This window comes from Macrotis lagotis, chromosome 5 (genome assembly GCF_037893015.1).
Source record: "Macrotis lagotis isolate mMagLag1 chromosome 5, bilby.v1.9.chrom.fasta, whole genome shotgun sequence".
Taxonomy (NCBI): domain Eukaryota; kingdom Metazoa; phylum Chordata; class Mammalia; order Peramelemorphia; family Peramelidae; genus Macrotis; species Macrotis lagotis.
In genome coordinates this window covers 269,414,207-269,486,295 of record NC_133662.1, presented here as the reverse complement: position 1 = coordinate 269,486,295, position 72,089 = coordinate 269,414,207, and the positions used below count along the sequence as shown (strand labels likewise).

General features: G+C 43.9%; 1 protein-coding gene across 2 annotated transcripts; it reads right to left on the bottom strand.

The window, feature by feature from the left end:
* Nucleotides 1–31,221: 31,221 nt before the first annotated feature.
* On the bottom strand, nucleotides 31,222–67,326 carry ASB1 (ankyrin repeat and SOCS box containing 1). 2 transcript variants are annotated; one of them, XM_074189835.1, is made up of 6 exons: nucleotides 67,206–67,326; nucleotides 63,244–63,385; nucleotides 58,359–58,661; nucleotides 52,700–53,085; nucleotides 45,938–46,116; nucleotides 31,222–31,959 (listed from the first exon to the last, which is right to left on the bottom strand). In XM_074189835.1, exons 1-5 carry the CDS (start codon nucleotides 67,279–67,281, stop codon nucleotides 45,983–45,985), a joined length of 1,041 nt encoding a protein of 346 aa, XP_074045936.1. In that variant the 5' UTR covers nucleotides 67,282–67,326; the 3' UTR covers nucleotides 31,222–31,959; nucleotides 45,938–45,982. The 2 variants fall into 2 exon arrangements, with proteins under 2 accessions (XP_074045936.1, XP_074045937.1); XM_074189836.1 differs by lacking the exon at nucleotides 45,938–46,116.
* Between the last annotated feature and the right edge of the window lie 4,763 nt (nucleotides 67,327–72,089).

Genomic DNA, 72,089 nt, shown 5'->3' with positions numbered 1-72,089 from the left:
CAAAACAACATTGGTACTCACCAAATTGGCAAAGACAACAAAAGTTGGAAATCATCAGTTTGGGGGGAATTGTAGAAATACTGCCATGTGATATATTGTTGGGGAAGTTGTACAGTATTATGACCACTCCAGAAAGCAACATGGAATTATGCAAATAAAATGGCTAAAATATCTATTCCCTTTGACCCAGGGATTCCACTAGGAAGGCGTATGCCCCCAAAAGAAAAGCTCTAAAATACCAAAATATTTGGTGGCATCATTTCTTTCTGGTAATAAAGATCTGGTAACTGAATAAATCCCCCTGAGAATGGCTAAGCAATGCAGAAAAATGAAATGAAGTATTGCTATGAGAAATAGCAAACATGATAAATACAGAGAATTATGGAAAGCTAGAACTGAAGCAAAATGAGGTAAGCAGGGCCAGTGAACAATCTACACAATGAGGACACTAATGGAAATGGAGGAAAAAACAACCAGAAAATAAATGAAGATGGATCTGGCAAAATTATAGAGAGCAAACTCAGTCACAAGGAAGAGACAAGGAGCTTCCTCACCCAACTCCTTTGCATGGCTGGGGATCCAGGGCTGTGGTATATTTTATGGAATGCTAGATGTGTGCATGTACGTGCATACATTCAGTGGGGGGAAACAAAAAGAGTCACAGTATTCAAAGGGCTTCCATTCTAATGGAGGAGACATTCTCCCCACCCCCACCCTCTCTCTCTCTCTCTCTCTCTCTCTCTCTCTCTCTCTCTCTCTCACTAAATAGCACAGCAGAGAGACTCCTGGGACTACTTGGAGTCAAACAGCAAACAAATGAGTTCAAATCTAACTACTGATACTTACTATCTGTGTGACCTTGGGCAAGTCATTTCACCCTAGTTGCCTCTCATCCAGGGCCATCTCTGGTTGTCCTGATTTATACCTGGCTACTGGACCCAGATGGCTCCAGAGGAGACAGTGAAGACCTGCCACAGTCCCCTGTCACTCAAATCCAATTCATGTGTTAGTCTCAGCATCATCTCTCTTAATGTCAAGTCTTCTTTGAGAACAAGACAAATATCATCATGATCATCATCATCATCACCATCATTAGCCATATGACCCCTGACAAGTTGCTTAACCTCTGTTTTTCTAATTTCCTAATCTGTAAAATGAAGATAATAACCCACATCTCTCAGGATTGTTGGGAGGATCAAATGAGACAATATTTGGCCCATAGTAAGTGCTTAGAGTCAGGAGGACAGGAGTTCAAATCTGACCTCAGATATTTGACTCTTACTAGCTGTGTGATCTTGGACAAGTCACTTAACTTTGCCTCACATCCAGGGCCATCTCCAGTCATCCTGATTGCTATCTGACCGCTGGACCCAGATGACTCCAGAGGACACAGTGACACAGGACCTACCACAGTCCCCCCTCACTCAGATCCAATTCATGTGCTTGTTTGTCATGGTGTTATCTCCTGGGTGTCATGGTCTTTTTTTGGAGAATGAAGGACAAACATCAAACTATATGTACAAATGTACAATATACACACACGTGTACCTGCAATATACATGTATATGTGGATGTGCATGGATGTGTTTGCATCCTGACCTAGGCAGACTAGATAGAGGCACATATAATCTGCATCTATATTTTTAATGTAAATTTGCAGGTTATTCAAGTCTAGGAGGAAGAACTCACTCTTATGGTATTCAAGCAGAGAATAAGCAATTCAGGACTCCAAGCACTACAGGAAGGACTGGGAAGTCCTTTTCCTTCTTTCTTCCTGTCATCTCCACACACCCCTCTGGGGCTGAGCAGGATGTTCAGCTGGCCTCCCAGGATCCATTCCTCTCCATAGCTTACTCACTTCTCTTCTGCCAAGTGATATCTTTCTGTGTCATGTCTGTCTGGAGCTTGTGTCTTAGATTCTGACACTCTCAAATGGGCAAACTCTCCAACATCTGGATGGTTGTCTCCAGCTCTGCTGGTCAGCCCCATGACCAATGGAAGGAGAGAGAAGAAGAGGTCCAATCTTCTCCCTTTCAGGGTCTTTTCCGCCTGGACTCCCCTAGGTTCCTCAGGGTTTAGGAATTTCAAATTGTGGCAGTGTGGTTCATTTGTTTGCTCAACCACTCTTGTTATATTCCCTTCTGATGCTTATACTTCCTAAAGGCATGGTCACAATTTCCAGTTGGTTTGATGCCTTATTACTGCATTAAAACTCCATCACCTATTGACGACTACATCAACTAATGGCGTGCAGAAATCACCCCTCCTTCACAGATGCTTCATGTACTTGAAAGACTTTCACATCAGGAGAAATTAGGCTTCTTTTCCTTGTTCCCAGAGGGCAGAGTTATGGGCAGTAAGTGGAAATTGGAAAGAGGCAGACTTTACCTCCTTGTAATGAAAAACATTCTGATAATTGGAAATGTTTCAAAGGGAAATGAATGGGTTGGCCGACTCAGACGAGTAAGTTTCCCATCATGGAAGGTCTTAAAGGAGCTTCTGGATCATCATTTTTCCAGGATTTTGCAGCAAAGATTTCTGTTCAAGTTCAGTTGGACTAAATGGTTCCAGAGTTCCATCTCTGAGATTCCATGTCAATAAATCATTGGCAGGCTAAGGCTCAAAGTCTCCATCAGACTCATCTCAACAATCCTGATTTTATACATGAGGAAACTGAGCCCCTGAGAAGGTGACATAGCTGTCCAATGGAAGATTGAGGACTAGGACCTAGAACTTCAGATACTTTGTCTAGTACATCCTTTGTGGAAGCAGGGGAACAAAGTTGTTTCTTTTTCCCAGGTTCTGGGATTTGGGTGATGAAAGAAGCTCACTGTCATATGGGCCACAGATGATGGTGCCTCTAGAAGCCTTTGTGGGATTTGGGGGCAGGACAGGAGAAATAGGGAGCTTTGCTTTTCCTCTGTTGATATGAATTGCACCATTTTAGAATTTCAGCATTAAGTACGCCATTTCCCCCGATCTTCCACAATGATAAGCAATGGAAAGGATCCAAATCTAATTCAGATAGACGAATAGATTAGAAAGTCTCTGTCTCCCCATCCCCTGAAACACAAGCAACAATCCTCCCCAACAGGGCCTGACCAGTTGTGAACCCAATGTGACCATGAGTTTTCTGTGTTCTATAAATACCCATGATAATAACCTCACATTCAGAAGTCTCATTGTCCCATAGAGATAACCTTCTCTGGGTACCACTTGGCTTGGGTTGGCTAATAACAATAGGGGGTGGGAAAGCCTTTTGAGTTGAACTTTCAAATATAATAAAATGGGTTTTCTTTCCATGACATTTTGGAGACCATCTACCACTATATTTGTGAATTGCTGTCCTTCTGAATAGTGGGCTCTTGTGATGTACACTAAATATGTCAAGTCACAGAAAACCCTTCTAACTGATTTTGGAGACAAGATAACTTAGCTTCATTTTACCAAGGGAATGAGGGTTTGGTTTGTTCTTGTCTTTCCGGTATGAAATATCTCCTTATTAGATAGCATGAATCACCTTGATTCCTCCCTTCCCTTTTCACAAAGGCCAGGCCCAAACAGACTCTGAATTGGACAAATAGAATTCTTGGAAACAGACAAAGTCATGAAAAAATCGCTATAACAAACAAAACTAGCAACTTCTTCATTTTTTCTGGGCAATTAACTTTGAGTTGGCTGCCTTGACTAGGAAGAGTGTTAATGTTCCCTTGAGGGATGACTATTAGGTTCCAAAGGTTTTTTAGGGGATGGGGGTGGTGACTGGGGTCTCTTGAAGATTCAGCTCAAACATTACCTCTGCCAAGGGGCCTTTCCTGATTCTCCCAGTTGTTATCACTTCCTCCGTCCCCCAAATGGTGTCTACTGAGTTTGTATATAATTGCTTTTACTACTCTATGCCCCCATAGCGCTCCTACCCACCCAGCAGTGATTCACAGGCTTTGAGGAGCGGGATTATTCCATTTTTGTCTTTTTGTTATCCTTGGGAACTAATGCAATGCTTAGTATATAGTAGGGAATTAATAGGTGTGTGTTGAATTGAATTGGACTGAATTTTCCCATGGAAAGGAGCCAGTATGACTGCAGAAAAACCAGAATTATCTTTTAGAAATTTTCTCCATGTTTCTTTGGGGAGGGAGAGAGACCTCTAGTGGATCATAAAATGACAGATTCACAGCTGGAAAGGATTTTAGAGACCACCTGGTCCCACCTCCACGAAAAGAAGGACTTTGCCCAAGGGCACCCAGGTAGTAGGTGGCAGACTCAGGGAGGGTGGAGCTCCTGGGGTAAGAATTCCAGACTATTTTGAGTGCCCAAAATAGTCGTCTTCTTCAACCCTACATTGCTTATCTCAGACCAAAGGGCTTTCACTGTTAAGGCCAAAATAGAATCGATGTGACAATGCTTATGGCCCAAAAGATTCTGAGAATGTGGAGGTGGGAAAAAGGGCTGGGACCCAGGGAAGGAATGAGAGCTTTGCACTCTGCCTTCTGTCACCATTCTCCCCAAATTTCTGCCTCTCACCTCTGCTGCCAAGTAGAGGAGGGCCCATAAAAATGCTGATATCATTTTCAGCCTCCCTTTGACTCTGGAAACTCCATCCCTCCTTCCCTTTCAGAGCAGAGGAAATGGTCTGAGTTAAATTAGCGTGGAAACTGGGAAGGCTGGCCTTGGAATGATTTGCTGTCAGCCTTTGGGAGACTCTTGAAGAGAAAAAAAAGAAAGAAAAGCCTCCAGGCTCAAGTTCAAATGGAAATCTCCCTGCCAGGCTTTATCCCGTTCACTCCCACAAACTGTTGCTTGCCTTCACCCATTCTGCTTTAACACTTAAGGGAGGTTTTCTTCAAAACCTTTTCAAGAGACTTCTGAGATCAAAATAATGGGAGACAAGTTGGGGAGGGGGCTGGGCAAATAGGAGCAGCTTTGGGGAAGAAGGAAAGGGACCCCCATCTCTCTGCTGGCATCTGGGAGATTTCCTTTTCCTGTCAATTGTGGACATAAAGAAAAGGCAGGAGTCTAATATAGCCTTTGCCCTGGCCCAGCCTCAATCTCCCCACAACACCATCAGGTTGAGTTCACTGGCCTGTTCATTTCCGCAAAACTCTAGGGGAATGTATGTAGGAGGTTGCCTTGGGATTTCTAACACAGCAGTTTCGTAGCCCCCACCCAGCAGGATTTTCATGATCAGTCAATAGGAGAACTCAGTCAACTGTAGAAAAGGGATTTACTGAGCTGGTATAATAACAGTAATAATAATATGCTCACAACCCATGCACTTCCATTGGAATGCACGCTCCCTCTTGCAGCACGAGCTCCTTGAAAAGAGCAGGCTCAAATTTGAACTGATGCCAAAAAGGCTATAAAATGATTCCTACCCTTTGACCTAGCGATGCCACTACTAGCTTTGCATCCCAAAAGTGATGAAAAAACACAACAAAGGGACGACTAGGTGGCTCAGTGGATAGAGCACCGGCCCTGGAGTCAGGAGGACCTGAGTTCAAATCCGGCCTCAGACACTTAATAATGACCTAGCCGTGTGGCCTTGGGCAAGCCACTTAACCCCGTTGCCTTGCAAAAAAAAAAAAAAAACACAACAAAAAGGAAAAGGGCTTATATGTACAAAAATATTTATACTAGCTCTTTTCTGGTGGTGAGAAATTGGAAACTGAGGGGCTACCCTTCCACTGGGAAATGGCTAGACAAATTATGGTGTGTGATTATGATGGAACACTATTCTGCTCTAAGAAATGATAAGCAGGTGCTCTTAGAAAATCTGTGAAAGACTTACCTGAACTGATGCAAAGTGAAATTATATATTAAATAACAGCAATGTTGTAGGATGATCAGCTGTGAATGACTTACCTATTCTAAACAATTCGATAATCCGAGACAACTCTGAAGGACTGATGATAAAAAGTGCTATCCATCCCCGGAGAAAGAACTGAAGGTGTTGCACACACACATACATACTTACACAGAGAGACCGAGAGGGAGAGAGAGAAAGAACACGTATCTAAGTCAAATACTGAGACCTACCAGGTGTAGTGAAGGGACTCTCAGTCCTAGAAGTCCTTCCTGAAGTTCTCTGGAGGTGCTGATCTCTGCTATATCCTGGTAACGAGTATGATTTTATCCTCCAAGAAGGAGTCACCATCTGTGAGGGATTGTCCATCTATCCCTGCTGGAAGACACTTTCTCTTTGTCAGTCTCCAGTGGACTCTAAGACCAACTGTGCTTGTCAGTGGGAAGTCTGATGGCTCTGGTGGATCTACTAGTTACCTGAGCCCTCCGCTCTTAAAAATAGTTATTTGTCTATAATGAGGCAAGAACACACACACACACACACACACACACACACACACACACACACAAAACCAAAGGTGGCAAGTACTCAAAGGGACACCTCATATAGCTAGGAAACAAGGCAGTTGTTCTCCCTTACTACAGTTCTTATCACTTATTAGCAAAGAAAAGAAGCAAAAGGGTCAATAGAGGGCAAGGTTCCCCACCTGTTTATACTCCCTCCATTTTGACTGAGGAACTCCTACATCATCTCATCCTGGCCTGTTGGCATCATAAAGACTCTTTGTCACTCTCCCCAGGGCAAACTTCTCAGTGCCTCATGGCTAGGAGCAGATTCACCTCCACCTCCATGAATGGTTGAGTTGGATCTCATTTCAAAATGCTCTCTATAACTTTCCCTATTGTATTAGGATTACAGATTGAGAAAAGAGAGGGACCTGTGCCCATTTTACAGATGAAAAGGGAGAGTGAAGTCCAGGGCAGTAAAGTAATTTAAGCAAGGGTGAACTTGGGAGGTAAGAAGTAGCTGTCAGAGGAAGGATTCTCCATCGTCTCTTAGGATGAAAGCCCATATCAGTTGCTACCTCCTTCATGAGAGCTTTCCTTGTTTCCTCCATGTGTTAGTGCCTGAAATAGCTCTTGAAATTCCTTTGTCCTCACTCAGTATATATTCTCTATTTACTTATCTGTGTGCATCCTATATCATTCCAATAAATGAAATATACATTCATGGAGGTATTATCTTTGCCTTTGTCTCCCCAGAAATAACTACATTTCCCTACACATTGTTTATAAATGATATCTATTAAATGAATTGGATGAAATAAAGACCAATGAAAACTCAGTTTGTGATCAGTCTCCTTCCTGTCCTTGGACCCCATAGATTTGTTTCTGAAGGAGATAAAAAGAATTAAGGTGAAAGAGAGAGTGCAAATTCTGATTCAGACACAGTGGTTATGTGACTCTTGGCAAGTCACTTCATCTCAACCTCAGTTTCCTCATCTGTAAAATGAAAATAATCATAGTATCTAATTCACATATGTGGTTTGTATCTATTGCTTAGACCTTCATAGCACATTCATTTTGAAGTCACTGTACAGTGACATCTGTGAAGCTATTTAATTCATTCCAACTTTTATCTTATTTATCAGTCTCTCAATTAAAGATCTGAAGGTGTGGTCACAACTAGTATAGAAGCAGCAAAAGCCAGTCAAGCCCAGAACACCCACAGTCCATCTTTAGTCATCACTGTATCCAACTGGGGAAGCAGCAAGAATAAGTCCCAGATGCATGGATGGGAGAGGGTAGCCAAGGATCCTAATGTAAGTCATTGGAGAGTTGGGAATAGGGATGTGGGAGAAAAGGGAAGTCAACAAATCTGGAGTCCAACTAGTGCAGTGGTGAATCAAGCAAAGGGAGTGAAGGAGACCAGGAAGGGAGCCCAGGTTCAGGATTCTGAATTATGGTGAAGTCAAATGAGGACTTTGAAGGTGGATCACAGAGATGAGTTATTGAGCAAGAATCAGGAAGTTTGTGGGTAATTCTGGCAGGAAAGCAAGTTCAGTCTCTCCTCACAACACACACACACACACACACACACACATGCACATGCACATACATGAAAACACACACAAATACACATGCACACACTCATAGATGGTTGGAAGACTTCAAAGTGGTCCTGATATGTCTATGAGCCTGGACTTGCTGCTCACTGGCCAATCTCTTCCTGTTTGCCTTGCTTCCCAGGGCTCTGGAGAGAAGAACTGCTTTGGGTCCTATAGTATACTTCAGTCAAATGATTTCCCCCACCTCATGCTCATCCTGCCTTCTCACTTGGAAACATTTCTCTGTCTCTTCTCATTCCTTGACTTTTGTGAATTCTGGCATCTTTTTCCTTCTTGCCTCTTAGACCAATCCTCAGGATCCTTTGTCCATATCCCAGTCAATGTCCTTCCTCTGTTCTTTGCCCTTTTCTCCGCTCTTTTTGCAGACTATCATGGTGACCCACTTTCATTTCAGTGAAGATGACTTTCTTTTTCTCTTGTCTGGGTTCCAGTCCTACATGTTCAGTTGACCTGGACATTCAGGAGCATTCTCCCTCTCCTTCTCCTTCCCCTTCTCCTTTCTTCTTCTTCTTCTTCACAACAGAAATCAATATCCATTTAATCTTAAAATTAGAATTAGAATGAAGGGAAAGAGATACATAAGAGCTACTTTTGTAAAGTGTTCTTCAGATTATGGGAGGTTGTTGTTGGTGGTGGTGGTGGTGGTGGTGGTGGGGTGTGTGTGTGTGTGTGTGTGTGTGTGTGTGTGTGTGTGTGTGTGTTTTATTTGGTTTTGGTTTTCTTCCTCTGGATGGGGACAACATAGTCCATAGCCGGTCTAATATGGTTGTCCTAGCTCTCTGGACTTCTAAGAGGCAATTCCCCATTTCTAAAACAGTTTGTTATTTCTGCTCCTGTCCAATACATTCACCTTCCAAATTCCTCACCTGTTCACAAGTCCCCCATCTTTCCTGTCATTCTGCTTTGCAACCTGGGAATCAACTACGATTCCTCCCTTTCCCTCATCCAGCTTCTGAGAAGTGGATGAATCTTGTCAAAATCTCTCCTCCCCATCATCTTCTTCTCTCCAGTCAATCAACCATCATCCTTCTTCAGGTCCTCATCTCTTGCTACTTGGGCTCCTTAGAATAGTCTCCTGAGGTCTCTCTGTCCTCCCTCTAACCCATCCTTCAAACAACTATCCAATTAAAATTCTTATAAATGTGGTTTGTTACTGTCTTGGGCAGCTAGGTGGCACTGCAGGGGACAGAGCACTGGGCCAGAGTCTGGAAGACCTAAATTCAAAAAAATCAGCTACTTCCTAGACGTGTGGCCCTGGGCAAGTCACCCTGTTTACCAGTTTCCTTATCTGTAAAATGAGCTAGAGAAGGCAATAGCATCTATAGGGCTTCCTTTTGCCCCTGGAGGAGAAAAGGAAACATTCTCTCAGCCCTTCACAGACTAGATTCCACTGACCTTTCCAAACTTATTTTATTTTCCTTTACTTCATACATCTGGACTTCAGCCAAATGACCTACAGACAGTTTCTAGAACACAATACATCATCTCCCACCTCCATGCCTTTGCACATGCTGTTTTCCAACCTTGGAATTCATTCCATCTTAGAATCCCCCAGTTCCCTTTAAGGCTCCACTCAGCAACTGCTACCTACACGTAGCCTCTCCTGACCTCTCCATCTGCTAGGATCCCAGTTTCTTGAAATTACTTTGTACTTGCTCACCTGTGTACAAATAGGAAAATCTCCCTCCTTCCTTTCTTCCTCTCCCCCCCCCAATTAAAATTCTTGAAGCTAAGCCCTATTTGGGGTGCCATGTCTCCTGATTACAGTGCAGTAGGGATTCACAGAAAGTGCTCCGTCCATGTTTGTGGGAGGCCCAAGCAGGCATCCAGGGGCAGACTCGGGTGTCAAGGATAAATTAGGCTGGCCGGCATTCCGGGGCTGCAGCTCCAGAAAAGGCCATATTTCCATTGCAGACCTTGCAGCCAGGGTCGGAATGTGGGTCCCCCCAAGATTGATGGGTTCCCCATTGCAGGGAAGCAGATCCCGGGGCAAAGGCATTCCTTGATTCAGAGCCTATCCATAAAACGCTGCTTGCAATTTATTCTTTTTTCCTTTGAGGGGAACCAGAGCAGCCCTAAAAGCAGACTCAGGGGAGGAGTGTTTGCCAAAGGGGGAGTTAGCAAAAGTGGAAATTAACGGTTGTTCCCTCGCCAACACAACAGGGGCTCAGCTCCAACAGAGCCAGGCTTAAGCTAAGCCCTCTGACCCCAGCCCAAGGGCCAGAGGGGCCTGGAAGAAAGATGCTGTGGATACAGGTGCGGACATGGGCCAGGGTCCTCCTGGTGTCTGGCTGTGGCTCCCCTTCTTTGCCAGAGGAGGAAGCTGAGGGCTTGCTTGGATTTACACAGTTCCCAAGTGTTCAAAGGCAGCTCCCTCTAACAGTAGAGACTGGAGCTCTGTTGACCCTCCAGTCACTCAATTGTCATTCTTTCATTAAGAAGGGGAATTTGAACCCAGATCCTCTGACTTCAACCCCAAGTTAAAGCCCCTGCTTAAGAGCATCCAGGTCCAAGACAACTGTTGTTTTTCCTCACATTTGTCTTTCAATCCTTTTGATCAACTCTGGCTCTTTGTGTCCCCATTTAAATTTTCTTGGCCAAGATCCTAGAGTGGTTCACCGTTTCCTTTTCCAGCTCATTTTTATAGATGAGGAACTGAGGCAAATATGATGAAGTGACTTACCCAGGATCACACAGCTAAGAAGTGTCTGTGGCCAGATTTGAACCCAGAAGATGAGGCTTCCTGACTTCAGGGCTAGAGCGCTAGCTATTGCCCTTTCCCTCTCACCCCCCTCCCTAAATGAGCACAGCCTACAGACAATGCCAGTTTGTAGTTATTTATCCTTGTTTGAAATTCCAGGCCATTTGTGGGAAGATATGTTTATTGCTCTCAGGCAAGGTCAGAGCCCTGACATTTTGGAAGAGAGGCGGCGATCCTAGCCCCAGGATTTGATGCTCAGCCTTCCTGGAAGCTGCTGCTGCTCTGGTCTCATCTTCTAGAATAAAGGTGAGGGGATGAGAGTGGGGGAAGGAGGTCACTCATGAAGACAGCAAATGGCAAGGATGTTCTATTCATGTGATGGCCAAGAGGACCCCTTCAAAGGAAGAGAAAAACACTCCTAAACATTTGGGAACAGCTTAGCAACTTGGCCTGCTCCACGGTGCTTTGAGGTACCCAGGCAAAGGGGAAAGAAGGCTAATTGGAGGCAGCCTTGGGTAGAGCAGCTGGTCCCCGGCCAGGCATCCTGCAGATGTTAGCTCTCTGATGAGTGGGAGAGGGGCAGGAGAAGGAGAGGAGGAAGCCCAGATAGAAAAGCCCCATCCCCACCACTGCCCTGAGAGGTAGATGCTATGACTCTTACAATACTCATTTTAGATGGGGAGAGCTGCAGAATTGCTCCCAGTGACCAGCTCCAAAGGACCAGAGCTGGGATCCAAATGCAAGCTTTTCCTGAGTGTCTGGAATGGCCATTTTCTACACCACTCAACTGCCTCCAACACATCCATTCTTTCTTCATGATGACTTTTAAGTGACCTTCATTTGAAACCAAGAAGAGGAAGCTGGGTAAGGTGACTAGAAGAGTGAGGAAAAATCTTGATTCATGTACCCACTTGCTGGGGGACCTTGGGCAAGTCATTTGTGTTATCAGCAGTCCAGGCAGCTTTTAATTTTAAGCAAAGGGGCAATTTCCATACTGGGAATGCTTTATACAGATGGAAACACAAATCTACTCCAAAACAATCAGTGGCTAAAACCTAAACATGTTATTAACCAAATTAAAATGTTTATCAAAATCTCATATGAAATGGAAACTCGCCTTGTTCTGTGCTTTCACCCCCCAGATCCTCAAGTATTTTGCCCTGTTGATCCAAAAGACCCTTAAAGGCCTCTGAAAATGCTACAGGAACTGGCTGAATTAGGTTGGGAAGCATGTAAGCACCAGTCCTCAGGACTGATCCATCACAGGATGAGAAAACTTCAAAAGGAAAGGCCTTGAGTGGCAAGTCTGGCATCTGCATGTCTATGAAAGTCAATGGGCATGAGGCATGAGTATTTCAGAGGAGGGTGGTTTTGACTGCATCAATGTTATTTATATTAAAGTCCTTGAGGACCAAGCTGCCCACACAGATGTAAGATTTCAAATGATTCTATTCGACCCAGGGAGGGCCACTCCTGAAGTAATTCCATTCTGGCCACCACATTTTAGGAAGGCCACTGATAAGCTAGAAGGCAGGCAGGATGGTGAAGGGACAAAGGTTCAGGCTGGATAAAATTTTGTTGAAGGAACCAAGGATATTTCTTCTATTTAAGAGAAGACTTGGAAGGAACACATTAGATGCCATTAGTCATTTACAATCTTAGGACCATTGAATCATGGGTTCAGAACCAGTTGGTTCCCTCTCTGAGGCCACTCTCCCACTGGCCACTTTCACTCACCAAGACTCCCTGTTCCTACTCTTGAGGTTCTAGAGATAAGTAACCATGAGGAGCTGTGATACTAGTACTGCTGTTCCTGAGCCCCTGCCAGTGTGACCTGAAAAAATCAATTAGTTGGCCTTTCAGAAACTATACAAAGAATAAACGGTAGAAAAAGTGTCTTCTCTCCCCCATAGACTCAATGTCTCTGGGAAAATTGAGCTCAAACTTGAAATAGAAAGGCCGTGAGTTCCACACATAAAGAACACATCACAACTCTCAGTGCTGGGGCCATTTTTTTTCTCCTCTGTGAAATGTTCATCAAGTTTCCCTAGATGAAACTCCCTAGTAGATAAATATTCCAGCTGGCCTCTGAAGGGCCATGCCTCCTGAAGTCATAGCTGATACTTCTTGAGGGATCACAGCCATGAAAACTGTCTTTTCTCAAGTGACTATGTCTCCGCTGCTTCTCCTGTGATTGCTCACCGCTGCTGCAGTGATGACTATGACCACAGCCATTGGACTCCAATGGGATCTTTGTCCAGGATCTCAGCTTCTCCAAACGCACAAAAACTCCTGTGCCTTCTATCTCACAGTCCTTATTCACCTAACACCAGGAAAGAATAAAACCCAAAAGCCTGGGCCAGCCAGATGGTCACAGCTACTATGGGGACCAATTTCACAGAGCCCTGCCTCCCTGGAAGCTGCAAAAGCCAACAAGGAAGGGTAGTGTGGCCTCTTGGATCACTCACTTCTGGCCCAGCACCCCTGAATCACCGGGTCCTCTGGCCCCAAAACCAATTAGAAGACATTTCCATTGAGTACAAGCTCCTTAATCACAAATGACTGATATATGACTCCTCGTCCAACTCAGAGACTGTGATTCTGTAGTCGCAGGATGAAGTCGTTTAGAATTTTTATTTAAACCTGTTGCCATCCAGGACACTGAAGGCCAATCAGGGCCTTAATCCAACATGGGGTAGCGAGCACACAGAGTTCTCTAAGCTTCTGGTCAGAGAATGGACAAGAAGTCACCATTTCAGTGGAGGGGATCCTGAGAGGAAAAGTGCATTGTCCCCCCAGTCTTCGAATGAATTCCTTCATCACTTCCTTTTAGAATTCCTAACTTTCTCCAAAGCAAAATTCAAATGCTGCCCTCTATGCAAGGTGCACACACACACACACACACACACACACACAGACTCAGCCATGCAATCAGTTAAGTGACTTGCCCCAGGTCACACAGCTAGTAAGCATCTGAGGCCATCAGGTCCTCCTGACTCCAGGACTGGTGCTCTATCCACTGTGCCACCTAGCTGCTCCAATATACAGTCTTTCCTACCCCCCTTCTACCCCTCCCAAACTGCTAGTGCTCCCCCCCCCCCGGATTTTTATCCTGGAAACATATTTTTCTATTTCCTTTCTTTCTTTGTAGACTTTGAATCGCTATCTGCGAAGCTGCGATAGGTCGAGAGCAGTTTTCCCCACGTGTGAACAGTGGAGTAGACAAATTCTGATTTCCCTTCCAGCCATTAATCCTTTCAGGGGGAATAACTTATGGAAAGAGATGTCCCCAGGGGAGTGTGTGAAAACCAAGGACTAACCCTTCCATTTCCCTTCTTGTGGCACTCAAATGTGGAATTTCAATTGAATTGAAAAAAGCCTATGTCATTCTTCTTAACTCTTTCCTGTCCTCTCTGGCCCCAACCTTGCAGCCCTCAATGCCACCCCAGCTATAGTGTGATGATTTAGAAAGCATTACCTTGTGATTCTGTTATGTGAACTAGAGAACTTGAGATGGGAGCTTGCCTGCAAAAGCCATTGAGGCCCTGTCTTTAGGCCTGTGAATAATGTCTCTGCACACACTGCATCTTTGAAAGCATTATAAAGAGAAGAGGGAAGGAGCATCATGGAACGGCTGCACTGAGGCTATTAGGGCACATTTGACTCTTACTGCAGGCTGCTGGGCTGGGGGGGGAGGGAGACTGACCCTGCCAAGGGGACTTCTTTCAGAGTACACCTTGGCATCATTTCTGTCTCCTGTGGATGTCCTGGGTCACCTTGGAGTCCTGGTGTCCCTGCTAGGTTGCTAAGCTTTAACCCCTCCATTACCACTGGGGATTAGTTTACTTTTTGATCCCAGCTCTGCCTACTGTGTTCTGATGTTGTCCTTGAAGTCAGGTCCTTCCTGAACTTGGCAATGCTATGCTGTCATTGTCCACTCATTTCAGTCATGTCTTCCTGCCTCGGGGGCCAGCCCTCTAGCTGTCCTTTTAAAACAAAAAGGCCTGCCTACCATTACGTGTATAACTCCAGGAAATCCAGGCAACCCAAAAGTTCCGTCTTAAAGGAAGTGACCCAGGAGCATCAGGATGATCCAGTTCTTGCAATGGGTCTAGCATATGGCAGAGGATGAAGGCATTCAAGCTGATTCCTGACTGGCGGACCTGCAAGGGAGGTTGGGAAAGACCCTGGCTGGGTGTGGGCCTGCATGTCCAGAAACGGGAATCACCGGTTTGATCTGCAACTCTGAACATCTGGAGAGGCAAGGGGGAAAAGGAGGGGAGGGAGGAAATAAGCCAAAAAGAAAAGGAGGAAGGAAGGAAGGAAGGAAGGAAGGAAGGAAGGAAGGAAGGAAGGAAGGAAGGAAGAGAGGGAGGGAGGGAGGAAGGAAGGAAGGGAGGAGGGAGGGAGGAAGGGAGGGAGGAGGGAGGGAGGGAGGGAGGAAGGAAGGAAGGAAGAAGGGAGGAGGGAGGGAGGAAGGGAGGGAGGAGGGAGGGAGGAAGGAAGGAAGGAAGGAAGGAAGGAAGGAAGGAAGGAAGGAAGGAAGGAAGGAAGGGAGGAAGGGAGGAAGGAAGGAAGGGAAGGAGGGAGGGAGGGAGGAGAGAAGGAAGAAGCACATGAGGAAAGAGAACATAAGGAAGGAAACACAAGTGGTAAAGGAAAAAAGGAGAGACAGTCATTGTTCTACCTTCCTGGTGAAACACTCAAGATCCATTCTTCTCCCTGAAACTTTTCTCTCCTGCACATGCCTTCAGGTAAACTTTGGGGACTAGAATTTAAAAGAAATAAAACTTGCTCCTCACAGTTCAGTTGCCCCCAGCCCCGCTTTCTTTTATAAGATTTCCTCTGCTGGCAGTCTGTTTCTAGGTGAAACATGTTAATAACAGATGAATTTGGTTGTGAGGTCTCAGTTTGTTTTTTGATTAGACAGAGTGTCTCTATCTCTCTCTCTCTCTCTCTCTCTGTCACTGTCTCTCTCAGTCTCTGTTTCTCCCTCCCATCTCTCTCACTGCTGTCTCTGTCTCTGTCTCTGTCTCTGTCTCTCTCTCTCTCTCTCTCTCTCTCTGTCTCTCTCTCTCTCTGTGTCTCTCTGTCTCTCTCTGTCTCTCTCTCTCTCTCTCTGTCTCTGTCTCTGTCTCTCTCTCTCTCTCTGTCTGTCTCTCTGTCTCAGTCTGTCTCTCTCAGTCTTTATGTCTTTCGGTCTCTGTCTCTCTCTTTTTCCATTTAACACATCCCTACAGTGGTGACAGCTGGACCATCTGCCTCCCCTGTGGGACATGGCAGGCAGCATTTGCAGGCTGCAGAATTCTCGTGAGAAGCCAGCAAGCGTCTCTTGCAGTCTTGAGCAGGACTCTTGCTCACCACTTTTCCATTCCTCCCCTGTTTGTGTTATTTCCTCAATGACAGAACAACTCACAAGTTATTGAGTTCAACAAAGCAAAGACTCCACCTTTGTTAAGCCTTTTCTAGAATCCAAAGGAAGAAAAGAAAGATGGTTCTGGGCCTTCTCTTCCCTCTGAGCACCCTCCCGAAGTCCGACTTGCCAAAGCCTTGGAATTCATCAATGGACACACCGGAGTTTGCATCGCGTCCATTCTGAAGGATTGTGGGAGACATGAGGAGAGTGTATTGGTCCTACTTGTAAAAGGGACTTGAGGGGGGAAGGGGCATCTTCAGAGACAGATCATCAATTCTGTGGTCAGTGGTCTGTGGTCCATGGATTGAATTTGTACAAAGAGACTGGGTGGCCGCTAATCAGAAAATAGTCGACCAACTTGCAGTATGGAAATGCAATGGAATGTTACGGCACAATGTGTAATGAAATGCCCAAGATTGGTCCCTGAGAAGAGGGCTCAGCTTATAGATAGCACCTACACTTTGCTCACCCTGTGCTGAACATTATAAATATTATCTCAGTTGAGCCTAACAACCATTCACAATTCCCATTTGATAGTTGAGGAAACTGAGGCAGACAGAGGTTAAGTGACTGACCTATAATCACACAGCTTCATATTTGAACTCCATTCTTCCTGATGAATGACCCAAGCTCAATCCCTTGCCTCTATTTATTGACCTAGGCTTAGAAAATACCAAGTGGCAATGGTTGGGGCACTAGACTCAGGCTCAGAATGATGTAAATTTGAATCCGGCCTCAGACCAGATTGCTAGCAATGGGACCCTGGGCAAGACACTTGACTTCTGTCTGCCTCAACTGTAAAAGAGGATCATAGTGGTCCTTACTTCCCAGATGGTTGTAGGTATCAAATGAGACAGCTAGAAAGTCCTCTGCAAACCTTAAAATTCCATCGTTGTCGTTCAAGGTATTGTCATGGGCAATGCTGGAATTGTTCAGTTAATGGGAGGGTTGTGCAATGAATCCTCCTCACTCCCACCCTTACCACCCCAACAATAAATAATTGATCAGAGTTGGGAGCACCGTCTACATTCTCAGAATACAGAAAGCAAACTGACCTTAACCTTGAACAGTCTCACTAACCATCTACCGAGGGAGACCCCTTTGGGGAATAATTGTCCATTTCTCAGGTGCTCCAGTCCACAAAGTGTCCAACTCAAATCTAAGGGCAGGTGCTATTATTCTCACTTCACAAACGAGATACAGGAATCTGGGAAAATTCTTGTCTCATCATTTACCCAGAGTCCATAACTCAACTGGGACAATTTCCTCAGATCATTAGGGAGAGGGAAAATGGAATGCATAGACTGTTCAGAACAGCACACATCTAAAAGTTTCTAGTCAGGGCTTAACTTTTCAGTCCTTCTATCACATTGAGGAGAGGGATGGGGAGTGGCAGGGAGGGGAACCCTAGCTTTGAAGTCAAGAGATCAGAGTTCAAATCCTGACTCCAAATAGGTCTGTGACTGTGAACCATCAGGACTGGGTGATTCATTAACCTCGCTGAGTCACAATTTCTCTATCTATATTTAAGATAGAAAAATGAATAGCTCTAATAACTAACACCCCCCCAGGGTGGTTTTGTACATCAACGAATGAAATACAAAGTCTAGATTATAAAACAAAAACTGAATTGAAAAGATAGTTGGGTTTTGGACATCTCTTTCCCTCAGTCTCCCCACCTGTAAAATGGGAATGGTCAATGGGAAAATGGGAATTCTTACTGTAGAAAAAAGTGTTTTGAAAACTATAAAGTGTCTGAGATATTGTTTTATTACCTACAACCAATAGCTTAAGCAGGGTCTGGGTATTGTGAATGACCAAGAATGGAAAAGGAGAAGGGAGCTTCTCTGAAAGGGAGACATTCCCTACTTTTGGCTCAGTGATCTCCAGCATATTCTTTTGGAAAGGATCATTCAAAATCGGAATGAGAAAGTGCAGAGGTCAAAACCCCAATCTGGAGGCTGCAGTAGACTCCAGGTTTGCCTTTTCCCAAAGCACCATTTTAGAGGCAGTGTGAAGCCCAGTGTGAAGAATCCTGGATTCAGATCCTGTTGCTAACACTTAGTGGATATGTGTGATCCTGGACTAGTCATTTTGTCCTTCTGAGATTTAATTTTCTCACCTATGAAATCAGGGTGATAAGAACTCATAGGGTGTTTGAAGGGGAAAGTACTTGGTAAACCCCAAAGCACCCTGGAAATGGGCCGTATCTGAAGCCCACATCCAGAATTATGTGAACTAGTCCTGCCTCCCCCCCAAAAAAGCCAACACTGATCACCCCTTCTGGATCGCATATATGGAAAGGACCTCAGAGGCCAACATGAAGATGAGGTCCAGAGAAGCAAAATTATTTTCTTAAGGTCACACAGGTAATGGATATCAAAGGAGAGATGTGGGTTTTTTAATGTTTTTATTTATTTAATTAAATATTGCCTAATTGCATGTAAAAAATTAATGATTTTTTAAAATTTTGAGTTTGGCATTCTCTCCCTCCCTCTCACCCCACCCCACTTTGAGAAGGGAAGTGATTTGATATCACTTATATGTGTAAAGTCATACCAAACATATTTCCATGGTAGCCATATTTCAAAAGAAAAAACAGATGAAAGAAAGCAAAACAAACAAGAAAGAAGCCTGCTTCAATATCTCTTCAGAATTTGTTAGTTCTCTCTGTGGAGGTAGAGAGTATCTTTCAACAAGGGTCCTTTGGCATTATCAGAGGAAAGATTTGAACCCAGTTCTTCTGACACCAGCTCCAGAATGCCTTCCACCACACCCCACTGTCCCTCCTATTTATAGGAACTCAGTTTTGCTATTTTCAATCTGTTATTTAATTGTGTAAAACAAGAAAGTGCTTTGCAAACCTCCACCCAAATATGAGTTACTCTAGCCATTAATCTTATTATTGGCAAAGGTGTTATCCCATTCTCCAATTGCTCTCAGTCTGCAAAGCTCTCCCAAACAAGAATGGAAACTCCATTAGCCCTGAACCTTGGCCACAGCACACACTTAATTAGTGCGTGTTGACAGGCATGGACTGGAAGGCAGGGCCTGTTAGGTACCCTCCATTGGCCTCCGCTATAGCTCAGGATGGGGTAGGGGCTCAATACGTCCTTATTTGGGGAAATAGCAGGATACACAGGAAAGTGCCATACAAGGACTATTCAGAGTCTGGTTTCATTCCCAAATCTGAGACCAAAGGTCTGTGTGGCTTGGGAGAGTCACATAATTTTCCATGACTTCAATATACAGTCTCTCCTAAATTTGCTTCTTGGAATTCCTAGCTCTCTTCCCAGTGCAGCTCATGGGCCACCTCCTCCAGGAGGCCTTCCAACTACAAGAGCCTCCTACTCCTCCCGACCCCAGTGATATTTGCCTTATTTTGTTGTATTGGGCATGTTGTTTCGTCTGATGAAAAACAAATGCATTAAATGGATTGAATTAAAATTTAACATGTCCACATCCCAAACCAAATGTACTAGAATTCAGAAACATGGAGACATAATCTCAAAGCCCATGTATGCAATCTTGGAAAACACAACTCAGTTCAATAAGAAATTTATTATGTACCACCATTTTCCAGACACTGGTGATAACAAATGGGAGATGTGTCAAAAGACTGAGGAAATGAAAGTGACCCAGTTGATTTTACAAGAATGTTGGATTCCATACAATATATCCAGTCAACAAATATTTAACAAGCATCTGTTAGGCACTATGCTAAGCATTAGGCTTACAGAGAAGGGTAAGCTTATAGAACATTATAAAGTCTGCTGTTGCATACCAAGACAAATGGTATAATAACTTTTTTTAAAGCATTTAGAAATGAATATAGCTATTCTTTTTTAAAATGGTTATTGTTATTTTATTTATTTTTTAAATATTTTTATTTATTTTGAGTTTTACAATTTTTCCCCATTCTTCCTTCCCTCCCCCTCCCCCCATAGAAAGCAGTCTGTCCGTCTTTACATTGTTTCCATGGTATACATTGATCCAAATTGAATGTGATGAGAGAGAAATCAGAATACAGCAATTCTTATGATTCACACTGGACTTACTCCAAATAAGCCAGGGAAAACTCAGCACATGGTTTTTCTGACAAGATGCTAAATTATCAGATCAGGTAAATTGAGGCTCTGTAGACAACCAGTTGGTGGAGAACTGATGTCCACAGTGGGAACTACTCATTTCCTTTTGGTTATGAGATGGGCAATTTCATTTTGTGCTTGTCACACCCACTGACTCCCATCTTTGTTCTTAAAGAAGGTATTCATGAAATTAGAAGACAAGAAGTTGCAGCTAAAAGGAAATATGACTCATTAGTTCTCCTTGGAAAGGTAAATAAAGGGCATGGTAGAGTTGGTTTTCTAAAGCATCCAAGGGTAAAAAGACACATGTCATGGGATACATTATCATCTCATGTTGCATGGCTCATGATGAGGGTTTGAAAGAAGACCACCATGAAGGTAATTGAAGTTTATGCAGCATTTTCTGAAAATGATATCTGAGAATCAAGAATCAGATTGGGATTGGATTGGATTGATGAGCAACAGCCTAAAGTATAGGATCCCATGCTCTTGTCCAGAGACAGAACCTACTGAACAAAGTCAAGTAAGAATGAATTAGCACATTTTTTACAAATCTAAGCAAATAAGGAGAGATAAAAGTGTCCTGTACATCCACTAAGTAAAAAATCAGGAAGGAAATACGAAAAGAATCTTCAGCCAAGAAAGAATGCCAGTGTATAAGCACTGAAAACTCCACAGAAGCCAAAATCCAAGGATTATGCTAGCAACAAGTCTCATTGTCTTATACACAATGGGTAAAGTATGGTAACAAGCAAGGCGAACTAGTAAGAATGTAAGGTCCTTCTGGGCAGGAGCTCTCTTTGCTTTTCTCTTTGTTTCTCCAGACCTTAATAGGACTTTTCACACAGTTAGAGCTTAGTAAATGCTTTCTTTCTTACCTTAATTCTTCAAATGGTGGTAGAATGACAATAGAGTCTCTAGCCTGGACCTGCTTCTCACTAACAGGAAGGGATTGGTTGCTTCAGCACAAATTATTGGAATTCTGGAGGCAAGTGGCCTATTCATTGTAGAATTCATGGAAGTAGTGGAGGAGAAAACCAGATGTAATCTGACATACATCCAAGATTTTGGGAAGGCAATTCATAATTGACTGAAGTTTTGTGTGGGAAGTTAACTCAGGAGAGATGGAATCTCTAAAGAATGAAATACTGAAAGCAAAAAGAAAGGATTCTAATGAAGATGACAAGTGGAAAGTGTCCCATTCTACTCCCTTGCCCATCCTCAACACCTAGAGCACCATACATCATCCAAATTTGGGGTCCTACTTTCTTGCTCTTGTTCTCCTCCAGAGAAAAATCATGCAACCAACTACATCCATGACAGATGCATGGTATCCTATCTGCACTGCTCAACAGCAATCTTTTTATTCTTTCTTAATTGAGTCTCTGTCACTCCTCCTAACAGCCATTCCAAACTTTCTGCACTCTACTCAAGCCCCTAAAATCCCATCTGTATTTTAGTGGATGACTGTACTCATTACTTTTCTGAGAAAAATTAAGGCCATTTATCACTCATTTCCTCCCCTCCCTTATGCCACAACTAAAAAACCCGTAAGTATTATAACCTACCCCCTTCTACTTTGATCTAATCTCTAGGAAAGAAATGATCCTACTTTTTTGCCAAAGTCAACTCTATTTGAGTCCAGGATTCTAGTTCTTTCTGTATTTCCTAGATCTTTCCTGATCTAGCATTCTCCATATCATTTACCTTCATGACACCTTCCCTGTGACCTACACACATTTCTAGACCTCCCTTATCCTGAAGAAAAAAAACTCTTTTTTTGAATTATAAAGATTTTATTTATTTCGAGTTTTACAATTTTCCCCCTAATCTTACTTCCCTCCCCCCAACCCCCACAGAAGGCAATATACATTGATCCAAATTGAATGTGATGAGAGAGAAATCATATCCTTAAGGAAGAAACATAAAGTATAAGAGAGAGCAAGATCAGGCAGTAAGATATCCATTTTTACTAAATTTAAGGCAATAGTCCTTGGTCTTTTGTTCAAACTCCACAGTTCTTTCTCCGGATACAGATGGGATTCTCCATTTCAGACAGCCCCAAATTGTGCCTGATTGTTGCACTGATGGAATGAACGAGTCCATCAAGGTTGATCATCACCCCCATGTTGCTGTTAAGATGAACAATGTTCTGCTTCTGCTCATTTCACTCAAAATCAGTTCCTGCAAATCCCTCCAGGCTTCCCTAAATTCCCTTCCCTCCTGGTTTCTAATAGAACAATAGTGTTCCATGACATACATAGACCACAGTTTGTTAAGCCATTCCTCAATTGAAGGACATTTACTTGATTTCCAATTCTTTGCCACCACAAACAGGGCTGCTATGAATATTTTTGTGCAAGTGATGTTTTTGGCCTTTTTCATCATCTCTTCAGATTATAGACCCAGTAGTGGTATTGCTGGATCAAAGGGGATGCACATTTTTATTGTCCTTTGGGCATAGTTCCAAATTGCCCTCTAGAAAAGTTGGATGGGTTCACAACTCCACCAACAATGTATTTATGACCCAGATTTCCTACAACCCTTCCAACAATGATCATTGTCCTTTCTGGTCATATTGGCCAGTCTTAGAGGTGTGAGGTGGTACCTCAAGGAAGCTTTAATTTGCATTTCTCTAATAAGTAAAGATTTAGAGCAATTTTTCATATGGATTTCTTTGATCTCCTCATCTGTAAATTGCCTTTGCATATCCTTTGACATTTGTCTACTGGGGAATAACTTCAAAAAAAAAACACTTTCACTTGATCTTGCTCTCTCTTTGTATATTTCACCACTTTTCACTAGTAAATGCAAGTCATCTGCTTCCTTTGACTGTATTCAGCACTCTCTTGGATTGGAGTTGACTTTAGTAGTCATCATTCTACTGTATCAGCAATTCCTTAACTATTTAAAACAATTGACTTTTCCTACACTCCATCATCAGAGAAATCTGTAGCTTTCAACTCTTTGACTGAAGTCCTTTCCTGGATTCATTATCCCTAATGACTTCCATGATACTCCTGGCTATTTCTTCTCTGTCTCCTTTGCTGCATCATTATCCAAGCCCCAGTTTCTCATGGTATATGGCTCTGAAGGCTCTGTTCTGGGATCAGTTCTCTTTTCATTCTCCTCTCTTTCTTGGTGACCTCCTCAGCTTCCATTGATCTAATTTTCATTCATAGGCAGCAGATGACACCTAAATCTCAGTATCCAGTCCTTTCTCTTAAATTGCAGTCTTACTTTGCCAACTGTCTTTTGGACAGCTCCACCTTGATGTCCCATCAGCATTTCCAACCCAAAATGTTCAGAAGGAAACTCATTCCCTTAGGCCTTCAACCCTTCTCTTCAAAGACCTGTATTTCTGAAGAGGGATCATTATCTCCCAGTTACTCCCCAGTATCTTCTATCTCCTTTACTCTCCAAATTCAATCAAATCCCCCCATCTGTCTCAAACCCACCTCCACAACACTTCTCATGTCTGTCCCCTTTTCTCCTCAGTCCAATCTCGTATCACCTCTTCCCTGGGCTATATCAGTGGTCTTCTGACTAGTTTCCCTAAATGGTGTTTCCCACCTCTTTTCCACTTCTTCTATGTGGCTGTCCAGATCATTTTCCTGCAACATACTAGTCATGTTAGTGCCCTACCTCAAAGCCTCCAGGATAAAATACAAATTCTTCTGCCTAGTCTCTAAGACTCTTCCCAGTCTAGGCCAGTCCACTTCTCCACACTTTTTTTTATATACTCTATATTTCAAGAAAACCAGATTACCCTTTTTCCCAGCAGTCATTTGCTGCTCCTTGAATGCCCTCCTTCTTCACCTCCACCTTTCAGAATCCTTCCCTTCTTTTAAGTCCCAACTCTGACATCATCTCTGCTCTAGAGCCTTTTGTGAACCACCCACCCTGCCCCTCCCATTGTACATGTTCCCCACTTCCTCAGAGTACCTTGTATTAACTTTTCACTTTGCAAGTTGAATATCCAACCCTGACTGAACATCCAGTAGAATTTATTGAGGGAAGCAATCATTGATGGACATCTCCACCTTGTTTGCATACAGAAGGTGATTAATAAATGTTTTCTAAATTTCATTGAAATGTTTATTGAACAGAGTAGACCCTGATTTCCTAAAGGCTCTGCTACCAATAATCAAACTAATGACCCTTGGCAAGGCCTAAAAATGAGAAAAATTGAGAGTGGATCCTATCTTCTATCCTGTCTTGGTTAGGCTTGGAAAAACTCAGCATCAGTAAAACTCCTAGACATTCCAGCAGCTTGTAAAGGGCAATAATCTGCATGGGAGGAAACATCCATATTGAGGAAGTCATGGATCCTTGTTATAATGAAATAAGTATCTGTTTACACATATGGGAGAAATCATGTACTATAAGGGGGATCTAGATGGACTGGGAGGTAAGAGACCCAGGTTCAACACTGTCTTCTGATACTTACTAGAAGCTCTGATCCTGGATGTTCAAGCCTTGCAGAGCCTCGATTTCCTCAATTGTAATGAGGGAGAAAATACTAATCCTTGCTCTTTCTTGCTGGCCATGGTTGCTGTGAGCAGAGACATTTATTGGCTACACAATGCAGTGGAACTGGGAATCTTTGCCTGTGAGCATGAAGATCAAAAGTCATGATTCTTCAAGGGCAGAGGGAGTCACAAAGACATGGATTCAAACTCTGCCTCTGCCTCTTAGGAAAACAAGATATTTGAGAACTTGAGGAGAGCCCAGAGGCCACTTTGTCCAAATGTCTCTCCTTACTTTGCCGATGAGAAACATGAAGCTCAAGAAATTTGATGAAAGAAAAAGAAAAAAAAGAAAAAAAAGAAATTTGATGACTTAAGCATCAGATTGGGGCTTTAACTCCAGGTCCTCCACTACCCAATATAATTATTAGTTGTGTGACTAGGCATGCCAAATCACTAAACTTTGATGAGCTTTAATCAACTTCCTCAGACTTCCAGGAGCTTTTGATTTATAAATAAGACAAGACTGCACCTCATCCTTGTGGACATGTTGCTCTGCATGGCATGACATCACCATCAGCAGCATTTTCTATGCACTCATTATTATCTTGTATTTATCTTGTACATATTTTGTATTTTCTTATCTGGGTTCATGTTGTTTCCTCAGTAGAATATAAGCTTCTTAAAGGTAGGACCTGTTTCATCTTTTGCTTTGTATCCTCTGAAGTCTCTATGGTAGACAGCATTTAATAAGTGGGGGCTATTGTTGGACTGATTAACTGATTGATGAGGCTGATGAAGGGAGTTCTCAGTTTTCTCTTTGAGGTGCTTCATGAGACATCAACAATAAATTTCAGTTGGTGGTAAAGCTGTCTGCCTCAGTTTCCTTGCAGAAAGAGAAAAAGCAGTTGCCTTCTTTTCCTGGGAGTTAACATTGAATGAGAATAGACTTGCAGAAAGTATTAAATAAGCTGGGGAGAAGGATGCATTAAGAACAAGTCATTTTTCATTTTTAAAAGAAAGCCAAGTATTGAATTAGAATGTTACTTGTATGGTGAAGGTTGCTGAGCTAGCCATACCTTTACCCTTGGGAGACTCTGTGTGTGAGGCTGCAAAAGTGTGTGAAAGTTTGTGCAAAGCTGGGGGAAAACTGGAGAGAGGGCTGGCTCCTGGAGCCCTGAGTGCTAGGCTGTCAATAGGGGAGTCTGGGAATAGGGCTATAGTTACATCTGCCGAAGATTAGCACCCAAAGCAACCTAGGAGGATCTGGCTATGATTTAGGGAGGGGAAGGCTGCCTGTGGCTCACCTCTCCTTGGGCAGAGACTCATGAAGAGGCCTTTCGCCAAGGGATTTCCAGGGCCCTGCCCAACTATGACATTCTGTGGCCTTTGCTCCAAGAGCCCTTCTGGTTCAAGTCAACTCAACACAAATTTAGTCAACTTAATGAGCAATCCATGTTAGAGATAGATAACCCTTCATGGTCTCTGCCCTCAAGGATCTTTCTGTCTAGTCCATCAGATAAGCTCTTTTCTGTGTCCCATGCTTGTTAAGCATTTATCAATCACCTGTAGCATACAAAATACTATGTTCAATGTTGGAGATACACAGGCCAAAACAAAGCAGTATCAATGGTCACATTAGATTAGCTCTCTACTTCTCACCTGTATTCTAAGTTCTCTCCAGGGTCTCTCTCAGTTGAAGGTGATTCATTATACAATTCACCATACATTTATTAAGCACTTTTATTTACAAGGTACCGGACTCAGAACTGAGCAGCTTATGATGATGAAAATTAAGCAGTCCCTTCCTTTGGAGAGTTTGCTTTTGTATAGAGTCCTCTGACCTTGCTTGCTTTCCCAGGGACAGATCAGCAACATCTCCCCCTCACTGCTCTAGGAATACTCCTGAGAAATTGGTTGTTGAGTCTCTCAAAGGTTTTTGACTCAAGGTCCCATTCTGGTGTGGTCCCTAGGGAGAGGGGAGGGGAGACCAAGAAAGAGGCAGAGACAAAGAAATGGGGGTGGGAGACAGAGACAGAGGCAGAGGCAGAAATAGAGAAAGAGAGACAGAGAGAGACAGAGATGGAGAGGCTGCCAGGTGGTACAGTGGATATTGTTCCAGGCTTGGAATCAGAAAGACCCAAGTCATTCCTATATCCAATTTCCTTCAACTTAAAACAATAAAGAAGAGATAAAAGAGAACCTGAAGCAATAGCAAGCCTATATGTTCATGGGCCACTTGATGGAAGCCCTGGGGGGGGGAGATGAACCCCAAGGCCTCTTTCCCCATCAAGGTGTGTTAGCAGGTCTTGCCTCTTTGCTGGACCATACCTGGATAAGAAAGGATTCACCCACCCCCTTGCTGTGGCTAATTACTGTCTTTTGACCCTCTTTTCATCTAGACAATCTGTCTCTTCATCATGTGTCTGACAGACTGGAACCAGTTACAGAATGTCTCTCACAACTCCAACTAGGGGAACAGAGTCCATTCATAAGCCCTTCTGAAATCAGATTCTCCACTCTCTTTCATGGAAGGACTAAATCTGCTTTGTAAGCTGAACCTGCTCCCCAGCTTCTCCAATATTCAAACTATCTGTGGAGGAGAAAATCTCCAGTTCTGGCCCCACCTCCCAAAGGGACCAATGCAATAGGGGAATGGACTTCCTTGCTATATATCTTTCAGCCTAAGTCTGATGACCATTTTTCAGACATGTTGCTGAAGGAGTCTCTAACCAGGTTTGATCAGGATGAACTTTAATGTGCCTTCTCATTTGAAGAGTCCATGATCAATACTCAGCTCTAAACCAGCCCTCGAGGTAGACAATCTCATGGTGCTAGGACAGATTCTATCCTGTATTAATGGCAGAGGTCACAAACCATTGCTGGATTGCTTTGACTCCATTCCAAGTCACTGAGATGCCTAAAGAGTTATTGGGTCCCTATTTTCTTAATAGCAAAGCATTTACAAGTGAAATGTGAACTCATTACTGTTCACCCTAAACCCTCTGTCTCTTCTACCTCCCCTATTACCATAGAGAGCATCACCATCCTCCCAGTTCCTCAGGTTCCCACCCCAGGAATCGTCCTGGACTCCTCACTCCTTCTCATGCCCCATATCTGAGTTGGTGCCAAGTCCTCTCATCTCTCCATAATGCCTCTCCCAAACATCCACACCCAGCTGCAGGTTTTTAAGCACCTCCCCTCTGGATTATTTCAATAGCTGCTGGGGAAGGGAGTAGAAAGGGTTAGAACAGGGGCTCAAACCCATGTCCTCTGTCAGCCCTGACCAATGATGCTTTTGAGAATCCTATATGAGAGAAGGCAGAATGTCAGAGTCTGATCTGGGGGTGGGGGTTACTGGAGAACCATTCCTTTGTTCTGCATCTGGTGTCCTGATACTACATGGAAAAGCAGCATCTTAATGGGGAAGAAAGGAGGGGAACATGGTGGAGATACTGGCTCTGGAGTCAGAAATACCTCAGTTTAAATCCAGTTTCAGATACTTCCTAACCAGGTGATCCTAAGAGAGTCATTTAAGCTTTATTTGCCTTGATTTTCTCATTTGTAAAATGGGGGTGATGACAATAACCCTTATCTCTCAGGGTCGTTATGAGGATAAAATGAGATATGTAAAAAGCATAAGACAGAGGAAGAGCTCAACAGCTGTTATTATTATTATTATTATTATTAGAACTCAGAGTTTGAGCACAGTGACTTAATTTCTATTTCCTCAGCTGTAACATAGTAAAATGAAAATTCCCAAATATCCACTGACAGCATTATACAAAGGCAAAAGATTGTTATGATTTGGAGAAGGGGAAAGGAAAAGAGAAGGAGATCCCTTCAGAGTAGTTTATCAGCACTCTGATGTTTGGGAAGACTGAAAGGAAGCTGCCACAGAAGGAGTGACAGGCCTCAACATCCAGTTCTAGGGACCCCTCTTCTGAGATTCTAGGATGAAGGCCCTTCCCATGAATCTCACAGGGAATCAGACCGCAGTGTACCCTAAGTGGTTGCAAAGATGCAACAAAGATCATAGCTCCTTCCTGGGCCTGTCAGTGTGAACTTCCTCTATTCATGTGAAATATAACTGGTTGACTTAGCAAGGTAATGGTGTTTGCTTTCAACTAAATATTATACTGAGCAGGGGGCTGAGCTTCCTGGGATCAGGAACCCTTAAGAATAAGGCCCAGTTATTCTCTGAAAGTGAAACAGGAAGGGGACCTTAGATCAGCATGGATATCAACACAGCACCACATCAGGACCACCGGAAAATCTCCATCACTGCTCCCCCTCACCCCCAGCTGGATAAACATGATCCTGTGGTTGGACATTGAAAGGACATTGAGACAGCCTGTACATCAGCAAAGGTAAACAGAGAACTCTTCATGAAAATAAAAGATCCATCTCATGAGAAATGTTGAGAGAGACCCCTCACAGTTCATTCAACCACTCACCTGTCTTGGGACATCATGGACAAAGGCCACAGTAGTGGAACTTCCAGTCACTTCTCTGAAGTTGTGCCAACTCCCACTCCTGTAATGAGCTTTGACTGGCCTCTTGAAGGATTCTTTCCTTGCCTGAGAATCAGCATAGCTAAATTGGGTTTTGTTTTGTTTTTTAGTTGTGAGGTGATGCATGATCATAGATTTTAGTATGGGTGGAATTATTTGGGAAAGACTTTCGATATCATCAAATCCATGTGCTTTCCCCTCCTACTCCCAGGAATCAAGGAGTACCCTAATCACTGAAGAAGCAAAATTGGTTATGTGATATAAAAGGCAATTAATAGATTCAGGGTAGATATAAGTGACCTTTGATAACAAAAATTCATATTCCTTGTCTGTCTTTTCTCTTTTCACTTTCCCTTAAATTCTATCAATTATCTCCCCTCTTTTTCCTTCCTTCATTTATTACTCCCTCTCATTATTTTTTCCCATCATTCTTTCTTTCTTCCAAGTAGCTGACCTGCATCCCTTAAAGTGTTTCCCAAAGAAACAACCTGAACAGCATTTCCCACAGCTTTGGAAATTCTATGCAATAAAAATGTCAGAGTTGAAATAAGACAATGCATTTTCTCAGCCTTGCATCAGGCCAAATCTCATATTAAAGAACCAGAATCGTAATATTGAAATGCAGGTTGAGAGGAGTCTTTAGTTCTTTGGAATGCTGGCTGAGTTCCGGATGGAAACAGCATGGGGATTCACAAACCTTTTTTTCAGTCCAAAGTCTGCTTCTTTGGGCCAAAGTCTCGTTGACTAAATCTCCATCCCATTCTAAAAAGATACCCTCATTACAGGTAATGAGATGCCTGCTGCTGCATTGTATAGAATGTTGATGAAACACAACACTGGGGAAGCCCTGATTCTCATCAGAAATAAGTTACTGGTTTATTAGAGGAATGTGTCTAACTTTTCAGTGTCCAAATTTTCATTTAGCATAATAGTTGATGATGGCAGACTCAAACCTCTTACACCCAAATTGAAATTCTTTGGGTTTCTAATGCCAAGAAATTCTTTCAGAAATCTTTCTTACAAGCAGATACGGTGGGAACACTATATCCCTGGGCTTTTTATCATATGATTCATAAAGGTGTTGAATGAGAAGGCCTTTGAAGTCCCTTCCAGTATTCTATCTGAGAACTTGTGTTCTTATGTAGCATCAATGAAAGTATGACCTCCATCGATGATCAACCTTGATGGACTCACTCATTCCAACAGTGCAACAATCAGAGACATTTTGGGGCTCATCTGTATCCAGAGAAAGAAATGTGGAGTTTGAACAAAGACCAAAGACTATTACCTTAAATTTAGGGGGAAAAAAAACTGCTATCTTATTGTCTGATTTTAGGATTTCTCTCTCATCACACTCAATTTGGATCAATGTACACCATGGAAACAATGTAAAGACTGGCAAATTGCCTTCTGTGAGGGGTGGGGGGAGGGAAGTCAGATTAGGGGAAAAATTGTAAAACTCAAAATAAATAAAGTCTTTAACAAAAAAAAGAAAGTATGCCCTCTGTAGTCTAGCTCTATATTACCCAAATCATAGTTTTCAGAAAATAAACACTTTCAAGCTCACTATGCTGTCCAATGTGAGTCTTATCCTCTGACATGTACTTTATATATATATATATATATACATATATATATATATATATGTATATATATCACTGAGTTTCCAATATTGAAAAAAGTATTATACAAGGATTTCCACTGATTACACTTTTAGTCTCCATCATAGTCTTTCCCACTGAGACAACATGATAGATATTTATTAAGTATTTACTATGTGCTATAGACCATGCAAAGCACTGAGCATACACGTAAAGGGGAAAAAAATCTCTTCCCTCAAGAAACTCACTATGTCATAGGGGAAGTTGATTCATAAAAGGAAAGTAAAAGAGAGGTGGTGCAGAGTCCCAGCAATGGGAACATGATGATGGTAGGAGAATTAAAACCAAGTGGAGCAGTTGGTAGCAAATGAAGGGATGATGGAGTTCTTCAGATGGCTTTGAAGATCTCAGATTTTAAGCTTAAAGCTGCTTTACAGGTCACCTGATATCATAAAGGCAAAGATTCAGACCCGGAAGCAATCTCAGAGGCTGAGTCCAAGATTTTTTTTGTTGTTTATTATTTAATTTTTACAGAGGGGGAAACTGGGCTTCAAGAGAGCTCAGATGAGTGACTCAGGTTCACAATGAAGGACATAACTAAGTAATGATTTGAACCCAGAAACTCTAATTCTAAATCCACACTTCCCTCTGCTATACCAGGTTATCTTTTTTGAAGTATTTGGACAAGGCTCATTTAGAAGATATTGATTCAGCTTTTTAATCTCCTCCAATAGCTCTAGCTGCATTTTTTACATTTAACTTTTCTCCCCATGACATGTAAATAATAATTTTTAACATTCATTTTTTAAAAATTTGAGTTCCAAATTCTTTCCCTCCCTTCCCTCCCACTCTGAGATGGCAAGCAACTTGATAAAGGTTATATAGATGCAAAACATTTCCATTTAACCATGTTACTAAAGAAAACACAGGCAAAAAAATAAAGTTTTTTAAAGGATGCTTCAATTTACATTCAGACTCCATCAATTCTTTTTCTTGAGGTGCATATTACTCTTCATTATAAGTCCTGTGGAATTGTCTTGGATCTTTGTATTACTAAGAATAGTTCAATCATTCACAGTTATCATTTAATAAAATTGCTGTTACTCTGTACAAACTTCCAATTCTATGTCAGTCATATATCTTCCCGTGTTTTTCTGAAAGCATCAGGTTCATCATTTCTTTTAGCACAGTAGGACTCCATCCCAATCATTCAATCAGTCCCCAATTGTTGACCATTCTCTGAAATCACAAAAAGAGCTGCTATAAGTATTTGTGTATAAAAAAAGTCCTTTTCCTTTTTCCTTGCTCTCTTTGGGATGTAGACCTAGTGGTGCTATTGCTGCATCAAAGAGGATGCACAGCTTTGTAGGACTCTGGACGTGGTTCCAAATTGTTCTCCAGGATGGTTAGATTAGCTTATGATAATGAAGATGTTTGACCTTCATTGTTGAAGAAGACCATGACATCATGATGACATGATAAGCATGTGAATTGGATTTGAGTGAAGGGTGCTGTGCTAAGTTCCCAGCCTCCCTTTCTCTTCCAGATCCATCTGAATCCACTGACCAAATATGAGTCAGGACGACTGGAGAGATGGCCCTGGATGCAAGGCAATCAGGGTTAAGTGACTTGTCCAAGGCCACACAGTTAGTGTTAAATGTCTGAGGTCAGATTCAAACTCTCATCCTCCAGACACTAAGACATTCATTCAATGCTCTATCCACTATACCACCTAGGTCCCCAGATTAGTTTGTAATTCCATCAACAATGCATTAGTGTTCCTATTTTTCCACATCTACTCTAATATTTTCTTTTTCTATCATAATAGCCAATCTGAGTGTGAGGTGGTACTTTAGAGTTGTTCTAATTTCTCTAATCAGTAGTGATTTGGACCATTTTTTCATGTGAAATGTTCATTTCTTCTCCTGAAAATTTCTACTTTATATCTTTCGACCATTTATTAACTGGGTAATGGTTCATATTCTTATAAATTTGACTGAGTTTGAGAAATGTGATTTGACTTCATCTTCAAACACACACCAAAGTTCACGAATTGTGACTCGACCTTGAAGACCAAAAAAAAAAAAATCATATAGGCTTTAACTTCATACATAGCCCTTTCCAAGATAAATAGGATAAAAATATACAACTCTGAAATAAAAATAAAGGCAATTGACAGCTGCAGATCTCTCTCTAATTAGCTAGGGTAAACCCACATACCTTTTAGCCTAAGAGGATTCAGCCCACTCAAACTTCATGAAAAGGAAATGTCAAAATTAGCCTAACTCTGTCATGAAAGCATCGATTCATAGCTTGATGATAAGCCCCCCCACCCTCCAGAAGAGTTCACTTTCCTCTAAATAAAAGAACTTCTAAAATGAGCTTGGTTTTTCAGATGGAAATTAATCTGCTTTTAGGTTTGGGGGAATAGAGGTAGAGAAGAGATAAACGAGTACAAGCTTTCATTGGGAAGAATTCAGTTTAGGAATCTGTTGAGAAATCAGACAATGATTTATGGGCCTAATAATCTTAGAGAGCTTTCACATGGAAGTTGTTGATGATTCTCTGTGGCCTTGAAAAGTATTGTAAGAAAAAATCAATCAATCACCATTCAATAAATATTTATCATATGCCAGAATGCTAGGTGCTGGGAACACAAAGAAAAAAGATGAAATTATCCTTACCTTTAAGGATGTCGCATATCTGGCTAAAACATATATGTGTGTGTGTGTGTGTGTGTGTGTGTGTGTGTGTGTGTGTGTAGGTGCACAATATGATTTGGGGAAGGGCATCAGTAGCTGGGGCACAGAAAGTCATCATGGAGAAGGAGTGATAGATCTAAACCTTGAAATCTGTTCATCAATCTGTTCATCAATCCAACAAACATTTATTAAACCAGATCTTAGTGATATAGAGACAAATCTTCAGGTCATCACCTGCCCTCAAAGAGCTTACATTTTACTAGCTGTGGTTAAGCAAGCAATAGATATCAATTCAAGACCCTGGTCTAGATGACTGACTTTTCCTGAGGGCCACTGTCATCCCAGAGAATAAGAACCTTTCAGATGGTTACTGTCCATCTCTAAGTCACAGAATCAGAGCTTGTAGAGTGAGGAGGGATCTTGGAGACACCTAGTCCAATGCCTATCACTTTACAAGGAAAGGAAGCTAAAGATCACAGAGGCAAGAAAGAAACTTTTCCAAAGTCAACACAGCTAGTTAGTTAGTGGCAAAGCTGTGGCTCAAACTCCACTCTTCTAATTCCTCATTCAAAGACATGAAATTATCATAGAATGTTCCATTTGAATAGCCTTCCCCTCTAGGGCTACCTGGTACAAAAAAAGTCTGTCCTTATTCCCTCTGAGTTCTGGATCCATCCCCCAAAATTATTATACCACTTTTCATAGACCTTAAGAGCTACAATTTGACTTTTCCAGTAGCATATAAGTTCCTTGAGGACAGAGAATTTTAACATTTTTGCTTCTTCCATGCATCTCCCATATTTAGCAAATTTTCTGGCTCACAGTAAGTATTCGATTGAATGAAAAAAAAAACCCATTCATTTATTCCAACAGCTTCATTGGACATATAGAGAAACTGGTCCAATGGAAAGGGCACTAGCTTTGGAATTAGAGGCCCTAGGTTTGAATTCCATTAAAACCATTTACCATCTGGTGACTTTGGTTAAGTCTCTTCTCCCCTCTAAGCCTCTGTTTTCTCATCTGTAAAATGAGAAAACTGGACTAGATGACCACTAAGGTTTCTTTCAGTTCCCAGTTCATGGTTCTACAAAACTGATATCCAGGGATATGAATGGACTTGAGGGAGTGGAACCAAGTTCAGTTCTGACAATTGGTGAGGTCTCAGGCAAATCACCAAACTTTTCTCAGTTTCTTAAGGCTTATCCCCAAACAGAGTGACTTAGACAGGAGCATCCTCTAATGTCTTTCCAGACACAGAGTAAGGATTGAGATAAGAAACATAGTTCTTGAACTTCGAACACCCTGAGATTTCTCCCATTTTTCTTCTCTGATACGTACCAGGTTCTCTGGTCAATGAACACACCCTACTGGGTTCTAGGCACTGGGCTAAGTTCTCCATCTGGAAGCAGCCATTCAATCCCTATTATGTGGCAGACTCTAGGCTAGGCATCCAAGGCAAAGATAACCAATGCTACTCTCCCTGCTTTCACACACACTCACCCAAACATACACACACCCATGACACACACACACACACACACACACACAAACACACACACACAAACACACACACACACACACACGTTCACACAGATACATGCTTGCAAAATGGAGTCCTTTTCTAGGGTCTCTCAAGTTCAGCCTCCCAGGGAATAGGAAAAAGGGGTGAGGATGGGGGGGTGAGGAAATGGGGAGCATCCTACAATGTGGAAGAGGAGTCTCTGACCAGCAGCTCATACAACATGGAAGGGCACATGTTTCACAGGCAACCTGGGACTACTTGACTATTAATGAGCTGAATCTAATTTTATTATTATTTTAAAGATCATTAATCTCACACCTGGAGGAAGGGGAGGATTCATAAAATAAAATATTTTAAACTAACTCAATGGGAGGTCGAAAGTATGTTGAGAGGGATACTGAATTATAACCTAATATGTTGATGAGACCTCAAAGACAGAGAAAACCTAGGTTTTGGTCCTAGATTCTGGCCTTTAATAGGTATAACAGTTAGCATTTATAGAGTTTTAAGTGTTTACAAAGTGTTTTACAGCACTCATCTCCATAGATCCTCACAAAAGCCCTGAGAGATAGATGCTATTGTTATTTCCATTTTATCGATGGGGAAATTAAGGCACAGAGCAATTAAGTGACTTGTCCAGTGTCACAAAGCTAATTCTAACCTACCTTCTGTGCCTCAATTCTCTAAAACAAACAAGCAACAACAAAAATAAAACTGTAAGATATGAAGAAAATATCCCAATTATTCATTGTCCCAGAAAGAAATGGGTTATTTAAGTAATGTGCTTTCTATCCCTGAGGGTCTTGAAGTAGAGGCTGTGACCACTTGCTGGGGCACTTTTGTAGGAATTCTTATTCAGGTAAGGGTTAGACTGATGAGTTGCTTAGGGCCCTTCCTCCTCTGAGAGTCTTGGTCAATCTGATGATCAATCCTCAAGCCCTTTTTCAGTTTCTCTTAGGCCCAAACCAGGCGGTGGATTCCCTTGGGCCCCTTCCTAGAGTTCTCATTCATTAAGTATTAAGCCATGACTATTACTGGCCCCAATTTCAAGGCCTTTCTTTCACTAATCATTCCTTTCATAATATAGTCTAAAATTTTACCAAGAATTAAAATCAAATTCACTGGTTCATAATTTGCAGGTTATATTTTGGGGGGTGTGAAGAGAGAGGAGAGTCAGAGAGAATAGCTGAGGAGAGACTGTGACAGCAGTGCAATTGCTCCAAGAGGAGGAATCATCCTTCAGAGGCAGCCCTGGACCAATCTTCATTAAAGAGAAGTTCTGCCTAAACTCCTGAATGAGGTTCTTGTGGAGAAGAGAGCTCCTTCTTGCTTCAAGAGGGAGGAGAAGAGGAGAGGAACAGCTAATCCCCAAAATTGAAGTTGTAAAGACCAGAGCTCATTTTTCCCAGCCTCAAAATGAAGGAACTAGACTAAATGACCTCTATAACTAAGTCCATATATGAAACCAAAAGTATGGAAGAGCAGACCTACATGAACTTGACCTCTAATGTTATTGTGAGTTTTGAGAACTGTGCAGGTCCAATTTGCTACCGTGAGGTACCTAGATTTATACAGGTGACTAACTGTAGTAATTCTGTATCTGTCCTTATCTTAGAAAACCCTTGCTGGGGGGGAGGGGAAGGGCTCACTGAAACTGTCTTTCTACTAATCCTAAGGATGTTTCCCTTCAGAAAGCTGTAAACCTCCTCCTACCACCACCACAAAGGATCTATATAGTCCTTCAAACCTATCTCTGACTCATTAGCCCCAGATAGCACATCCAGAGCACTCTGGAATATTCATCACTAGACTATAAATCCATTGATTTAGCAGCATTCCTTACACTTCATATTGACTAATATCTCCCTGCCTTAATCACAGAATTTTCTCTACTATCATCTACACCAGAAGTTCTAAATTTCTTTGCATCTTGAAACCTTTTGATAGTCAGTCTGATGAAGGCTATGGGAACCCTTCTCAGAAAGATGTTTTTAAATAATTGAATAAAATGCTAAATTTCAGTTGAAGGTTAGGGAAAACAAAGATGTAGTTGTATTTTCATCTAAGTTTAATGTTTTGTCCTTCGTTTTCAAAGAAGACCAGGACATCAGGAGGTGATGTCATGGCAAACACACAAGTTTGATTTGAGTGAGGCTGTACTAAGTCACTAGTCTCACTTTCTCCTCCAGAACCATCTGGGTCCAGTGACCAGATATGGATCACAATGACTGAAGATGGTCCTGGATGTGAGATGATCAGGGTTAAGTGACTTGCCCAAGGTCACACAGCTAGACAGAGTCAAGAGTCTGAGGCTGGATTTTAACTCCTGTCTTCTTGACTTCAAGGCCAGTGCTCTATCCACTGTGCCAGCTGACGTTCATCTAAGTTTACATCCTCATGAAATCTATTCCTGAACCCCTGGTGCAGCCCTGGCCAAAAAAAAAAAATCTGTACTAGATGAAAATTGAAGATTTTTTGGTTTATTTGTTTTTTTGAGACTGAGTCTCCCCATCTCAGTGGAAATGGAGTGAGGCTACTACTCCCTACTGTGGGAGCTTTGACCTACTCTGTTTCTGACCTGGAATGGTTCATCCCTCTTTGGACAGTGAGGTGGTCCTCTCCATATCCATACAAGCTTTAGCTCAGATCCCCATTTGGCATAAGCATAATTCAACTCAGAACTCCCTGGCTCAAATGATCCATGAACTCCCCCCTCCCATATAACTGGGATTACATAAGTATATCACAGTGCCCAACTGAAGTCTTCATTTCCCCCAGAAAAATCTGTCAAGTATTAGACTTAAGTATGTTAAAGTGCTTCTGTTTAATTAGAACTTTCTCAGATAGGAGCCTTTTCTAGATGAAATAGCTTCACCAGGTCCATGCAGAAGCATAAAGGAATGGAATGGCCCCCAGAAAAGAGGAGTTTGGCAGCCACAGTTGGAGAAACACAAGCTTTATTGAGATGACAGCACATTAATTCAGGACAGTCAGTCTTGCCCTTCTGAACTGGGCACAAGAAATACTGAGAACAAAGGTCATAGAAATGCAGGTTCATCAGCGAGTGGGGGGGTGGGGGTAACACTCAACCGAAGGCCATGCCTTCTGGACAATCTTATTTTGCGATTATATCATTGACCCAGAGCTCAACATTCAGCGGGAAACATGTAAAAGCCAACACTCAAGGGGCGCGTGAATAGGAGAGTCCAGAGTACCCATTTAGACAAAGGCCAGGACTGTTAGAATATATTCCTGTGATATATGATAAAGATGGCCAAATCAGGTCACCCACAATCTTACTTTTACAGGCCACATGGATTCCCTCAGATCAGGCCCTTAATAGAAGGGAAGTGGAGCTTGGATAGTGCAGAGGCAGCAGATTTGTCTTAAGGCAATAAGCAGTCAGATAGAGAAGAACCTTGACTTCCCAGATGTCCTGGATCAAACCAGACTCCAGGATAACTACCTTCCCTCTCCCCTCAAATTTTCCATTACCTCCAGGAGAAGGTTGGACATTTTCCATCTGTTTAGCTTTGGCACATATCTTTTACCATACTTCTCTGAACATGTGGCATTTCCCCAATAGAACTTAAGCTCCTTGGGGGCAGGCACTGATGCATTGTCAGTGTATCTTCAGGGCCCGTACAGTGGTATACAGTAGAGACTTAATGAGAATCTTGGCTTTCCTTCAGTCCTCAGCTCCCTTGCTCCTCTCTGTGAAGCCTCGATTCCCTCTCACTCACTCCAAATCAAGTAATCTGTTAATTATTCCTCCTTTTGAGGACAAGAATGGCTGATTTTTTTCCTAGTGTTCCAATCTACACATGATATTAATAGATGCTTGTTGAATTGGATTGTATGACAGTCACTTATTCAGGTAGTTACAACTGGGAGCTTATATTAAGGCTATAGGAGACCAGGCTAGGTGAATGGGAGAAACTAGAGCAGATATTGGGGAGGAGGTCCACTTAGGAAGGCCAAAAGGCAATCTTAGGAGTTGGACATAAGAGGAGAGGGACAAAGTCACAGCTCTGTTACTGGGACCTGGACAGGAACTCTAAACTGGGCCCTGGGCCAATGACTCTCCAGTCAAGATCTTTTAAAAATTCAGTTGTGGAAGGAGAGACCTTAACTATTGACCTCAGACAGAAGAACTAAGGTTCTGGGCAGAGAAAGAGAGACCTCAGGACACCAGACCCTATAGGGAAAAATCCAGAGGTAAGGCAGAACGAGTGAATGGAGTAGAGCAAGAATAAGCCTGGCTGCCAGGAAGAGGAAACTCAGTCCTGAACAGCTTGTTAGCTTAATTATTCTTGCTAAGTAGAACCTAATCTCATTTGTTTCTACCTCTTGGAAGAATTCAAATGTCACTGGCACTCTCTAAATTTTGGCACCCCAGCAAAGTGCTGCATGTTCCACCTTAGTACTGTGTGGCATTCAGAAACTTTGCAAAGTTTCCAGGGGCAGCCAGGTACCACTAAAAAGCATGTCTTGGGCCAGCCTGTGGGTACTGATGCCCAAATGAAGTTATCAGGTAAGGGAGAATACAAATACCACATGAGCATCAATAGATAGAACTCAGTTTCCTTCTCTGAAAAACTGGGAAGCTTGCACAAGGCTACGTCTGGGATCTCTCCCACTCCTTATCTGTGGTTGCCCTCATCTCAGCATCACCTGCAGAGATGGGGGCCTCCTGCTCAGGGCAAGATGACTCTTCCACAGGCTCAGGTCTGTGACTAGGAGAAGGGGAGGAGTAAGCCAGAGACCTCTATCACCAGCTGAAAAGAGCTCAAGATTTGTAAGATTCGATTCCCATCAGAAGACAGAATGAAGAGTTCCCAAATGTATTAGGCGAGATCCATTTAAGAAAAATCTCATAGAATGAACAGTCTACATCTTCCTCAGTTGCTCTGTCTTCATTAGAAGCTTGAAGGTGGGGCGGCTAGGTGGCACAGTAAATACAGCACCAGCCCTGAAGTCAGGAGGACCCGAGTTCCAATCCAGCCTCAGACACTTAATAATGACCTAGCTGTGTGGCCTTGGGCAAGACACTCAGCCCCATTGCCTTGCAAAAAGAAAAAAGAAAAAAACAAAGCTTGGAGGAGAGACACATCTAGCAGAGTTGTCAAGGGTTGGACTTGAAAACTGGAGCCCTGCATTCTATCTGCTAAATGATCCTGGACAAGTTCTCAGCTTCTCCAAGCCTTGGCTGCCTGATCTATAGAAGGGGAATAATAATAGTACCCATCTCCTAGGCTTGTTGTGAGCTTCAATAATAATAATAAAAATAATGGTGAAGAGGCAGTTTGGGGCAGTAGAGACAGAAAGAACTGGGTTCAAACCCTGTTGCCGGATATCATGTGACCATGGATAAGTCTCTCACCCTTTCCATTTCCTGAGCAGTAAAATGACAAGTTTGTCCTCTAAGGACCCTCCCTGTTCTAAAAGCTTCAAATTCTGAGTAAACGTGCCAATTCCTACCATGGTCAGTACCCTCCTGAGTCACAATTGGGCACCTTTATTCCTGAAAAACACAAGTTATTTCTGGTGTGATTATCTTCTCATAGAAAAGGTTAATCCCACCACCACCAATGATAGCAGACCTGATGTCAACCTGGCTATTTACAGTTCACAAAGAATTCCCATACACATCATCACATTTATCTTATGATAAATATTGTTATCCCCATTCTACAGATGAGAAAACTGTGTCAACAAGATAAGCTGATTTGCCCAGGGCCCCAGAGCTTGCCCTTGGTAGACCATGAGGTTGGAAGATATTTACCTGGAGTGTGGCAGAGAGGGCAGTGACAGGGGTCAACAAGTCTCTGGCTTCCCTCCAGGCTGGGATCTCTGTCTTCCCATTCTTTGGCTGTGTCATCTACCACATATTTCATCACTCTCTCTCCCACCATCACCCTTTTATTTTGTCAGTTTACAATCTGTGAGGGGCAAAATACCCTTTGAGAAGTTGTCATTTAGTTCAGTAACAGAAGCTGACCATATCTAGCATCTACCATTACAGACTTAAGTAATAACCAGGGTCTGGGCAGGTTCACAAAAGGCCCCTGTTTGGAAAGTAAACCTTTTAATTAAATTTCCCAAATGTCCCAACTGGTAATGAGGTGTAAGCCCTCTCTCCCCCTCAGTGAGCAGGGGATGCTGGACTCCTGGCCACCCAAAGCCCGGAACCTTTTATAAAATGAAAATAGCCTAAAGGCAGGAATCCTGCTATTTGTGCTTGTGGGCCCCTAGGGATGGAGAACTGGTAGGTTTTAATAAAAGATTGTTAAAAGAATATGCATGAATGAATTGGGGGGAAATAAAAGTAATTTGAATTCAGTTTGACATCATGAACTGAAAACCAGGCTTGGGTTTGGGACCTTTCTCTGACTCTACTGACCGTATGACCCCAGACAAGTCACTTCATTTATCCATGCCCCCACCTGGGCTACTCTCAGCCCACATTCAGAGGAGTGGCTAATCTGCATCAGGGAAGCCAGTATCCACACATCAATGAAATCTGGGGTGCAGAACTAAATCAATGCAAGACTTGACTAAGGACCAGACCTCTGGTTTCTATAGTCTGAGGATTCCTAGATGAGGAAATCAAATCATCTCCCTATGAAGGTTGGTGCTTTTTCTACAACTTTTTAGGTTTGTAGGAATGCTTAGAGCATAGACAGGCCAAATGACCTGTCCAGGGTCACCCAGTTCTATCTATGTCAGAGAGAGGACCTGAACCTAGGAATTCCTGACTATGGATCTGGCTCCCTATCCACTACCAATTATATAATAAAAGAAGTTGACTGTGCCCCTCTTACCAATTAGCAACAGTGAAACACTGAGTTTGCAAAATTTGAATTCCAAATATTTTCATCATTGTCCAATATAATTCCAAATATCCATCATAAACATGCTCTCAGGGAGGCCTCCAGGTCCACCTTGAGGTGGCCCAAATAAGCCAATGCAGGCACTATGGACTTTTGTCTCTCCTGTGTCTGTGATATGGGGCCAATTCACTCAAGGTCGTCCTAGGCCTCTGCAGCCTCTCTCCCTCCATATAATGTCATTCACAGTCATGACAGAGTAGAGGATGTGTGACTACTCGCAAATTTTGAATGATTTCCAGTTTATTTGGGATGGGGGAACCCAGAATCTTGTCTTTCTCACAATACATTCATAGGAAAAGCCAGACATCTATGAAAAACCTGAGAGGTCCATGAAAAAGGGATAGACTAAAAGGAGGGCCCCTCACAACACTTTGCCTAAGAACGTGGAATTTGAACTTGGTAACCTGGTTATGAGCTAGCCATGGTCCTGGACCACCTCCAAATTTGCTTTTGTATCCTATGGTATCTTGCTTTTAGATGTATTCTTTTTTTTTTTTAAGGTTTTTGCAAGGCAAACAGGGTTAAGTGGCTTGCAAAGTTCAGCTAGGTAATTATTAAGTGTCCGAGACCGGATTTGAACCCAGGTACTCCTGACTCCAGGGCCAGTGCTTTATCCACTACGCCACCTAGCGGCCCCTAGATGTATTCTTTAAATGTATTAAAATATATCTTGGTTTTATATGAGTTCTACTGGATTGAATTTGTTTCTTCTTCCTGAGTCCTGACTGAAAATTCAGTCATTCATTGAACAAACATTTTTGAATCCCTTCCTATATGTCAGGTGTGGTACTAGACAAAGAAGATACTGAGGGAAAAAAGGCATGTCTGTCCTTGGGGAGCTTAGGTTCTACTAGGGAAAAACAGAGATAATGAAATAAGGACATGGGCAAGTAAGACAAAATATAGATAAAATAAACAAGGTAACTTCAGGGAAGAGGAAGGCTTCACAGAGAAGCAGCCTTGAGCTGGGAGAAGATCTGTGGAGAAGAATAGGGTCTAGTGGAAAGAACATGTTCTAGCACTGCCAACAACAGAACCTATGACTCCCTATGATTCAATTTCTTCATTTCTTAAATGACTGAATAAAAAAAAGAGCTCTAGATATAGATCTAGAGTGTCTAGGTTCAAATTCCACCCATTGGTAACTTGGGCTTAAACTCAGTTTCTTGAGCTAATCCCAAATTAGGAGCAGAGATATCAGGGTGGAAAAGACCTCAAAGGTCAGAGGAGGACACTGCTGTAAGGGGAGGGTATGTGACTTTTAGCCAATAGCCCATAAAAGTGACTCTGCTTTTCAGCCTGCTCTAACCAATTCAATTAAACAACTGGTTTGACTCAATGTTTCTCTTACTAGATAGACTGAATAACTCATCATGTTTAGTGCTAAGCAGCCCCACTCTCGGAGACTCAGAGGTGCCCAAGGATGTCAGGAGATCTGAGAATCCATGAACAACACTGAGGGTCTGAAAAACCCTCCAAGGCTAAACAACTGGCCCCTCCCTGAACAAGAATCTGTATATCCATAAACCACAAAGAAGAGGACCCTTGAGTTTGGAATTCAGGGTGAGAAAGACTTGCATTCAAATCCTGCCCCTGACACTTGTTCTTGGTATGACCTCAAGCAGCTTGGGTAAGTTCTCTGAACTCCCATTTCCCCATATGTAAAACGTAAGTGTATCTGGAGTATCTGGGTAACTTAATGGTTTGATGTGGGTTAATGTATATAAAGTAATTCATAAACAGCATCTGAAAGGATACAGAAAAGTCATTATGATAATACTGAGCAACTCCCTCAAATCTTTTCCTCCCTCTTGGCCTCAGTTTCCTTTCTTGTAAAAGGAGGGGCTGGCCCTGGTAGAAGATCTCAGCGATCTATGCCAGCTCTCAAACTAGGAGGATCCCATGAGCTCATCTCAAAGGACTCAGAGTTCTATTGAAACAAGAGTTCAGGGCAAAAAAACCAAATGCAATCAATTCTCCAGAAGAATCATGTGTCTAGCACCAAACATCTCAACGTTTAAAAGCATCCACACACCTGGCTGAACTGACCAGTCTTATGGATTAATTAGAAATGAAGGTGTATATACAATAGAGCATTGGATCTTTGATCATCTCCCCCATCCCCACCTCCCCCCAAGAGAATGTATGCTCCTTGAGAACAAGGACTCCCCCGTTTGTCTTGGTGTTCCCCAACACCGAACAGTACGGACACAAAGTAGGTGCTTAATCAAAGTTTGTTCCTTGAAAGTTTGTCCTGTGTCTGATGGCAGTGAATGCTGTTGGTATAGCACTTGTTCCACCTCTAGATCGATGCCTAGTGGATAATCCCTACGAAATGCAAAGTCATAGAGGGCTAGCATTGTCTCAGTTTGGTGGCTCTCTATCCCCAGCATTTGTATACAGTAGGTGTTTAATAACTGTTTGAATATTGGGTCATCTATTTAGTTAGAGCCTCTGAAACTGACCCATCCTTTCTGAAAGCTGCTTCATCTAAGGGATGGAAAGTAGAGAAACTGGGAGGAACCCCAGTTCCTCAGTTTTGGACTGACATTTTAGTGTTTGTGTTTACTCCATGTATGAATTCAGGGTCAATTGAAATCAAGGTTACTTGAAATAAAGGCAGTTGAGAAAGGATCTTTGAAAGAATTAAGAAGTGATCAAAGAAACTTCATCTGACTCATTAAGGAAGGAAGACAAGGATTACAGAAAGAGAGTCAAATTGGGCAGGGAAGGACTAGAGATGCTGCTTAATCCAACCCCCATCAGAAAAGGAAAGTCGTTTCAAACATCACCCCAAAGTGGCTATTCAGACACACAACAAAGACCTTGGGAAAGAGGAAACCTTCTGTGTTCCATTCTGGACCAGCTGCACAGGGTAAACACACTTCTTCAACTATCACTGAGTATTCCCACTTTATGCAAAGAATAGTCATTTTTTTCTCCCATGTGGTAGCTGTACAAATATATGAAGATATTCCCATGCCCTCCCTAAGGCTTTTCTTTTCTAGCCTGAACATCAACATTCCTTAAAACAGTCATCAAATGGCATGGAATTCAACGCCCTTCCTCAGTTGGCCTCCTTTGAATATTCCCCATTTTGTCAACCTTGTCCCAAAAATATTTCCCTATGAACTGAATTCAATATTCCATATTGGATCTGAGAAGGTCTGAGTACAAGGAAAAAAATCATCTTCTTCATTCTGGACTTTTGCCTCCCTTAATCTGGGCCATGAGATCTTTGGCAGCTGTTATGAGCAATTTAACTGAGTATGTTTGCAGACAAAAAGACATATGGGTTGAGGATGTGCTCATATGAATTACTTTTGGATACAGGTTGGATGACCTTACAGGATGATCGCTGAGCTGCTTGACGACTCTCAGATTCTGTGATTTTGTGAGATATACCTGTAATTAACCATATGCCAGCTAATCTCTCAAACAAGGATAATAAACATCAAGAGATCCTGCTTTTGTTCATTCCTCCCCTTGAAATGACCTTTAACCTATTCTTTCACTATCTTGCCTGTCTTGATCTTTTTTCTTGTCATCTTCCCCATTAGAATAAGAGGGCCTGGAAGGCAAAGATGTATTCCCAACACTTAACACAGTGCCTGGCCAAATGGTATTTAGTAAATGCTTGTGGACTAACATTTACCTTTGGTTAAATCTCCAAATTAATTATCTGCATCCATCGGATACTGAAGTAAATAGTTCACATTAGAAATATAAATATCTATACACAAGTAACTACATCTTGAGGACATTTATGGAGACATTAGCTGACCTCTGGAACCTGGTCTACGTCCTTGATCCCCATTCCAATTCCCCATTTTGATTATATACAGGTGGTTGGAACATCTCTGCTATGAATACTCCACAGAGGGATATCAAGGCAAAAAGAAATAATACTTTTCAATAGCCCCACCACTGAAAAGAAACCAAGGCTAGATCAAAGTCAGCTGCAAGATCCTTCACGAGATATAGCACACTGACAAAAGCATTCAAGTTGGTTTACCAACAGCTAATCAGGACAGTTCTGAACAGTTCAGAACGGACGATGGAGAGCAATGAATAAACGCCAAGGTAGTTCTTTACGTCACCTGCTTTCCTCCTTGAGAAGCATCCCCATCATCTTTCCCTGTATCTTAACTCTGTTCATAAAGTAAAAATTGTTTGATGGCATCAGGGAGGGGGAGAGAGGGTACAAGGTACAGCCGACACTTGCCGAGAGCCCTCCTCACCGCCACCCGGCACAGACACAGCAAGGTCCTGGGGGCACCTAGAGAGGAACAAAAGGAAAGGGGGAAAAAAGTCACTCAACTGAACCATCTCCCAGAGGAATGAATGCAGGCATTGAGCAACCCTGACCTCCCAGCTCTCAGTCACAGTCTGCTCTTGGGGAGCTTCCCAGGAAGCCTCAAAGTAAGATAGCTGGTCTTCCTATTGGAAAGTGAACTCCTTGATGGCTGGGACTGGGTTTTTTGGTTTGGGTTTTTTTTTTTTTTTTTGCCTTTTATTTGTATCCTCAGGACTTATCACATTTTCTGATACATGCTAAGGCCTTAATAAAGTTGACAGACTAAGGCACTGGACTGATCATAGGAAAAGGAAAAACTGATTCAAATCCTTTAATTGTTGCTGCAGATTTGAATCTGGGCAAGGAATGAAATCCTCATCCAACCTCCCAAGCTTCAGAATTTCCTACTTGTGATTTCCTTCTTTTCCCTTTCACAAAATTTTTATTATTCTCGTTTTCATTATTCTCACCCTAATTCTAATTATCATCATCCCTAAACATGGACTGTAACCCATCTTTACCAGAGTTTCCTAAGCCTCAAAAAGGTGTAATGACTGAGTCAGTCATACAATTAGGAAATGACCGAGGCATCGCTTGAACCCAAGTCTTACCAGTGTTATTCAGTCATTACAATTCCTTGTAACTCTACATAGAGTTTTCTTGACAGAGATACTGGAATGTTTTGCCATTCCCTTCTCCAACTCATTTGATAGATGAGGAAACTGAGGCAACAAACTTAATTTGCCCAAAATCACAAATCTGCAAAGTGTCTCAAGTCAGATTTGATTTCAGGAAGATAAGTCTTTCTGACTCCAGACCCAGTGCTCTATCCACTACATTAAAAGTTAATTAAAAGTTTTAAGTGAAGTAAGTGTCTGATGCTGGATTTGAACTTAGGTCATCCAGTTTCCTGCTTCAGCTCTCTATTTGCTACCCAATTATATCAAACTATAACCATCATGCTAGCCACTATGCCAAACTGCTTCTCCAAATTAACATACAGGGGCAGCTGGGTGGCTAGAGAACTGACCCTGGAGTCAGGAGGACCTGAGTGTTCAAATCTGGCCTCAGACACTTAATAATTACTAGCTGTGTGATCTTGGACAAGTCACTTAACACCCCCCCCAACACTGCCTTACAATAACAAAAAACAAAAAGTAACATATGTATATATATTATATTTATATATAATATATCAAATAATTTTTGTATACTTAATGTTTGATTTTAACTGTTTATTATTCATAACACCTAGCAATGATTATTTTATTATTCTTAATCTTTTATAAAAATGTGATTTGGGTCACAAATATTTAACCTTTTAGTATTCTTTTTATATGCAGTGTTATGTGAATTATGTCTGAAGAGAGAAAATAACTATTAATATTGGAGCAAGAATATGAGGTCAGAAGCTCCCTGAAAGTGTCTTTGGAACAAGTGCAGGAGAAGAGGCACCTGCGAGGAGGACCCAGGGGCCCAGACCTGTTTTCTTAGAGCTCCAGTGTCTTCTAATAGGTCTCTATAATTTTGAAAATTTTACTTTCCATGTGAGTAGGAAATTATGAGTCTTAAAAAGCATAACCAACCACAATTCCAAAGGATCTGTAATGAGATATATTACCCACTTCCTAAGAGAGCACTGATGGGCTCAGAGGTCAGACTGACTCATCTGCCTTTTTTTTGTCTTTCTCTCCCTTCCTTTCTCTCTCTCTCTCTCTCTCTCTCTCTCTCTCTCTCTCTCTCTCTCTCTCTCTCTCCCCCTCCCCTCCCTCCCTCCCTCCCTCCCTCTCTCTCCCCCATATCTGTTTCTCTCTGTCTGTCTCCATCTCTGTCTCTCTTACCAACAGCTTTGTGAGACATTTAACACTTTCCTTCTTTCTTCCTTCCTTCCCTCCCTCCCTTCCCTTCCTTCCTCTCTTCTTTCCTTCCTTCCTTCCTTTCAAACATGGTTAATGCTGGAATTTATTCACCATGACTATACATTTTTGTATTAGACTGTTTTATTTGCCTTCTTGGTGGGTGGGACAGAGGAGGGAAAGAGGGAGGGACAGAATTTTGAATGAAGAATAAAATGAAATTTAATGGAAAAAAAAAGAAATTGGGAGTTTTCAGTGTGATGACATCTAGTAAAAACGCTGCTGCTCCTAGTTTTTCTGGCCCAAAATTCCATCTGAGCAGCTGCGAGCAACAATACTAATGGTCATGACCTTCTAGTTGCAGTTGAGTTATTTATTTATTTACTGAATTATGAAGGTTATTTGGAGTTTTTTCTTTGTGGTATGAAGCTTTTGGGTCTAATTCCACCAACTTGACTGTGTCTTTCTGGGTATCCAATAGATGAGAACTTCGTGTGACCTCCTATGTGATCTTGCAGTTTCCACCATTTTGGCGTACAATCTTCAGTGATTGGTGAGTCTGGCCCACATAAGGATGATTCCTGTGTCATTTATGGTGGCAAGGATATGATCATGAATCACCAGCCTGAGTTCTTTTATGTCCACAGATATTCCTGACCTAATCAACCCATCAACAAGCATGTATTAACCACCTACTAAGTGCCGGGAACTTGGAAGATCCATTTCTTTGAGGCTTTTCTGTCTATATCATTGGATAAAATTGTTGTTATTATTGTTGCACAATGGTTAGAGTTGGACATAACTGGGTGGTGCACAGAGAGCTGAAGCAGGAATCTGGATGACCTGAGCTCAAATCCAGCCTCAGACGCTTACTTAAGTCACTTACAACGGTCTGCCTCAGTTCCTCACCTATAACATGAAGATAACAGTAGCAACTCCCTCCCAGGGGTTGTTATTAGAATAATAAAAGGTAATTTATAAGCCTTAAATGCTAAATATGATCATCATCATCATCATCATCATCATCATTATCATCAAAGTAACCCTCCATGGGCTGGACAAAATGCCTTCTGGAAGTCCTAAAGGCAGGAAGGCTTCAAGCAAAGGTTCAATGATATAGCTCCTATGGTCCTCTGTCCAAGATCCAACCTCATTAAGCTTAGAAAGGTTATGCATCCTTAGAACACCACCTTTAGAGATATGGAGTGGGGGTGGGGGTGGAGGGAGGTGAGCTGCAATGTGAGTCAGAGAATTTTGGAGTATGCAATATTATTATCATTGTTATTACTGTAGTAAAAAATTCAATAAAGTTAATGGTCATAGAAGAACGTTGTGCTTTGGACAGACGCAGAAGCAGGGCCTCCTGCTCCTAGTCTGGGAGCTCGGTACTTCAGCTTCCTCATCCTCACTCTATGACCCACTGGATCCACTTCACCTGCAGGCATGGTTGTAGGTATCACTCACTCACAGAACACATCCAAGGTCAATCCTCCACCCTCCTCATCCCCATAGAGTCAAATTCCATGTTTACAGCATGGTCTACATTCTACCACCTAGGAAGAAACCACTGAGGGATTTGGTTCTTATTCCAAAAAAGCCAAATGAATTCTAAAGACTAAAGGGGAAGGGGAACATAGTGGGAATCTAAAGGAACTGACTAGACATGTAGAATATTTAAGAAATGTACTTGCCGACTTTCAAAAAAGAAAATTAACCTCTGGCTCCCCGAAAACCCAAGGATTTCCAAGTGAAGGGCCAGCAGAGGCAACTTTAAGTATGAATCGATGATCTCCACTTGAGAGGGGAGAGGCTTTGTGGTGACTACAGCCCTATTAGCCACGGCAAAGGAAAATCCCTTGTGGAGTAATTGAAGCACAAACAAACATAGTGAAGGCCTCTAGGGTCAGCCCAGCCACCTTATTTACCTGAATAACAGCCTTCTTCCTAACTACTGAAAAGGTCAACAAGTCCAACCCATAGGCATTTCTCACAAATTTCTAAACAAAGAGCTGGAATTAAGGAAGATTTCCATTCAGAACCAGTTCAGAGTTATCTTTTAAAAATAATAAATTCGAGTAGGGAAGGGAGTGGAGGGAGGGAGAGAATTTGGAATGGAAAATCTTTTAAAATTAAAGCTAAATTAAAAAGAATTTAAATAAAAATTTTTAGGTACAGGAGACCACTTCCACAGGCAGTTTAGGTTTGAGGGGGAAAAAAAAGGTAATTGAATAGACAGTCCTCTCCAGAAACTAGGGAAATTGTGGCAAGCATACGCTCCCTGTCTCCTCAATCCTTAGACCTGGAAATGAGAAGGCCTCAAAGTAATTCCAAATTGAGAGTCCTGGACCAAAGAATGAATTTCTTTTCAATTTCCAAAGTTGTTTTGCTTTTGTGTTGCTTTATAAAGAAAATCTTATTTGTTGCATTCTGTTATTCAAGATCCTCTATAGACCATTCAGTCATAAACATTTATTATTAATAAATATTATTTTAAAATATTTTTATGGTTATTATTTATTACTAGATACTGGGGATGGGGATTCAAAGTTTAGAAAAGACATGATCTTGCATTTATGGAACAAGATGGTTCGCTGAAGAGTCTTAGATTTGGAATTAGGGATCTGATTTGAGGCCTGGCTCTGGACTTACTATCTGTATAACCTTACACAAGCCATTAGACTCCCAAATCTCTGTCTCCTCATCTGCAAAGGGTCTGAACTAGATGATCTCTATGAACTCTTCTGGTTCCAAAGTCCATGATCAATGACCATAAGCTGGGAAATTCCATGAAAAGAGCATCTGTTCAGGAGATGTTAGTAAGGTCTGCATAGGAATGGTTCAAGAAGGCTTCAAAGAGGTGATAATTTGAGTTGGGCTTCAAAGGATGGCAAGGAACTGAACAAGAAAAGAGATGAGAGGTGAGTGAGAGAGAAGGTGGGATTGTTTATATGGAGAGTGGAAAGATGGCCTCAAAGGGGGACAGGGAAAGTGGAGGGAAATTAGCCTTGGGGAGGCCTAAGGCAAACTTCCTCTGTGACCAGGAGTTGAAGATGTTGCTATGACTTTAGTTGGGAGGAAGAGATTAGAGAGAGCCCACATTGGACATCCTTAGTCATCCCAATGACAAGTTCTGGGATTTGGGTGACTTGGAACTGCAGAACAAGGCGGGACAGAGGGACAGAAGAGGAGGGGTGTAGGGCAAATGAGGGATGGAATCAACAAAGGCAGGTTAAGTGTAAGTGAAGCCAAACCAGAGAAGTTTTATCAAGATTTTAATACCTTAGAAACTCGGAGTAAGAGCAAAAGAATGAGCTAGTGGCTGTTATGGGAGGGTAATATGTCCCTCACAGGCCAAGTACGAGGTTAGGACAGCAGAACAAAGCTTGTATGGGCAGTCTTAGCTAGCAAGACAGTTAAGCTGGTTGGCTATGTTGACAAGGAAAACAATGAAGACAAGAGAAACCAAAGAAGGAGATAAATTAGAAGAGGAATGGACCAAAAGACCAGAGGTTCTGATGAGGACAGGGGATGGGCTGGGTATGAGAGAGAGAACTGGGGTCAGTGAGGAATTCTGAAGATTCCGATGGTAGAGGGGGGCTCAGTTCTAAGAGATGACAGCATCCAATATGTGAGAATTGTAATCTGCAGCTCAAGGCTGGAGTAGAAAGACGTCTCTGGAGTTCAAGACATAATATCCATCTTCCACCTCTAACGTTTTGCCCAAGTTGTCCCTGACGCTCAGAAAGCACTCCCTCTTCGCCTTTTCCATGGAATCCTTGGCATGCTTCAAAACACAACTCACGGATCACCCCAGAGACTGCTGTGCTCATGAGCATGAAAGCTTATCTGTACAGTGCTGTATATATGCTTTGTCTTTATTTATCAGGACAAATCTATCTATCCAAGACAAGAGTCTGGATCTCATCTGTTAACAGGAGTAAAAACCATGACCAAGGGAGTGGAGGTCATAGAATTGGGATTTTTGGTTAGGGAAATCACATAGATGGTGAATGGTGCCATGTGGCAACTGAGCCATCTTTTCTGCAGATAGTGGTAGTCATCTAATTGCTGTCTCCAGAGATCAAGGTTAAAAACAAGGGGATGGAGGGAGGATACACTGGCTGGGTGGCATGTCATGAAGCAAAGTGTTGGGTACATCTCTATAAGGTACAGTCTGACCAATGAGTTAGAGACAGATGTCTAACTGTATGGGGCAGAGGGATGCTCTGCTTTTCTAGACTTCTCTCACTCCTCTATATTCTAACAATTTGGTGACTCCCCATTTCCATTCTCCATCTACTATCCTCCTCTGTTGCTTTATTCATGCCATCCCATCTACCTGAACTTTGATTCAGTCCCAATCTCTGCAGGGATTCAACCTTTCCTTCCCTCGTGTCTCTCTCCTCAAATTTGTCGTTGTGTTTTACACGCAATGATCTGAGCTAGTCCAGCTCAGTATGTGTAGCAGATGCTTGTTGAATTGAATTAAACTATCTTTCTTTACTTTGTATCATTGCTATATGTGAATCGATCTCCCCCCTCCCCTTCCCCTTCCCCCACTCCACAACCAATAGATTGCCAACCCTTCAGGATAGGGTCCGGGTTGTTCATTTTTTTATCCTAGCACCTGGCACAATATGCATACATTAGGTGCTCAATAAATGAATGGACATAAAGGAAGTTGTAGGTCTTAAGCACATTGCACTTACTCCTGGCTTCTTTGAACACCTCCAAAGCTTCTGGGTTCACTTTCACTCTGCCTCTTGACTCAGCATTTAAGGCTTCCCACTTCACCAGATTCAGGTTGGCACCAAAGTCAACCAGCAAGCTGACAAATGCTGCCTCGCAGCCGTGACGCAGAACGGCATCCATGACGCAGACAGGGGAGCCCCTGCAGAAGCCCTGGATATTGACAGGGCCATGGCAGTTGAAATCCGGGTTGGCTCCAGCTTGAAGAAGCAGCTTGAAGCATTGGAGGTTGTGGTAGGCTGCACTGATGTACAGTGGGCAGACCACCAGGGAAGTGAGGCGTCGAGAAGAAGGAGGAGGCATCCCGGGAGTCATGTAGTGGTTAACGTCCACATCTGCCCCATACCTACAGGAGAAGCAAAAAGTAAGATCAGAAATACTCCCAAGTCTAACAGAGGTCCTCTCAGAGAGGCTGTTCTGCCTAGGACACAACCCAAACAACAAGGCCATCTTCATATCCACACACACACACACACACACACACACATGCATTCATGCAAGCACACATACATACAAATCCATTAATAAATTCTGCCAGTAGCAAGGCTGCCGTGTTAGTCAAGGATTGAGTTCCATCAACTTTGGATAGAGAGCCACATTAAATGAATGACTCTCATCATTCTACTGGGAAAAAGAAACCAGGAGGTGAAAACATATAGCAGCTATTCACCAGGGTAAAGAATGTATTTTTAAGGATGTAAATCAAGGCTTTGACAAAGAGAAACCTGAAAATGTGGAAAATTAAGGCTCTTCCCCTCTTCTCTTCTCCCTCTATATTATCTTGCATTGTAATCTATGGATTTAATGATGATCTCCATGATCTGATGATTCTCAGATTTATTTGTCCAGGCCTAACATCTCTCCTGAAATCCACTTTCATATCTCCATTCACCTTCTGGCCATTTCAGACTTGTTAACTCCCCCTCCAATGCTCCCCTCTTCCTCACTTCCTGATTACTCTCAAGAGCCCCCATCCCTGAGTCCCACAGCCTAAATGTTATCCTCACTTTCTCCACCCAGATCCAATTAGTTACCAAGGCTAATGGGTTTGACCTTCCTACTCTTTCTCTCATATCCTCTCTTCCCTCCTCCGTGCAGGACCTCATCCCCTCCCACCTGGACTAGGACAGGTGTAGTCTGCTGCCACTGAGCTTTCTTACCTTAAGTCTCTCCCTCCTCCATTTCCTCCTCCTCACATCTTCCAGACAGAATCTTCCTTAAATGGTTTGACCTTATCACCACTTACTATCTTCATTCAACAACTTTAGAGGAAGCCTATTGCCTTCAGGATCAAATAAACAATCCTATTTGACTTTTCCAGCCCCTCATAATCTGAAGCCTTCCTCTCTTTCTTGTCCTCTTACTCCTTTCTTCCCTCCACAGATAAGAATCCGGGCTCCAGATGAAATTCTTTCTCCTATCTCTGAATATTGCCCCATGCCTGGAATTCTCTCCTTCCTTATCTCTCCCTTCAGATCTCAGCTGTGAACAGAAGGTCAGAGAAATCAGAAAGTGTTCTTGAGTTCAAATTCAGCCTCAGACACTTACTAGTTGTGGAGCCCTGGGCAAGTCACTTCACTCTATTTGCCTAAGTTTCCTCATTTGGAAAAGGACATGCCAAGAAAAATCTGAAATGGGGTCAGAAGGAGGCAGGATTAAAATTCACTGCCCCCATCTAGTATCATGTTATGAAGGGATGAAGGGATGCCAAACATCTTTCTGAGCCTCCTTAAAACCTAGTACCTTTTCCTGAGGTTATTCTTAATTGATTCCATAATATCTTGCTAGATCATGCTGTATTTTTTCTCCCCTATTAAGCTATGACCTCCTTGAGAACAGGGCCTGTTTTCATTATCATCATTATAATTATTATCAACAACGATAATAGCAATAGTGCCTAACATTTACATGTTTTAAGGTTTATAAGCCCATTTAACATGTGTTATATTACTTGATCCCCACAACAGCCTTGTGAGATAGGGGGCTTTTATTAACCTCATTTTTTCAGGTGAGAAATCTGAGACTCAGAGAACTTATCCAGCTAATCAAGTGTCTGAAGTTAAATTTGAATTCAGATCTTTCTTAGTCCCAGTTCACTGCTCTAGCCACTACTTCACCCATCTGCCTATTTTTTCATCCTCAGCCTATGGCTGGTACTTGGAAAATGCTTGCTGACTGTAGCTTTTTGTTTCTCAATGAGTTCATTGGGTGATCCATCAATGGACATGGGAACATGGAGGCTGGAGAAGATAAAACTTGGGGGCGACCTACAGTAGCCAGATAAAAGGGACTTTCCAAGGGATGGAAGGAACAATAATTAAGACTCATTCAAAAGCATTCAAGATGCCTGGGGACACAGGAAGCTACGGAGGTCAAGAGGAGAATCTCAGCACTGCCATCTGCTTTGGGCTCCCCCTACTCCGATTCTCCTCCTGTCTGAGCCTGATGCCCTAGTTTGTTGCATAGACAACCAAACCAAATGAGGGCAACTGTCTACATTTTATGGAAAGTCAGGGAAGGACCAGAGCCAAGAGACTGAGTCCAAGCCCAAGGCTCATGGCTGCACTCAGCCACAAAGAACATGGATTAGGTGTCCTTCCTCTCCATCCCAAATTGGACAGCTGGTGATAGATGGGGGAGGAAGGCAAAGGGGCCCATGCCCCTGGGTACATACCATCCTGTACTCTCAGAGAGCAGAAACGAAGCCTCGGCTTCAAGCACAAAGCAAGTACAACAATGATGGCAAAGGCAAAGGCTAGACATGCCAAGCAGGACCAAGTGTGTGGCTTTTGTTTTTAATCTTGTTCTTTGGATATCCTTTGTAAAAACAAAAGGCACATGAAGGAGAGTAAGACTGCTAACCCTGCACACGTGTGTGCATGTGTGTATATGTATTTCTGGGAAGACATAGCATGAGAGCTTCAGAGGCTCAGCACGCACGTAAAAAGAGATTTTTAGGTTGCTTTGCAAGTGGGGCTTTTGTGAGGCATGGGGGATGGGAGTGGTGAAGCCAACAGTTCCAGAATGCAATCCATTTTTATGATCCCTTCTACACTATCCAGTCTACTCCCAAAGTGCTTCCCTTTTGGGAGATCAAGGAATTGCAGCAACAGCTGCCAGGCATTGGTTATTAAAGCCAGTCAGACATCAGTCCCCAACCACCCCCCCAACCTTATTCATCTGGGTAGGCATGAAGTGTCTGTGTTAAATTGGAGGCATAGGCTTCACTCTTGGACCCTGACCATGCACGGCAACCTCTTCCCTGTGTTCTCAGAGATCTGGAGAAGGATTGCCTCCTAGGACCCAGAGCTAGAAGGGACTTTACAGGTCCTCTAATCCAACACCATTGTACAGGTTAGGAAGTTTGAGACCCAGAGAGGTGAAGCAACTTGACAAGGGTCACATGATACTCTAAATGTCCAAGACAAGATTTAAATCCAGGCCTTCAGATTCAAAATCAATCTCCTTCCTCTTAAATATCATTCTAAATGAGGGCAAAAAACAAACAAACAGAAATCTCACCATTTACTTCACATATTAAACTCATTTGGAAAAGGAGACCTCCACAAAGCCCCATTAAAGGAAAATAAGGAGGGGGGAGTGTTTTCAAACGAATTCATTGTAGCTGGTTCAGAGCAAAGGATCTTCCAAGATATTTGTATTTTTGGGCAATATGACAATCTGGTATTAGCTTAGCTGTGGAAGAGACATCCCTTCATCCCCTCATAAAAAGACACTGGACGGGGGCCAGTTAATTTTAATCCTGAATATTTTCCAAAATTTCCCTCTTGTTTTTAATATTGCTGGCAAACTGTCACTAGGGAGAACGGTATAAATCAATGCCTCTCACGCATGCAGAAGAATACTGCCTATTACAGTCTTATATTAATATTGTTATTCCTAGGGAATGAGAAAGGGAATTTTAAAATTCTAGTTTGGGAGTCCCACCAAGCCAACTCCAAGAATGATGGTGTCAAAGGAGAACCTGACCCCGTCTGATGGAAAGAGATGGCAAGAGATCACAGAAGCATCGACATAGAGTGAGAGGGGGGAATAGGAGGGTCAAAGAATCACAGATTTGGAGTTCAATGGGACCTCAGAGATCATCTGGCAACAGCCTTCCATTTTATAGACAGAGAAATTAAGATCCAGAGGATTCTAGGATCTTGAACTTCAGTCAGTTGTCCAGTCCAGTCCCCCCTTTGACAGGTGTGAGCCCAGATTGAGAGACAGAAGGGGAGCTTCCCAAGGGCAGCTGGGGAGAGTCCCATGGCAGGCAGCATTTCAGAGGCTCACTGATCCAATCCCTTCCCTTTATGGAGAGGAAGCAAAGGCCCAAGAAATGAGTGACTTGTCTAAGGGCTCCCGAGGAAGAGGTGGCAGAGCCCAAATGTGGGCCAGGTCTAAAGTTTCAGTTTCAGTTTAGCACCCCGAGCTCCTACTCAGTCTCATTGTTCATGAATTATGACCCAAAAGCATGGGGTCCCTCCTAGCTCTAAAGCTGTGAACCCCCTCCCTTGGCGGGGGTTAGATGCTTAGAATAAAACATCTCAGCAGATTCTCCTCTCTGGAAGGATGCCGTCTGGTCGACTTCTTCATTTGACAGATGAGGAAACTGAGACTCAGGGATATTAAATGACTACGTTGTGAATGCAGAGTGAAACAGGGGCAAAGATGGGAACATGTTCCTATTTCACTAACCTTGTTCTTATTGGGGGGTTGAGTCATTTCAGTTGTATCTGACTCTTTGTGACCTCTTTTGGGATTTTCTTGGCAGAGACAAGAGGGGTTCACCATTTCCTTCTCCAGCTCATTTTTCAGATGAGGAAACTGAGGCAAACAGGATAAGTGACTTGCTCAGGGTCACAGAGCTAGGAAGTCTCTGAGGCCAAATTTGAACTTGGGGAAACGTGTCTCTCTAGTTCCAAGTTCAGTGCTCCATCCACCATCATGTCAACCTCGAGCCTGGTGTTAAACATCACACACTCCATTTTAGTTGGTCAAGAGGATTTTGCAGGCTGAGGTTCTGGAGAAGGCACAGCATTTAAATGTAGCATCCTCAGATTAACTCAGATTTATGGGCCTGGAGTCAGGAAAATCTGAGTTCAAATCCTGCCTCAAATATTTAGCTCTGTGACTTCTGGCAAATCATTTAACTTCTGTAAGTCTCCTCTACTGTAAATGAACATAATAATAATAATGATAGCATCTCCCTCCCAGGGTGGTTGTGAGGATTAGTAAAGCACTTAGTCTAGTGCCTGACACATAGATGGCCAGTAATTATTATCATTATTATTATTATTATTATTACATCCTCTACGGGAATGTAGCATCACACAAAGAATAAGTTAGAGGGATTTTAAGTCACAAAGATGGGTTCGGTGACCATGGCAGAGGCTCACAGGGCTGCTCCTCAGTATCAGGAGAGCTGATGGAAGGTCCAGGCTCATCAGACTCTGCTGGAGTCTGAATTAATAGATTCACAGAATCATTTGAAGGAAGGAGAGCCTTGGATTCAGATCCTGTTTCTGATACTTCATTGCTACAGGTACCTGGGCAAGTCACTGACTGGACAGCCCCTGAACAGCCCACGGCATCTGCCTCCTTGTCCTCCCTTACCTGATCAGCTCCTTCAGGATGTCGGCTCTCCCCACTCGGGAGGCATGGTAAACTGGGGTGCTTCGGTGATGGCGGCTACCATTGGGGTCAGCTCCAGCTTCTAGGAGGATCTGGGCGCATTCCAGATGGCCATTCACCACCGCCACATACAAGGCAGTCTGCCCCTTCACATCCACAAGGTCAATCTCAGCCCCCTTCTGAATAAGGAAATCCACACAGTTGCCATGGCCTGCAGTGGCCGCAATGCGTAGTGGGGTACAGGGAAGCCAACCACAGCACCAGACGGATTTTTCATTGATCCGGCTGAGAAGGAAGCAGAAACAGAAAGTTTAGCTTGTTGGAGTGAGACAGGTGAATTCATCTTTCAATGGGAAACCGACTGGATAAAGACGTGGCCATGTGCTAACACAGAGAGAACACAGAAATCGATGAGTTCTGGGCATAATAAACTCAGAGTGAAGAGAATTTGAATGATGACCTAGCTCAGCTCTCTCATCATTTGACAGATAAGGAAATTGAGTCTTATTTGCATAGATTTTTAACATCAGATCGATCATTAAGGTTTGAAAAGAGGTAAAGAAGCTATGCTGTGAGAGGTCAGAGATGGGACATGAGCTGGAAGGGATTTCAGGGGTCATCTTATGGAAAAGGAAACTGAGAGAGGCTCCCTCAGAGGAAGACACACACACACACACACACACACATTAAACACACATGCATGCACACACACCACACACACACACAGGCGCAGACACACACGCACACATCTTTGGATAAAGAGCTGCCCTTGACTCAGGTACTCTCCCTTCCCTCCACTGCAGGCCCAGAGGAGCACAGAAGGGAATCTGAGACTGAGAGCATAAGATTGACCAAACTGACCCAGATAGGGAATGGTGGTCAGGTTGAACCTTTGCTCCACTAAAGGGTCGATTCATACCTTCAGCTGTGAAAAATATGGGGTCCTGGCCAGCCTCACTTAAGGACTTCTTCAACAGGAGCTGGACCTCATATTTATCTTAGACAATTTCTTAGAATAATCCAAATTCAGTGAGATAAAGGGAAAATAACCAGTTGGGATCAAGTGCCCTACATGGCACCTGATCCATGAAGAGTCCAGAGTCTCTCCTAGAGGTCCAGGGGCCTCAGGGCACAAAACATATAGATAGGAATCTGAGGCAAGGGAAAATTCAGTGACTGGATCAAGGTAACACTGCTAGTCAATATGATCATTTTTGAGTGTCTTCTGGATCTCCCTGGCACAAGGTACAAGCAAATACTTTTGGAGCTGGAGAAGTTAAGGCCCAAGAAGGGCAAATGATTGACCCCAAGGTCACTTTACTGCTAATCAGAAGTGCCGAGCCAGAGCCCAGAGTTTTTTCCACTACTGACAGGAGAGGACCCTCCACTTCTCCTCGTCCATACAGCCTCTCCTTCCTAACCTGGCATGGTTCAGTGCTGAGGTCTCAGAGTGGTTGAAATCAAGATCTGGGCATGGGGGGAAAAAAAAACCTTTGGGACCCACAAGTGAGGAAAGTTGACACCCAGGAGCGTTCTCTACCCATCCAGCCTTTCTTTCAGTTTATTAACAAACTCTTCATTGATCTTCCCTGGGAGGAGAAAAAAAGAACCAATGAGGTGTTTCTCAAAGGAAAGCAGTTGACTCTCTAACCTAAAGGCTGGGAAACAGCCCTTGAAACAGCACCCTCTAGTCTGACCCCCTTCACTTTACAGAGAAGGACCCTGTAATCCAGACATCACGTGGCAAGTTAGTGGGAAAGCCAAGATAAGACCCTCTCCCATTCTTCCCTACTCCAGAGGTGAGAAGAATAGCAACAAACGCCCCTCCCAATCTGACTCTGGGATTGAGGTGGGGGACACCTGGGGAAGAAAAACAGAGAGAAAAGGGCAAAAGCTTAAGTTTTACAGGTAGTTCACCTGGCAGACAAATCTCAGTGAAGTTGATTTTGATTGAGGCTTATATCCTATGGATCGGGGGACGAAGGCCTTTGGTGGGGCTGTGTGATGAACCACCTTCTAGGATTGATCCCTGCTCTTTATATACTGATGTCTCCCTAATGAAGAAAGAAGCAGTAATTCTTGAGAAAAGGAAATGGAATCTCTAAGCTGTTCTCTGGGATCCAGCTGCAGAGACACAGAATCAGAATGGCTCACCAATTAATCAACGTTGTGACCTCTTCATAAGAAAAGTCACTTAATTCTTCTGGGACTCAGTTTACTCATCTGTAAAAAAAATGTCAAGAGAGTTGAAATAGGGCAGCAAGAATATTGGATTTGGAGTCAGAATTTGATTCAGTTCCACACCCATTGATTGTACATGACAGGACCAGGAACTGTAGAAGAGCTGGAGGTCCAAAGACAAAAATGAAACTCCGGCATTCAAGGAGATTATATTCAATTGGGTTTAAATTGCCTTTTAATCAGTGTGCAACCTTGAGAAAATCCCTTCTCTAGTAAGTCTCAGTTTTGGCAGAGTTAAATTGACTCATTTCTAAAGTTCCTCTTAGCTCTATGTTTCAGCTACTCACAAAACATCTACTTTTCTACACTCTTGGGGAGAGGAGAAGATAGAAGAGTTCTAAGACTTCACCAATGCCCACAAAGAACTTTCCATGTAAGCCTGGGCAAGGGGACTGGAGCATGTGAACATATGACTCAATATATCTAAGCAATAAATGGGTTTCCAAGCTTCTCTCCAGTCTCTCCCCATAACAACCAAAATAATCTTTAAATTATGTTAATATTAAATTTTTACCAATTACAGGTAAAAAGAATTTTTAACATTTATTATTTAAAATCTTGAGTTCTAAATTCTCTCCCCTCCTTGAGATTTGATACGGGCAGTCAAACGAAGCATTTCTATTTAAGTCATTTCTTAGCGGGTGTCCTTCCGTACCAAAAAAGACCATGACGCAGGAGGTGCTTTCATGACTTATGTATCCGGTTGCCAGAAGGGAGGGGTGTTTTACATAGTTGGCCTTCTCCCTGTCTAGGGGAGTGCAGTGGCCTGACAGACATGGGAGGGATTGGGCTGCATTCAAACTCTCTCGGTTCTTTCTCTGAAGGCTAATGTTCTTCATCATGAGACCGCTGGGACTGTCTTGGGTCATGTGTCACTGAGAAAAGCCAAGTCATTCTTAACTCTTCATCGTACAACATTGCTGTCACTGTGTACGATGTTTCCCGGTTCTGCTCACCTCACACTCTGCATCAGTTCGTGTAAGCCTGCCCAGATTTTTCTGAAAGCACTGGCTTCATCATTTCTTATAGCATACTAATAATATTCTATTACAGTTATATTCCACAAGCTTGAACAAAGACCAAGGACCTTTAATTTAAGGAAAAATTCTGCTATCTTATTGTCTGACCTTGCTATCTCTTATACTTTCTGTTTCTTCCTTAAGGATATGATTTCTCTCTCATCACATTCAATTTGGATCCATGTACAGCATGGAAACAATGTAAAGACCAGCAAATTGCCTTCTGTGGGGAGTGGGAGAAGGGAAGTAAGATTAGGGGAAAAATTATAAAACTCAAAATAAATAAAATCTTTATAATTAAAATAAACAATTATATTCCACAGCTCGTTCAGCCACTGTGGATGGGCATCCTCTCGGTTTATAAAGCTCAGTCTAAGCATTCCTCTGATTACCCTGCTCAGAAATCTTCAGTGACAACTAGAGTCACCCCACCCCACCCCAGGGCCCTCCCCAATCCACCTCCAGTTCACCTGCTGGGTTGAAGTCGCCTCACTTCCCTAGAGTCACTTTATCCTCAGCACCTTCACATGAGCTAGCACATGTCCTCAGGCCCTGAGGGTGCCCCCTCCTTACTTCTATCTCCTAGAATCCCCAGCTTCCTCTAGGTGCTACTCAGGGAGCTTGAGGGTCCTGCCCCTCCCTATCCAAGAATGAGGATTCATCAGAAAACAGAATCATTCCCATCTTTATGATTAGGCGTCAGAGGGAATCATGACACTGTCTACTCCCAGGGTCACCAAGCCTTCTTGGAGCCTCAGTTTCCTCGTCTGATGCCCCTACAGCTCTAGATGTGAGATCCTGTGATATGTCCTTTCATGGGGTTTCAGGAGTAGGTGGCTAATGTGTAATGGAATCAACAACACCTAGAGGCAAGAAGACCCAAGTTCAAATTTTGCTTCTTACACTCACTGGTTTAGTGTGGGCAAGGAATTTAGCTTCTTTGGACCTCGGTGTCTTCATCTGTAAGATATGTGTTGGAGCCACTAGTGTCTAAGGTCCCTTCCAGCTCTGTATTAGGTGGTTTTCACACGTCAAAGACCTAGTGTCTCATCACGGTGGAACTCCTGGTGTGCAAACTCACTCACCAATGCATGTCATCGATTGTCTATAATCTGTCATCTTAAGAGAGCTGCCTGAGGGGCAGCTAGGTGGTATAGTGGATAGAGCACTGGCCCTGGAGTCAGGACCCGAGTTCAAATTCCTTCTCAGGTACTTAATAATTACCTAGCTGTGTGATCTTGGGCAAGTCACTTAACCCCACTGCAGAGAGAGAGAGAGAGAGAGAGAGAGAGAGAGAGAGAGAGAGAGAGAGAGAGAGAGAGAGAGGGGGCAAGTGCTGCCTGAGTCTCAGAACTTTGCTGAGGGTCTCAGAGCTGTTAAGTGACAGAGCAGGATTTGAACCCACATCTCTCCATCTTCAAACCTATCACTCTAGCCAACTCCCCATTCTACCTTGTTCTTCTGACACAGTGAAGTCTCTGGGCAGCCCCACACCTGGCCTCTCACCAAGGCTGAGAAGCATCATTCAGATGTTTGGGGGAGTATGAGGGCATAGAGTGGATGGAGGTCCCATCTGGGCTGCAAAGGAAAAGGGAGAGAGCACTCACCTTTGGAAGCTCTCCTCCTGCAGTAGGCTGCGGATGGTCTGAAGGTCACCCACATAGGCTGCATCATGCAGGCGGGTGTCCTCACAGTGCTCAATGGGGTGGTCACAAAACTGCTCCCGCAGCCACTCCTTCAGATTAGGACCTGCACTGGAGAGAGGGGGTTCCTGTTAACTGAGGAAGGCAACGTTAGAACTCACCCCCCAAAGGCTAGAAAGCCCATCACCAATGACTGAGTAACTTCCCTCATCCCAGTGAATCCTTAGCAATCCTTATCTCTTAGCAATCCAGCCTTCAAAATGGCCTCTCCATCCTTCCATTTCAATTCAATAGCCCTCTCTGAGGGTTGTTTGAGGACCTGAATTCAAATCTTGGTTCTACTGGTTATCCCTTATGTGACTTTGGACAAAGGTCCAAAGATCTCTAGGTCTAGTTTCTCTATGTGTAAAAAGAGGTGGACTAATGGACTCTGGGGTACCTTCCAGCTCAAGAGTAATGCTCCCTGATCCTCCACTGTCCTTGCCCAGGCCCTCAGTCCTTCATGCTGGACTATGCAAGAACTAATCAAGAGGGGCAGCTAGGTGGCACAGTGGATAAAGCACCAGCCTTGGAGTCAGGAGTACCTGGGTTCAAATCCCACCTCAGACACTTAATAATTACCTAGCTGTGTGGCCTTGGGCAAGCCACTTAACCCCATTTGCCTTACAAAAAAAAAAAAAAAGAACTAATCAAGAATGCCCATTCTCAGGAGCCAAAATATTAACTCCCAGTGGAAGATGGAAGTTGGAGCTTCAAAGCCTGGACAGGACCAGGTCTCAACCAGCTCTATCATTTGATCCATCCCTGACTCTCAAATGTAACTGTGTGAAGATTGAACTGATGACCCCAGCAGAAACATGGGCAGGAGCCCCAAAGAGTCCATCGGTACCCCATTCTCTCTCATCTAATATGGGAGGATTTTAAAGGACCATATGGACCTGGGCTTGGGCTGGGACAAAGAGTCCATTGGTACCCCATTCTCTCTCATCTAATATGGGAGGATTTTAAAGGACCATATGGACCTGGGCTCGGGCTGGGAGGCTGTGAGGAGGTGTGACTCAACCATGGTTAGAGAGAGTGAACTACGGTGAACTGCACCAAAAACTGCAACAGAGTCAGTCCTGCTAGACCTAGGCCAGCATGGAAGCCTTCCCAGTCTCCCTGAATGAGGCAACCAGAGAATAAGAGAGCTTTATTAACAGCACCCCACAGATATCATGTGATTATATCAATAGATGCTGAAAAACCTTTTGATAAAATACAACACCCTTTCCTACTAAAAACACTAGAGAGTGTAGGAATAAATGACTGTTCCATAGAATAATAAGCAATATCTATCTGAAACCATCCACAAGCATTATTTGCAACAGAGATAGCATTCCCAGTAAGGTCAGGGATGAAACAAGGGTGCCCATTATCAGCACTACCATTTAATATCGTATTAGAAATGTTAGCTTCAGCAATAAGAGAAGAAAAAGAAATTGAAGGAATAAAAATTGGGAAGGAAGAGACAAAACTTTCACTGTTTGCAGATGACATGATGGTCTACCTAGAGAATCCCCCAAAAATCATCTAAAAAACTACTAGAAATAATTAACAACTTTAGCAAAGTCACAGGACATAAACTAAACCCTCATAAATCCTCAACATTTCTATATATATGACTAGCAAGATGCAGCAGAAAGAGCTAGAAAGAGAAATCCCATTTGAAGTAACCTCAGACAATATAAAATACCTGGGAGTCTACCTGTCAAGGCAGACTCAGAAGCTTTTTGAAAACAATTACAGAACACTTCTCACACAAATTAAATCAGATTTAAATAACTGGGCAAACATCAACTACTCATGGATAGGTCGAGCTAATATAATAAAAATGACAATTCTACCAAAACTAAACTACCTGTTTAGTTGTCCTACCCGTCAAAATTCAAAAACACATGAGTTAGAAAAAAATTTAAGTAAATTCATATGGAGAAATAAAAGTTGAGAATCTCTGGGGATTTAATGAAAAAAGTGTAAAAGAAGGTGGCTTAGGCCTAATAGATCTAAAAGTATATTATAAAGCATCAGTCATCAAACTGTCTGGTATTGGCTAAGAATTAGAGTGGTGGATCAGTGGAATAGACTAGGTGCAATAGCAGGAAATGATTATAGTCATCTGGTGTTTGATAAACCCAAAGAGTCCAGCCATTGGGATAAAAACTGTGTCTTTGATAAAAACTGCTGGGAAAATTGGAGGTTAATATGAAAGAAACTTAGATTAGACCAACACCTCACACCCTATACCAAGATAAGATCCAAATGGATACAGGATTTAGACATAAAAAACAATATTATAAGCAAAGTAGATGATCAAGGAGTAGTTTACCTGTCAGATCTATGGAAAGGGGAGCAGTTTATGACTAAGGAAGAGATGGAGAACTCCATTAAGAATAAACTAAATAATTTTGATTACATTAAATTAAAAATCTTTTGGACTGTAACCAAGATGACAAGAAATGTAGTCAATTGGGAAACAATTTTAACAAAGGGTATTTTTGGCAAAGGACTCATTTCTAAAATATACAGAGAACTGAGTCACATTTTTAAAAAGACAAGCCATTGCCCAATTGACAAATGGTCACAGGATATGCAAAGGCAATTTACAGGTGAGGTAATCAGTGATCCATAGTCATATGAAAAATTACTCTAAATCATGACTTATTAGAGAAATGCAAATTAAAGCATCTCTGAGATACCACCTCACACTTTTGAGAGTGGCCAATAGGCCCAGAAAGGACAAGGATCATTGTTGGAAGAGATGTGGGAAATCTGGGACACTAATACGTTGTTGGTGGAGCCGTGAACTCCTGCAACCTTTCTGGAGAGCAATGTGGAATTCCAGCCAACAGGCCACAGAAATGTGCCTCCCCTTTGACCCAGGAATACAAGGACTGGGGCTATGCTCTGAAAAAATTGTGAAGAGGGTAAAAACCTCACTTGTACAAAAAGATTCCTAGCAGCCCTGGTTGTGGTGGCAAAGAATTGGAAATCAGTCAATGTCCTTCCATTGGGGGAATGGCTTAGCCAGCTGTGGTCTCTGTATGTCATGGAACACTATGGTTCTATTAGAAACCAGGAGGGACGGGAATTCGGGGAAGCCTGGAGGGATGGGCATGCCGTGATGCCCTGGCCGCCCCAACAGCAACATGGGGGCGATGGTCAACCTGGATGGCCTCGGTGCAACCAGCGGGGACACTGTGGGTGTCAGCGATGGAGAAGGCCGTCCGGATGCAGAGGAAGGGCCGGGCGTGGGAACAGGGCCCCAGCGCCGCTATTCCCTGGAGTTCAGACAAAGCCAGCTGCCTTGCTGCGCGGCCCTGCCGGCTTTTCCTCCAGGCTCGGGCTGGGGGCTCATCACCTTCCACTGAGACCAGCGCCCCCCCCCCATGTGAGACTAGCAAGGCCGTGGGGGGCGGGAAGCTGCGGGGAGGGCGTCAAACTCCAAAGAGACCAAATCTTCTAAAATGAAAACATACAAAGCCGCCCCCAGCTGCCCGGCGGCCGCTTCCCAATTCTCGGCCCTTTGGTCCTCACTCTCCGCGCCGGCCCCGAAGTCCGCGGGGCCCCGGGCCCCGGGGGCGGCCCCCAGCGGCGGGGGGCGGGGCGGCCGAGGCCCCCCGGGGACCCCTCCCCTCTCTGGCGCTGGGTGAGGAGGGGCGACCCCCGGGCCCCCACACCCCGGAGGTGGCCCGCGGGAGACGGGGCGGGGCGGGGCCGGGGCCGGGGCCGGGGCCTCCCCAGCCCAGCCCAGCCCGGCCCGGCCCGGCCCGGCCCAGCCCTCTGCGCCCCGGGGCCAGGGCGGGGAGGCCCAGAGGGTGGAGCCGCGCCCCGCCCCGCCCCCAAGACCCCCCGCGCCCCCCACCCCGCCCCCGGCGCCACGTTACCTGCGTTGCCCTCCGTGGCTCCGAAGGGGGCCCCCGCGGCCCCGGGCCCGGCCTCCGCACCGCGCCCCGCGGCCATCGCGCCCGCCCTGACCGCTGGGGGCTGGGGGAGGGGCGGCCCGGGGGGAGGGGGCCCTCGGGGCGGGGCCCTGGGGGCGGGGCGCTCTCGGAGGGGCCCCCGCCCGGGATCCGCCCGTGCAGGCAGCAGCACCTGGGGGGGGGGGGCGGCGAGCCGGAGGTCAGAGGTCGCCCCGCCCCTCCCCGCGCGGCCCCTCCCCCACGGGCCGCCCCTCCCCCCGCGGCCCAGGCTGGGCCCGTGGAAGCGCGCCGGGGGCCCGGGCCGGGGTCTCAGCCCTTCCTCGCCCCCCTCCGGCCGCGGTGTCTGAGACCCCGATGCGCTCAGCCGGCAATGAGTGGGCGCCTGCTGTGTACGGGGACACGCCGCCGCTGCCGCCCTTCAGGCCCCCCGTGCCCCCTGCCCCCCACCAGACTCCACGGAGGCCGCGTTGGGCCGCAGCCCGCCCCCAGGCCCAGCGACCCCCTGGGCCCCCGGGGCCTCCCGATGGAGCCCCCCCCCCCCCGGCCCTCTCCCTAAACTCCCGGAGCTCCGCGTGCCCCCCCCCCCCGGCCATGGCACTGACCTTGGGGCTCCTCCCCGCCCCCCCCCCCCCCCCCGTCACGGGCCAGCCTGGGCCCCCGCACCGGCGGGCCCTCCCCACATCCTCGTCCCCAGGGGCCCGGGTGGCCCCGGAGGTGACCCCGCGCAGCCCCCACTCAAGTCCAGCTGCCCTGCTCCGGGGGCATCGCCTCCCCGACCGCATGAAGGAAGGACAAACCTCATCATCTGAAACCCAGCCCGGCCAAAAATGGGGTTCTTGTGGCAAAGGCGTCAGGGACCCACCACCTCGGCTCCTCCCAAGCTGTGCCTCTTCCCACGTCCCTGCTTCGGTCAAGGGCAGCCCGGGCCGGCCGGCCTCCTGCCTGGGGAGCCCAGTATCGGCCTTCTCTTCATGGCCAAGACGGGGTCAGCACTGGGATTTGAACTCGGATCCAAAAACATTCTCTCCAGACCGCCTCTGGTGGTATTGCCTCACGCAGCCGTGGCCACCGGCTTCCCTTGGCCGTGAAGCGACCACCCGGACACCGGCCTCTCGCAGCCACCGTGCCTTCTGGGCCCTGCTAGAGTCCCAGCATCACATCAAGCCGGACCAACGCAAAACAAGCAAACACAAAAGCCATCGTTTCCTTCGTAAATTGGTACTTTCATTTAGTCTCTCCCTCCAGACACCCTCCGGGGACTCTTGTGCCCTTTTAAACTTGGGCCAGGAAGACTGTGGACAGTTTTCTAACTGGAGAACTGAGGCAGAGAGAATCTGAAGAAACCATTGAGCAGATCTGCCCCACTAGCTTCTTCTCATCCCCACTCATCTCTGAGATGTGCCCACGTTGTGACACGCTGCAAAGTCTTAGCTGAAAAATGGGCTCCGTCCCCGGCTCTCCCAGGATGGCACGTTCTGTTTCCTCTCACCAACAGCAGCTCACAGGCCAGCCTAACTGCTCTTTGGTTTATTTGATTATTTGATGCTGAATAACCGAGCTGGGAATTTCTTGTAATCAGAACTCATTTGGACAACAGAGGAAAATCGGTGAGGTCAGCCCTGGCTTCTTCCTATAATTAATGACTAGTAGTGTATTGTGAATAAAAATGTCTCTGAAAATACTTTAAATTTAAAAAACCCATGCTGGTTGCTCCCACAAACTGGAAGCTCCACCCACCCCATCAGAGTAGATCCTGGATGATTTCTCTGCACAGACAGAATTGTACAAGCGAGGCCTGTTTCCTGTGATGCCCTGTAAGGGAGGTGCCTTGCAGAGCCTGGGGCACCCACCTGGCCATTGTGAAGAGATGCTCCTGGTTGGGAGGAAACTTTTGACCATATAACCCCAGTTGGGGTGCCTTCAGAAAAGCTTCCACCAGGTCCTGCCCCCCCTTCAAGTCTTTTCACTGCCTCCCTTGTTCATGGTGTCTGATGAGGGACTACACCACGCTGGGCAAGGCCCTGGGGCTTTCTCCCCTCTTTGCCCCTTGTCCCTTCATCTTTGCTATTTGCTGTTTTAAGTGAACAGAGTTCTGCCTCAGAGATGCCCCCCCCAGAAGACTCTGCCAGACACCTGGTAGCTCTCCCCCAACACACAGGCCTGGGACTTTGGGGTTCACTTGTGGACACCCCTAAAGCAACATCTAGACCAGAAGGGAAGGGCTAGAAAGCATCCTCTGTAACAGCCCCTTGAGAAAGTTGGAGATGGAAGGATTGTCCTTCCCCCCCACCTTCAACAAGTTCAAGGGGGGCCTCAGAAATCATCTCACCCCATACCCTTTATTTCCTAAAGGAGAAACTGAGGATGCTACAGGGCAGTGTCTTCCTTAAGAGATTCCATCCAATAGAAGGTGGAATGCAAACTTGAGCCCAGCCAGGAGTCCCGTTCTCCATCCACACTCCCATGCTGCCTTTCACTGCCGGGAGGTTCTGAGGGTAGCCGAGCCTTGGTGCCCAAGGCCTGGAAGATTCCCTTCGAGCTCCAGCAGAAGAGGCACCAGAGCTGGAAGAGGATCGACCTCCCTGGAGAGGAAAATTCAACTTGCTTTTCATCTCTTCAAATGTGAGGCCAACCAGGTGCTGCCAGGAGAAGGCCTGCTCTGTGTCTCTGGGGGCAGGTGTGGGGATCAGAGCACCTGGGAGCAGCCTGGCAAGCCCTGGAGGTCCCAGGGATGGAGTGACAGGCAGTCTAGGACCCTTGGCAACACCCTGGGCTGTTGTTTTCACACATCAGTATTCCATGTGTGTCCTCTTTCTCCTCCTTTCTTTCTCTCTCTCTCTCTCTCTCTCTCTCTCTCTCTCTCTCTCTCTCTCAGTCTCTGTCTCTGTCTCTGTCTCTCTCCCCCCCCTTCCCCTCTTTCAAATGAAAGCCTGGTCTACCATAGAGAAGCCTTTAGGACTGAATCAAAACAAAGCAAATGTCCCACTGAGGGAATTCACCCTGGGCCGGCCTTTGAGTCAAGGTGTGGAGAGAACATTCCCATAGTCATTTTATTTCAGGCTCCTCAGAGGCCTGGCCTGCCATATTTTCCCTTGCCCTGGGATGCATGGCGGTGTCAGCAGAGGGCCCCACAAATCCTTCAGTCGGGGTAATAAATCAGAGGAGAACATGATGAATCTCTGGAGGAGCCGGCTCGCATTTCCACGGGCCTGAGCCAGTCCGAGGCGTGGGAGGAGTTGCGGTATGATGGGTACGATCAGTGGCTGCTGGGGCAGCCTACTTCTCTTGAGTGGGTCCTCCAGGCTCCCTAGGCGCAGAATGAGGTGAGGCAGCCAGGGTCCCAATGGCCCCCCAAGAGCTCTCAGCTGACTGTGAAGTGAAGTGAAGGGAGCAGCAAGGACCAACAACGTGCCAGACCCTGGTGATACAAATCCAAGCAGCACGTAACTCCTGCCCTCAAAGAACTTACAGTCCATGGGGGGGAAGACAATGCACAAAGGAAAGTGGGCTAGTCATCCTTGAGGGAGGCATCGGCAGCAAACTGCCTTTCAGCTGCCCGCCCATCCAAAGTGGTAGCTATCCCTCCTATGGGGGGCATATAAAGCTAGCCAGTTAGTAATTTATCTAAATATTTAATCAAAAACATAAAACAGAACAGATCCCAGGGCACTCCACTGGAGACCACCAGCCACAATGATGTCGAATGATTAATGAACCATCCTTGATGATATTCATTCAACCAATGGAACCTAGGGCATTGTGCTCATGTGTGGGCACCAACTCAAAGGGCCATCATGAGGAAGAATGGGAGACCTCACAGGCTCTGCTCAACATGGCAGGGTCGGTAGAATTAGGAATAAACAATGCAAAGAAGCAGGTTTAACTTCCTAACCATGAAAGTAGTACAAAGTAGAATGGACACCATTCTGTGACTGGGCATCAATGGCTCTGCCAGCACAGCCCAAAGTTCTACCATTTTGAAAGTCTTCATGGGTCTGGAGCTGGCCATGAACTCAGGTTCTGTCCTCAGGCCCAGGATAGCAGAGACACACACCAACATAGGCTATATTATTGGTGTATTTACTCAATATGATGACTGGTCAATTGAGGGAGAAAACATTAGAGATTCAGAGCAGTGGAGAAAGCCTCAAAGTCTCTGAGGCAACCAAGGGTTTGGCTCTTCCGGGAGGCTAGGCACACATGTGAGACTTTGAAATGGCTATCTCATTAAACAGGTTTGAATCCCCTGCCCTTAAATGTCCAACTGTTCTAGAAAACCCACAATAATCTTCAGGTCATTAGGGCAATGTGAACTAGGTGCACTTGGAGTCCCAGGTTCTGGGATCCAATTCTACTTCCAACTTCCCAGAACAAGTGGATTCACCTCTCTGGGTCTGTACTCAGGAATTGTAAATGAGTCAATGCACTTGAGGTTGGGGGAAGGTCCTTTGAAAACTGAAGGAAATGACATTATTTCTTCATAACCATTTGATGCGATAAGTTGGAGCACAGAGTTTGAGTGGTTTGGGCTTAATCTTCCCCTTGATTTGTGGTGGTGGTGGGGGGGTTGGTCTTTTAGCTGAGAGGAAGCAGAAAACTACATTCTACCTTTCCTGGTCTTACAATAGAATGACCCTTTTGAGCTCAAGGAGACCATAAAGATATTCAAGCCAAGGTTTTTATAGGGATGACCTTAGACTCAAGGAGACCATAGAGATACTCAAGTCAAGGTTTCTATAGGGATGACCTTGGGGGCCCTCGAGTTCAATACCCATAATTTACAGCTTAGGAGAATAAAGCCTAAATTTCAAATTGAAAAGGAACTTGGAGGTCAGATTTGGCAGAAAG

Excerpts from the sequence above, each read along its gene's own strand:
- ASB1 (XM_074189835.1), bottom strand. The coding sequence starts at position 67,281 with ATGGCCGCGGGGCGCGGTGCGGAGGCCGGGCCCGGGGCCGCGGGGGCC. Across the intron at positions 63,386-67,205 it reads AGCCACGGAGGGCAACGCAG|GTCCTAATCTGAAGGAGTGG; the intron begins GTAACGTGGCGC and ends TCTCCAGTGCAG. Across the intron at positions 53,086-58,358 it reads ATCCTGAAGGAGCTGATCAG|GTATGGGGCAGATGTGGACG; the intron begins GTAAGGGAGGAC and ends CTTCTCCTGTAG.